The sequence below is a fragment of the Podarcis pityusensis genome, assembly GCF_964106645.2.
Source record: "Podarcis pityusensis genome assembly, chromosome: 8".
Taxonomy (NCBI): domain Eukaryota; kingdom Metazoa; phylum Chordata; class Lepidosauria; order Squamata; family Lacertidae; genus Podarcis; species Podarcis pityusensis.
Window position 1 is genome coordinate 21,331,237 of NC_138033.1, and position 66,639 is coordinate 21,397,875.

Here is a 66,639-nt window from a genome sequence, read left to right on the forward strand (position 1 = left end):
CATGCAAGTTGTGGGCAAGGCCAGAGGCAAAAATGGATAGAGCAATAAACATAAAAGTTACTTTTGTACTGAATTGTTCAAAATTATTAGTATTCTTCACATTTTTTAATCCAACATTTCCACCAAGGAGCTCAAGGTGACATTCATGGTTGTCTTCCTCTCCGTTTTATCCTCACCACAACCCTGAGGTAGGTTCAGTGGCGAAGCTTCAGGTGCTAGTCTCTCAGGTGCTAGTCAGAAACTCTAACCACTACACCACGCAGACTCCATTGTTATTCATATTTTCAGACATCTGACCATACAGTTCGACACAATAGGAATGACAAATGAGGAGTGCTTCAGTCAGTTCCAGGAAAATGCTGACATCAGTTGTGTTTAATTTTGAAAAGCGGCCAAAGTTTTCCCTGAGAGTCTGGAGAGTTATACCTATGTTCTTTAGGTGCCTAATAAGTAGCACAACTTGACCTCCAAGCCATGGTCCTTGGAGGAGCAGCCATAGCTATGTGGTGGAACAGTGTTCTTCGACTTTGGCCCCACAGATGTTGCTGGTTTTCCAGATCCTCATTCAGTTTGCCCAATGGTTAGGAGCGATAGGAGCTGTAGTCTAACCAACACAAAGGAGAAGGTCTTCAAAAGGAACAACAGACAAGATCACAAAGACTGTAGAAATAATGAAAATGGCATGGAAATTATTTATATGTAGGAAAAGCAAGACTGCATGTAAAATGAGAGAGAGAGAAAGTGTTAACCACTGTAGTCTAACAATCACCACCTTTATCTCCAAAACTCAAATTATTCTATTGTTATGACAGCTCCTGCACTGCATACTGTTCTATGCTTCATCAGAACAAAATGGAGAATCTCTCACAATGGCAGCTGTAGCTCCTCTTCTTTGACTTTTCAGATCTGTGTTAATCTTTGTTCATCTTAAGTAATATATAATGCAATAAATAATGAGTGACATTATTTGAGAAATTGTCCATTTTGTTCTGATGAAGAACAAAACAGGATGCAGTCCCGGAGACCTCATAACAATATACAGTGGTACCTCAGGTTACATACACTTCAGGTTACAGACTCTGCTAACCCAGAAATAGTACCTCAGGTTAATAACTTTGCTTCAGGATGAGAACAGAAATCGTGCTCTGGTGGCGTGGCAGCAGCAGGAGGCCCCATTAGCTAAAGTGGTGCTTCAGGTTAAGAACAGTTTCAGGTTAAGAATGGACCTCCGGAACGAATTAAGTACTTAACCCGAGGTACCACTGTATTAATAATTTGAGGTGCTTAGAGGAATTATTGTATTATTACGTAACTGTTGGCTAATGCATTACACACACACACACACACACACACACAGAAAGTTCTGAAATAATTTTGGGGTGTGTGGCTCCTCAAAGTTGAGCAAACAAACTAACAAAAATGCTTAAGCAATTCTAGAGTTTGCTGGCCTCTCAGTCAATGCCCCAACTTTAAAACACAGTATTAAAAACAATTTCAAACAACATATATTGAGTAACCGCAATACAGCATATAGCAATCTATCAACCTGGTGTGCAGAAACACTTTTATTTCTTCACCTGACCACTCAGTATAAATTATTCAGAGAAAAATATTTCAGTTTCTTGATCTTTTATTTCAAGAAGAAAATGTACTTTTTCATTTAAAAAATATGTAAAACCTTCAATAATTAAACAATGATAAAAATGCAATTGTTGTGTTTGCAGAGGAAATCAGCCAGGAATCATTTCTGTAATTCGCTTTAAATTGCAATCCTATATACTCAAGCACCAGGGGAGTAAGCCCCATTGAACTCACCTTCTTTCTGGACAGACACGCATAGTAACGCGGCAATTGTCTTAGTGTTGCTTTGTGTGGACTCCGATTTTAAAGCGACTGTTTCTTTAACAGCGGTTTATAATCACAGGAACTACAAGTCCCAGAATGCACCGAGGCAGTGGAATTGTTCATATCCGGTAAAAGGAGTACGTGATGGGAGCTGTAGTCTACAATGCTTGCCGTTTGGACCCGTAGGAATACATTTCCGGTGGGGACCCTCTTTTGTTTAAATTGGGTGCTCGACTTTTATGAATAAAGTAGCCAATATCTTGCACAAGTAACAACAGTGATTGTCTTAATATGATCCTTGGGATGGGAGGGAACACGTGCTTGTGCGTTAGAGTACAACAAAGCATGCATTTTTTTTTAAGTGAGTCTGATCAACTCACTATGCAGAGGTTCGTTTGCTGACTGTAGGAAGCTTCCTTACACTCAGTCTGGACATTGCTCCATCTAGCTCAGTATTGTCTGCACTGACTGGCAGCGGCTCTCCAGGATTTCAGACAGGACTCTCACCCAGCAGCTAGAGACCCTGGGGCTCGAACCTGCTACTGCTCTACCAGTGAGCTAAGGCCTTTGTCCCTTAGACCAGGGAAATCCTGGTTGCTTTGGGCTTGAGAGCGCAAATATTGTAGTCGGTCAACAATAGTTTGCATATGCTGATCTAAATTGCACCTTAAAAGAGAAAACAGCGGTTCTGTCTTTAAGTTCTGCATGTTTGTTTTGAAGTCCCATTAAGCTCATTGAGGCTCATTCCAAAGTAAGTGTGCATTGTGTATTGTCTTCTAAATGCGACTTTGAAATGGGAAGTTTACTTTAATGCCAGAGGGTGCTGCAGATAATCTGGATGTGTATTTGGCATCTGTTCCACCAGGAAAGGATGGGAGTCTGTTGGGTGTTTTTTTAACCTACTTGCAGATGCTCATTCTGTATCTGCTTAAATGTCTACCGTTGAAGCTGACAAAGCCTTTCCAGCACAATGCTGGTGAGAGGAGGACAGGTTAGACCGGTTTGCTTACTGAACAAAGGAGCAGCAGCTAAGCAAGGTTAGGGCACACCAATAGAAAGCCAGGCAGGATCCGCACATGCAGATGGAAAACCTGGCCTATTGAACATGTGAATGGTGTGCATATGGGCAGGGAGTAGGTTCCAGAACTATAGCGTCCCAATCAAGAGAAGTCCTAGTACTGCTATTTTCTGCCTTGGTTAAACCACACTGGAGTACTGTGTCCAGTTTTGGGCAGCACAATTTAAGAAGGCTAATGACAAGCTAGGGACTCGGGTGGCGCTGTGGGTTAAACCACAGAGCCTAGGACTTGCCAATCAGAATGTCGGCGGTTCGAATCTCCGTGATGGGGTGAGCTCCCGTTGCTCGGTCCCTGCTCCTGCCAACCTAGCAGTTCGAAAGCACGTCAAAGTGCAAGTAGATAAATAGGTACCGCTCTGGCAGGAAGGTAAACGGCGTTTCCGTGTGCTGCTCTGGTTCGCCAGAAGTGGCTTAGTCATGCTGGCCACATGACCTGGAAGCTGTACGCCGGATCCCTTGGCCAATAAAGCGAGATGAGCGCTGCAACCCCAGAGCCGGTCATGACTGGACCTAATGGTCAGGGGTCCCTTTACCTTTACCTTAATGACAAGCTGGAACGTGTGCCAAGGAGGGTGACCAAGATGATCAAGGATCTGGAAACCAACCAAGCCTTATGAGGAATGGTTGAAGGAGTTGGGCATGTTTAGCTTGGAAAAAAGGACAGAGCAAGCTTGTTTTCTCCTGCTCCAGAGGCTAGGACCCGTAGCAATGAATTCAAGTTATAAGAAAGGAGATTCCAGCTAAATATTGGGGGGAGCTTCTGACACTAAGAGCTGTTTGACAGTGGAGTAGACTCCCAGCACAAGAGGTGGTGGACTCTCCTTCGTTGGAGGTTTCTAAGCAGAGGTTGGATGGCCATCTGTCATGTATGATCTAGCTGAGATTCCTGCATTGCAGGGGGTTGGACTCGATGATCCTTGGAGTCCCTTCCAAGTCTACATTTCTACATTTCTATAAGTCCATGATTCTGTTACAGATGGCAGTAGAGCGGCAACTGTTATTGGCGTGTAATCTTTCCAAAGGAGCAAAGTCTAGCTGAGCACAACTCATTTTGTTTTGCAGTGGAATTAATTTCTGCTGTTAGTGAGAAGAACGGGGGAGGGGGGCTTGTTTATGTATAAGAAGAATCACGACATAGCTATACGTGTGCATTTTGTTTCGCGGGGTGGGATATAGTCCTATGATTTTCCTGCGCCTTTCTCGCCATGGTCGTTAGCGTTGCCAACTTCTTCGGGGACGGCTGCTGTGCCTTTCATGGCAAACAAAATATCCAGCAAGCAAATGCCCGAATGTGAACACGACTGAGGGTGTAGCTGTAGCAGCAGCAGCAGTAACAGAAAACTCCACCTGTTTAGTTTCTGCCTGTCACAGCCCATTCCAGGCACAGTAGCAGGAGGAAGTGGGGAGTTGTTGACAGCCTCTTTTGGGGGTGGGATAAGGGGCATTTGACTTGAGGACTTGGTTGCCAAGAGTCTTTTACTGTTAAGCAGCATGTATAAAAGGGAGAGAGTGCTTTTTTGAGGTGGGGGACCCCGCACTGTTCACGTTCTGTATTAGCAATAAATGATGTGCATCTATATATATTTCTGTATACTGTGCATCATAACTCTCTCATCCTCAGTTCTAAAGGCTCAGGCTACCGAGGTGTTTTTATTTTTATTTTTTTAAAGCCAAACCCAAGCACCCCGATTTCCCTTTTACGTATATACTGGGTCCCTCCGCCTTGGGGGGTGTGCGTGTGCGCGCGAGGCCACAACAAAGCCCCGCGCGCCTCTGGAGCTCGCGGCTTGAGCTTCCTTGCAAGCCGGCGGCGGCGGCGGCTAGGCTCGCGGAGCCTACCCTTCCCATGATGCAGCGCGCCGCCCCGAGTCCCCAGTGGGCCGCCATGTTGTTGGAGTGAAAGGCAGGGGGAGCGGCAGCCGGAGCTAGAGGCCGGGGGGAGGGGGGGGCCTTTGAGATCCATCTTCATCCTACCGTTCCGCCCGTGAGTATCCGGACCGGAGTGGGCCGAAACGGGACTCGGCACCCCAGGCAGCACGATGGTAGAGCCGTATTGGGGCTAGGGGTTAGGCCGAGGCGGCGAGGCCCTTCCGAAAGGCGGCCCTGGGCGGGCATTATCGCCGAGGCTCTTCCTCGCGCTTGTTCCTGGTACATATTTTCGAGTCCAAGCAAGGCCTCTATTGTTGTTCCAGGAGGGGAGGGGGGAGGGAGAGAGGAAGGACCGATGGGGGGCGGCTCGAGGGGCCCGGGACGCCCCCCTTTAAACTGTATAGCCCCCCCTCCCCGGAAAAAGCCCCCACCTTAAAAAAAGAAGCAGCAGCTTATACCATCCCCTAGGGTGGTTTTGTTCTCTCATTCCCTCCCTCCCCTCCTTCCTTTTCTTTGGGGGTGGGGAGAGCCGGGGAAGAGAGTTTACTTCGGCTTAAAATAGTCTTTCCAAGCAGCCAGAGTGATTAATATGCTTCATTTTTGGGGGCCGGGGAGTGGTGGTTTGGTGGCGGTGGTCGGGGGGGTGGCTGATTTCATGGTGCAGGATTGAACTCCAGCGATGTGGAGGATAAAAGGGGGAGTACTTTGGGGGAGGGAGGTGGGGGAAAAGTGATTAAACAGGGGGAGGTAATTAGGATTTTCAAACGTCCGTAGGTGATGCCTAATTAAAATCGTCCGCGAGCAGGGCATACAGGAAATGGTGTACGTGACTTAAACTTTGTCTGCCACTGGTGTACAGGGTTGGGTGGGTAGGTATGTATGTATACATTGAATGGGGGGAGCTTCTTAGTGTCCGGTTGGGAGGAGTGGATGGTGTGTTGGATGTTATACAATGGGGGGTGGAGGGTGTTTCTCTTCCTTGGCCCACAGTGAGTTAATACCTCTGGAGCTCGTGTTTCTTTGTAGTAGCTAGTTGGGCTTGTTTTGGGACCCTTGTGTTTGTTTTTTTCAGGGCGAGCATGGTGGTATAGGGATTTCTGTTTTTTGTTTTTTTTTGTCCGGATGAAAGGGGCATAAAGAATACATGCAGTAATGGATTTCCTGGTTTGTCTCGGTTTTTTATACATATAGCTTGTGTGTTTATCTGTAAGTGAGCAACAATGAAAGGCTGGCTTCTCTCCCCACCTAGGCCCTTGGCCCTTCTGGCTTCAAGTTAGTTCTTGGTGAAGCCATTCTGAAGTGAAACAAAGTTACGGAAGAGGAAGGGGTAGCCCTTTGTTAGCATATGAACCCCATGGAAAATATTATCAATTTAAAGACTTTTATTTATCGGAGAGGGGCATGCCTGATCATGTAAGAACCATAACAAAGAACTGAATGTACAGTTTGATCCTTTGCATCTTTACTCAGAAGTGACTCCCACCACTTACTCCCAGGTAAATATACATAGGATCACAACTTTATGTCATGGCCCAGAATTAATGCTGCTTCAGTTCACTGAAATAAATAAATTTTTAGTGTGCTTAACTCTTGTGTTGGGCTGTGGTCTTAGAATTTGTAGGCAACAAACTTCAAACGCAGAGAGACAATTTTCCTAGAAAAAGGAGGATTTGATGGCTTAAAAATATAATATGGGGATAGCAATTTACCTTCTGGATTACAATTTTTAATTCCTTCCCTGGTATTAACCCTGGAAGGCGAGTTTCTATGTAGCAATTCAGTTATGCCATGTTATATCAGTTTTATTAAATTATATCAGTATTTGTTATGCCATGTTATATCAGTTTTATTAAATTGTTTTAAAGTTTGTTTCTAGTTTATATAAAAGAGAAAGTTACACATTGTGATTCCTTTTACCAATCTAGTAAGGACGACAAAAAAAATGTTTTCTTTCTTTTTTGGTAACGTGGATATAGTTTATGTTGAAGGGTGCATCTTTGATAAGGGCCACAGGCTGCCTTTTTGTTTGTAAATTAGCAGCTATCATAGGAAGCTGATAACAAAACTTGGGATTCAAGTGAGGGGGAAATAAACTGTGATGGTCATGTGACTTGAACCACCCTTTATAGTTTGAAAGGTTTTCTGTAGATCAGGGTTTTCAAAGTGGGGGTCTGGTGTCAACCTTTTTGGGGCAGATGAGAAATGGAGAGAGTCGCCTTTTGTAGAACTTCCTCTTGTGGGCATGGGATGTTCATGTGGCGTGGGTTCACACTGAGAGAGTAGGCTGCTTTGGACAATTGGGTTGCCTTAGGTGGTCTTTAGGCCTTTCCAGATTACTGATTCTGTGGCACTGCAGCTGTCTTGTTCTCTCTGCAGTACCGGAAGCTTGACTGAAAGTACATTGATAGGACATTCTGTTGTAGTGTTAGGGAGCAGAGGGATCGTGTCTGAATGAACAGACCGTGCTGCAAAGTGTGGGTTCTATCCCTCAGGTGTGCAGTGAGCAGATAAGAGTGGTGTGGAGCTTGGTAATTAGAGTCTGGGAATCCCTAGTGTAAGAGTCCTCTGTTTGCATGAAGTGATATAAAAGTACTTTAGTTTTAAACTTCCCAGCATGCTGTTCCCCCTGTGTCTTTTCAAAAATGTGTAATTGCATTTAGGGATTTCCTTACGAATGCTGCATTCGTTGGTGGTGCTGTGCCTACATAGGTGGTTGTACAAATGTACCTTCACAGTGCTGAGATTTGAAAAGAAAGCGACAGTTCTTAATTTTTTTTATCACATTTCCCCCACTATACAGTTCTCTTTCACTGCCATCTAAGATTAAGTACCCTAAGATGATGTTGATGGCTTAGTGGGTGTGTAGTCTTAATCTTCTGTTCTAACAACTACATCACACCAGCTCTCAGTTCTGTAAGGGAGCAGGAGGAAGTGTAGTATATTGTAACTGACACATTTCTAAACTTTGTAAGCTGCTCTGGGAGCCTCTTTCAGTGGAAGAGCGGAATAAAAATGCTTCAAATAAATTACTTCTTGAACATGAGCGCAAAGTACTGGACTGAGGAATTGTTGCTTCAAGCCTGGACATGGTATATTGGGCATAGTGTTGCTTCAAGCCTGGGCATGGTGTTTTAGGCGTAGTTTTGCTTCTGTAATGCTGGAAATACACATTAGATTCCCGGTGTTAAAATCACATTTTTAAAAATTGAGTGATGAGATGACATGGGCTATTCCAGCCCATTTCTAGCCAGTTATCTTTCCTTTCATTTTTCGTTACAGCCAGTGGGCAATAGCCAAAAAACTTGTATTCAGAATAGATCAATTGAAATCAATGGGTTTAAGTTACTTGATTCCATTGATTTCAGTGAATATCACTAGTATGTTTGACTAGTGTTAGATATTGCTTAGTGAGCATAAAGCGTGCTTTGTGCAATCTTTCCCCCCCCCCTACTTTTTCTTAAAGCTGTCTGCATGGGCAGTCACTCACTGAAAAATCTGGTTTGCTATTTTCACTGACTAAAATAGTGAAATACAGGGGTGCTTAAACTGTATCTTCAATTACTTGTGTGTTTCTTTGGACTAGTCATCAGGGCAGGAAAAGTCAATTGCAAGTTTTTATTTTAGACCTGATAAGTTTTGTATCTTCTCCAGCCCCACAATTTGACTTGCATTGATTTAGAAAATTTATTACTAATGTAATAAATGAATACATTTCTGGAGAACATTACAACAGTTGAACATCTGCCACATTTTTCCATTTGGAAAAAAAAAATCCTCCCCACATTCCTACAAGGTGTCTACAGGAGATGTGGGCTTTCAGTGGTGGTGCCTGCTTTGTGGACACTCCCACTGGTGCTATTGCTAGTACGGTGCAGATGGCAGATTAGGCATGATTGTTTCAGAGAACGTTTAGGTTGTGTATAATTGTCCAATGGCTTTTAATAACTTTCTTTCTTTTTGCTGCCACCTTAATGATTTTGTTATGCTGCTAAGTGTGCTTTTTTCTGTTAAACTACTGTGCAGATTTTGAAAATTGAAAGACAGGGTATAGTTTTTTAAATATTGCTTTTCTTTAAAAAGGCTTGGCAGATAATAATTCTTGTTGTTAAAGGAGAAAAGTGGGCAATAAACATAACAACTATGAATGGAAGATTACTTGTTTATATTTTCTGTCAATGTTTCCATATTTAGAAGGAGCCAAAGTGGGGGGAAGCCCATTGATTATACTTGTTTTTAGAATATTCTGTTTGTGTTGTACTTAATTATAGTACGTACTAGAAGAAGGCTGAAGTAATTTTATTTGAATAAAGATTCCCATCTGCCCTCATTTTGTTACAGAGTAAGATACTTGTTACGTATGGGTAACCAAACCAGAAATCTTTTAAATTCTGTATCAGAATACAGTTTGGTTTTTGCTGCAACCCAGAGCACACTTACTGGGGCAGTTTGCTGTATTGAGACTTTCCTTCAAGTAAATAAGTTTGAAAGTGGGGTTTTAATCCTAACACATTTTTAAAATTAAGTACTGCTTCACATATATGTATTTACCACTTTTCATGTGCACGAACAAGCTATTGGGCATCAAACTTTGGTATACCCAACAAGCGTAGTGGCCCACTTCAGTTGTAATGGAAAACCAAAGTTTCCTGCCATGTGATCCCCCCCCCCATGACATTCCCCACTCACCCACCTTCCTCTTTTTGCATGCCAGAGGATAAGATTGTCAAATTTGCCAAGGTACCCTACCATTTACTTGAAGATGAGCACTCCTGCTTTCAATGGAATACAATAAGTAATTGGAAACATGGCCTTGGGGTCAGTTCACATGAGCATAGAGGTCACTTAATCTCTCAGTTACATTGCTTGGTATTTGATTTGCAGATTAAATGTGTGAACTGATTCCACAGAGGAGACCTGGCCCAATTCAAATTTAATGGTTTCTCACTATCTGAATGAGCATTGGGATTGTTTGTTTCCCTAGCCCAGGCGTAGGCAACCTAAGTCCCAGGGGCCGGATGCGGCCCAATCGCCTTATCGATCTGGCCTGCGGACGGTCCGGGAATCAGCATGTTTTTACATGAGTAGAATGTGTCCTTTTATTTAAAATGCATCTCTGGGTTATTTGTGGGGCATAGGAATTCGTTTTTTTCTTTCCAAAATACAGTCTGGCCCACCACACGACTGAAAAAGGTTGCTGACCCCTGCCCTAGCCTCTCCTTTTGGAGATGTAAAAAGTTTAGAAGCCACTACTTCTGCTTTTAAACAAAGTGCAGTTCCCCATTTTGTCTGAACCCTGGGAACAGTGGTTTGTAGAAAGTCTAGATCAGGGTGGTCCATCCTCTTGAATGAAGTGGGGCGCAGGAGTACTTTGATACAGAATCTGGAGCCACACACTGAATTAAATTTCTATATCATAAATTAAAGTGTTAGCAATAGTGTTGATATTATTCAATATATACAATTAATATATTTAATTAAATATTTATAATTAATTACATAGTAGATTTTATTTACTTGTTTATTAAACAGATCAGAGCCATTCTTATAAAAATAAGAGACCAAAAAGATCCGGCAGGGATGGAGAAGAAAGAGGAAAAGAGCATGCAAACAAGCAACCTGCTACAGCTGCTGGGCAGATTAGTGAAGTCCCACTCAACTTTTTTTTTTTTTTTTTGCCCTTTCCCCCTTCTCTCCTTTCTCCTGCACCCAGCATTGCAGTTGCCAAAATATGCAACACACACTAACCCGTGTGTGCACTTACACTCTCTAGGCCAAGTTAGGGATTCCCTGCAAATGCCTACCCCTCCCTCCTACAAGGAAGACAATGCTGGCATGACTGGAGAAACTGCTTCTTGCTCCTTTCCTTTCTTCTCCCTGTCCCAATTCTCATCCCACCCCTGAGGAGGATTCTCAGCTGCAGCTGGGATGGGTGGCTTGTGGTGGTCATGAGCAAACCAGCGCAAAGCTTTCATGTAGTCCCTTCTAATTCCCTGCAGCTTCGGTACTTAGCAAGGGCCTTGAGGAGCTTGTATTGGGCCACCCTGGTCTAGATGGTTAACAAGCCGCAGTCTAGTTGGATCCTGGCTTGTTTTCACTAACTATAGTTAAAACAAGACAGTGTGGATGCAACAGTAAACTATGGCTTGTTTAAAATGGGGCATGAACCTTCCTTTCTGTGTTGTTTAAGGAACAATTTCATGCAGTTATCCAAATGCACATGAGCTGGTGTGTTTTCCAGTTTGAAAGGTTCCTACAGTCATTAAGCAATTGCTCTGAAAGAGTTATTCTTTGAACCAAGCTTTGTGATGATGTTGGAGCGCTCAGGGTTTCAGCTCATGGACAGTTGATACGCATTTGGTAGGCTGTTCTGCTTCAGACATGCCCTCAATGCATGAATAGCTCTTGGAAAGATTGTGTGTGGCACCATTTGGCATGCTTTACATGGTTACAATCATGTGACACTGAATATCTAAAAAGCACTATTGACTAGCCACCTTCTGTTCAAATGAACAGATGCTGCTATCTTCTGATGAGTTGAAACCACCACTCTGAAGCAATTTAGATATAATTTAGGATGTTTATTTGGCTGATGCTTGGTACACAAAACCAAAAAAGTATGACATGATAACTTTATGTGCTGTATAAATATCTCAGAAATATTTTCCCAGTGACAAAAAGTATTTGAATTGAAACACTTGATTAGGAATTGCAAATAAAGCAAACTGTGATTTTTGTAAGTGTTCTTAAAACGTGACCCACACACTCCTCTTACATTGTTTAGATCATATGGGGGGAGGGGAATCACTGAAAAGTGTAAACTTGGGCCAAGCTCTTAACAAATAGTTGTTTGTGTGCGGCCCAATAGCTCCCACTTTGCTCTTCCTCTGGCTAGAGTGCATGAACAAATCAGAAAGGGGATAGCTTATCATTACTATCTGAATCTGGGATCACTTTAAGAAACTACAATTGCTAATCAGACTTAAACCATGTTTTGTAGTTGATTTACGGATTGTGGTTTGTTAGAGTGAAACATCCATGTTTCTGGTGTAACATTAAGCTATTCCCATGCTGGTTTGTTTACCCGCTTGTGTTAGAGAAGGAAATGGGAGTGATCAGGTGACTTGCACAGTATGATTTATTAAGCCAGTATCTTCACCTTACCATTACATGCGAATGTGGACATACTAATTTTAGCATGCCTAAGGAGCTGGGTGCTTCCTAGGAACAGCCACTTGAAAAGCTTTAGATTTCAATTAGCATTGCATCCATCCATTATATAGTTTTGTTTTGTTTAAAATATTTTGAGCGTCTCATCAATACAAAAGGAATCCCAAAGTGTTTTACAGCCACAATTAATTGAAGTTATATTTGGCTGTGGTAAAAGTTCAGTAGAACGTTAAACTCATAATAAACTCAGTGGCCAGCAATTTGCCCAAAGGCCTGGGAAAATAAAGCTTGGCACCAGCCTTATCTGTGAGTGGGAGTATTTTTCTATAAATAAAAAATTTACTGCACAAAAATCGAGTAATCTTGTCAAATTATTGGCCGGTCTAGCCCAGTACTGTCTGCTCCAGCTTTCCCCAACCTGGTGCTCTTCCGATGTTTTGGACTATACTTCTACCAGACTCAGACAGCGTGGCCAACGATTAGGGATGATGCCACTTGTAGTTCAGCAACAGGTGGAGGGCACTAGGTCAGGGAAGGCTGGCCAGCTCCAGTGCTGGCCTCTCCAAGGTCTCTAACAGGGTCCCCCCACCCCACTTCAGAAGTCTTGTTACCTGAGGTATTTTTAATCTGAAACCTTATGCTAAAAGAGTATATGCTGCTTAAACTGAGCTGCATATGCTGCTTAAACTGAGCTGCAGTACCTCCTTGCTGTCCCTGTGCTCTTCAGTTGGAATACAGTGGTACCTCTGGTTGTGAATGGGATCCGTTCCGGAGGCCCATTCGCAAAATGAAATGAACGCAACCTGCAGCGGCTCGCCTGCGCACTTGCGGGTTGTGATTCGCCACTTCTGCACATGCACATGATGTCATTTTGCGTGTTTGTGTATGCACAAGCGGTGAAACCCGGAAGTAACCCTTTCCGGTACTTCCGGGTTGCTGCGGGATGCAGCCTGAAAAAACGTAACATGAAGCAAACGTAACATGAGGTATGACTGTACTGATACCTTTACTGGTGCTTTGTGTGCAGTTCCCTCCCTCTCCCACCGTCTGCTTGACCCAGGGGTGGTCAACCTTTTTTTAACCTACCGCCCACTAATGCATCTTTCTTTATGGTAAAATTTCCTTACCGCCCACCAGTGCTTGATGGAAGGAGGATTCATCTTGTGCTGTAGAACCCCCTACCGCCCACCTAGAATCCTGAAACGCCCACTAGTGGGCAGTAGGAACCAAGTTGACAACCCCTGGCTTGACCTCATGTGCGGAAGACAAGTGCTGTAGGCACCTTTGTCTTTATTTTATTTCAGGTTAGCGGTTGTACAGGATAATTTGGCTTTGGAGCGTGTGGGTCCAAAGATGCTTTCTGTGAAACGCTTTTGAGAACAGTAATTGAGGAGGTAAATCTTGCCTGACATGGTGAGATTTGATATCAGGAGCCATGGATGTGGTTATTAAGCTTATGCTGGTGCATGCTTTAAAGGCTGGAGGAAACAGGCTGATTTAAGCATTTTGAACCTGTCTCTCCTTAGGTATTGGTGGAATGAGCGTTGCGTGTGTTTTGAAGAGAAAAGCAGTGCTCTGGCAGGACTCCTTCAGCCCCCACCTGAAACAGCACAGTCAAGATACAGCTAATCCCAACATGCCTGTTGTTTTGACATCTGGAACAGGGTCCCAGGCTCAGCAACAGCCAGCTGCAAATCAAGCCCTTGCAGCAGGGACCCACTCCAGCCCTGTTCCTGGATCTATAGGGGTTGCAGGCCGCTCCCAGGACGACGCAATGGTGGATTACTTCTTTCAGAGGCAGCATGGTGAGCAGCTTGGGGGAGGCGGAAGTGGTGGAGGCAGCTATAATAACAGCAAACATCGGTGGCCTACTGGGGATAACATTCATGCTGAACATCAGGTAAACAGTTAAATATTTCACAACTGAACAAATGAGCTAAGCAGGCCTGTGACAGTTGCATGCAGTGAATGTTATTAAAATCTGTGTATCTACATGAGCATTTTTCATTCTGTTGCCTCTTCAGCCTCATTTTATAGGACAATGCAGTAAGATAATTCCTATATCTCTTAAATAAAAATGTGTATATATTTGCAAATTGTCTTATGCTTGTTGACTTCTTTCTGTCTTAGTTGGACCAGCAGGGCAGTGCTTCTCCCCCCCCCCCTTTGTCTTTTCAAACCCACTACTATTGTTAGTTTCCATAGTTAGAAAAATGATGAAACTTCTTAAAGCAGCACTGGTAAACCTTATTAATGTGCTGGGTTGGCAAGATGTCAGTGTTGTACCTGCTTGTGCCTCCCCCTCCCCATGTGGGGATAAGTGCACTCTTTAAACACTTCATTGAAGCATCCATCTCTTCTCCAGCTTCTTGGTAGACTTTTGTGCTCATTAGCTGGGGAATGCCTTTTTAACAAAAGGTTGCTGAGCCAACTTTTCTGCTCAGCAACCAGGTCAGACTTAAAAATTGGCTGTCAAATAGAAAAATCTGCCCAGCCACCCAAGAAAAGCCTCATGCCTTGTGTGCACTATGTGAGCCTCTGGGCACTCCCACGGACTAAATGGCATAGGGGATAAAATTGTCACCTGAATCATCCATTGACAAGCAGTGGAAGCTGGAGAGTACAATAAATATCTGTAGTCTCCGCCAGCTCCTTCCTAAATAAAAGGGGTTTTTAGGCTGTATAGGAAGGGAAGGGAAGAGTTACTGCTACCTGCTGTTGCTGTCTCTTGTGCGTGCATCCGTATTTGTGTGTAACCTATGACCTGTCTGGGTGGGTTGAATGTGTTTATGAGATTTTGTGGGGGGGGGGGTAAAGTGGTTGAAGGCAAATTTAAAGGGACACCTATCCATAAATACATTTAGTTGTCTCTTAACTTGCATCCTTGTAATCAGCAGTGGACCCCCACTGAATCCCGAGTTCCGCACCTCTGAGCTAAATGATCTCCCCTCACTAAATTCACTTAAACTTGATAAGTGCTCAGATGATTACTTTTCTTTTTAAAAAACGCTATACCCTGTTCCTGAGCCAGTGAGGAGCTTTTTAGTAAGCCTTCAGTATGCCCACATACAGTATTTGTGAAAACTGCTGAAAAATAAAACTCTTTATTTTTTTGGTCAGGTGATGGCCTGAGCATTGATGATAAAATGTGAAGTGGAGCTGTATTTTGAGAAATAAGTGCCCCACAGGGAAAATAGAATGTGCTTTTTGTGTTTGTCAAAAGAATGAGCACTCCAAAATGATTTGTGATGGTTATTGTCTTTCCTGCTGGAGAATTTGAATTGTATCTTGTTTTGAAGATTTATATTTGTAAATATGATTTCCATAGCACCGCACAATAAATAAAGAAGTCAGAGTACAGTGTAAATAAACTGTATAAACATATCAAATGAAAGAGCAGTAACAAAAGAGGTAGAAACAGCATCCAGATTTAAAAAAGACACAAACCAGATAAGCACTCAATAGGAGGCCTGTTTGAAAAGTCCTCAAGAATTAAAACTAAAATGGTGGAGCTTTCACTGAGCAGTAAATGGGTTTTAATTTAGCACTTAAAACAGAACAAGGAACTTACCATGAAGAGTTCTCTGTGGAGGACATTCTGTGAGTGGGATGTTGCCACTGAGTTGGCCATCCCCTGATTGCCACTCAGCTTATTGCCAAGGCGGAGAGTCCCAGAGAAAGGCCTCTGATGAAGCAGGATCATATGGATCAGAGTTGATCATTTGAACACCCAGGTCTTAATTGAGCATCATCCTCTCCAGTGATGATATTCCTATCACAGGGTGTGTGGGTGTGTTTGGCAGTATCTCTTTCTCTCGTGGAAGATACTAATCTGCGTTCTTGACGTTTGTAAAGAAAGTAGGCTGGTTGCTGCTGCTTTAGGTTCCGGAACTTGTAGGACTTGGTTACTGACGGACTACATTTCTGTACAAGACCTATGTGGAAATTAAAAGAAACTGCTTGAACCATAATCTAGTGCAGTCTTTCTCAACCTTGGGTTCCTAGATGCTGTTGGACTACAACTCACATCATTCCTAACCACCATGGCTAGTGGTCAGGGATGGTGGGAGTTGTCATTAAAGAACATCTGGGGACCCAAGGTTGAGAAAGCCTTGTCTAGTGTATGGGACAATATGGCTTAGATCAGCTGTCCCCAATGTGATGCCAAACAGATGTTTTCAAGTAACTCCTATGTTGGCTGAGACTAATGGGCGTTGCAGTCCAAAACATCTGGAGGACTCCAGGTTGGGGAAGGCAGCCCGATATTACACTGTACTATAAAATCTCTTTAGTCACCATGACTGTTCTCTCGTAGGGGAATTCTGCTGCCTTTAATAACTTTTTTTCTCCCCTTCAAAGTAAACCACCCTTATCATTCCTGAATGACTTTTTTCAACTAGGTTGAGAGCCAGGCTGGAAAGTGGCTTTATGTTGTGCATTGTTTGCCTAAATGTAAATGGTTGTTGCTCAGGAGCTCAGTTTGTTGAAATGTGTTAACCTTGCTATTGCAAGTGAAGACTTGTAATGTGACCAGTGTTTGTGAAGTGTTGGGAGGGTGAGTTTATAAAGACCAAGTATCTTTCTGGTGGTAGTATGTTTTGGAGCATTATAAACTTCTGTGTTACCTACAAAAACACTGTTGAAATAGACATCAAAATACCAGGGAAGCGCAGGAAATGAGAATCATGGAAGTATGGGGCATCAGCAGAGAAAACAGAATTTGACTAGATATTGACTTAACTCTGGTGAGGCTACACCTGGAGTACTTTGTCCACTTCTGGGTGCCACAGTTCAAGAAGGATTTTGACAAGCTGGAACATGTGCAGAAGAGGGCAACCAAGACGTTCAACAGCTAGTAGCTGTTGATAGGTTTGTCTTTCCTGAATTTATCTATTCTCCTTTAAGCCACCCAAGTTGCTTACCTTCACTACCTCCTGTGGGAGTGACCTGCAGGAACAGGTGCTTCCTTTAATCTGTCCTAAATATTCCAACATTCAGCTTCATTGGATGTCCAAAAGATCTAGTCTTATGAGAGAAAGACACTTCTCTATCCACTTTCTCCACACCATGCATAATTTTACAAACTATCATGCCACCTCTTGCTCTCCTTTTCTCTCAAGTCCAAAGTGCCAAATGCTGCAACTTTTCCTCATAGAGAAGTTGCTCCATAACCCATAATTGCATTACATGATCCAAGCCATACAACCAAATATTTTAAACAGCTGCAGCCCTGTTTCTGTACTATAGAAAGACAAAACACAGAAATTGTTCCACGTAAATGACTCTTGATATGTAAACCTGAACATTCCTGTTTGGAGTTGGTCAACTTGCAGCCTACAGAGCAATCTTAATCTGGTGTCTGGCAGTTCTATCAAAGTTCAGTGAAGATGTGGTTAAAAAGTCACACTTACTGTTTCACTCATAAGGAGAAAAAAGATTCGCAGTGCAATCCTGTACATGTCTACTCAGAAGTAAGTTCAGTGGGGCTTATTCCCAGGTAAATAGGTATAGATTGCAGCCACAGAATTTTGCGATTGCATCTCTTTAGGTTTCTTGGAGAAGCAATGAAACACTATGTATTCCACAGTGTTAAATTCCATGCTGTACCTTCACAATTGATCATCTCATATTGCCAAAATGCACTGTGACAAGAGCTATGGAATGCCTTCAAAATAGTAAACCCCTTGAACTCAACCTAATATGTTACTCGTGATCACATGCATCTTTGTGAATCATAGGCAGGAAATATCCCTGGCTTGGCTAAGGAAGGGACATGGTGTCCATATTTGTCAGAACCTGCTGAAAGAGGAGGCCCTGCCTGTGTCCGTGTTTTACAGTGTTTTCACGGTTAAACACGTTGCTCAAGTGTGCACATCTTCAAAAAGCTTTCTGAACCCAGACACCTGATCTGTGCCATATGGGCCTTGCGTCCTTTTTGGTGAAGATATGTTGGCATGCTTGCTTTACATAGATAAATACAATAGGCTGATTGTCCTCTTGGGAATAAGTGGCACATGGCTGCTTATAGAAGACAGTCTGACTTGAACAGAAACTTAAAAGGAGGCAGTTTGAACCATGATCTAATATGGCACAAGACTATTCTATTTTTATTCCTACTTCCAGCATAACCATATTGCCTCTAAGTACTAAAAGCATGGTCCTCTGATTTCAGGAGCAATTCATCCCATAATTTGAACTTCCTCTGTTGCCAGATCTCTGAATTGAATACTTCCCCCCTTTAGAAAAAAAAATAATCGCCCAGTATATCTTTCAAATTTAAAGTGTGTTGGTTAAGGGGGAAATCCTGTAGCTTCTGAATATGTCCCATGACTCCAGAACTCTTGATGGTCCTGACTTAATGCCTCTTATTTTTCACTGGTTGTTACCCCACTTTTTTCTAAACTAAAAAGCCCCAAATGTCATAACTTTTCAGTGTAGGAGAGTAGTTACAGTCCCTTGATCATTTTGGTTGCCTCTCCTCCCCCCCCCCCCCCGGTATTACTTCCTTTTGGAGATATGACAGCCAGAATGGTATCTTATGCAAAGTGATAAATATCAGGAATCTGTACCCACAGTGTTCTGGGGAGTTCGTCCAACATTCCACCTGAACTGATTTGGGGGTACATGTGCAGGGAGAAGAGGGAGAGCTCTGTTGTACTGGTGTGATTTATGACTCCTGCAAGGGCAATTATTTAGTTGAATCCAGCCCTATGTTAATAGAAGCTCAAGTCCGATTTGGTCAAATAAACCATGGTTGAGGTTGTCTTGCTTCTCAGTCACAGTTCCTTTGAGCTTGAAACAACGAATAATGCCAATGTCAGCCTCTGGTTTGTTTCCTCCCAAGTGAAGAGCTACTTGGGAATGCTTCAGCTGCATACCAGCACACTGGTCATTCACACATTAAATCATAGCTTGATGTGAACTAAAGCAGTGGTGGAATTGATGTGGATGAATTTGATAGTAGAGTTGAAATGTTCATCTACATACAGGTTGACCTTTTATCATTGGTACTTTAGTGGCTGACAGCCCACATACACACATTGCTGATGGTTCAAGAGAACTACTAATAGCTGAATTCTTCTTTCTAGCTAAAACTTTGTAGAGGATGTTTCATTAGTTGCTGCTTTAGAATGGGCAGAATTATAGAAGGCTTTGATTATTCTTTTTCAATTTTATTAATATAATCTGTTTCGGTTGGCTATATGTCCAAAAACTCCCATTTGATTTCCTTTGTGTCTGCTAAACCTCATTTTCTCTTATTAACTTGAATATATAAATATGCCTTTTTGTTCTGCTGTTATTAGTTATATTGGTATACATGTGTGTCCCCCCTTCAAAATATGTTTACTTTACAGACCTTATTATGTTCTGCAAGTCATATGCAATTGCTTATATGTTGTTTAGAATTGGTGTACAGTTGTTCTGTCTTTTAGTTTTATAGGCCATGTGACAAAGCTTCTTTCACCTGTTTTTCTTGCATCTTTCAATGTTTAATAGGTTCGATCTATGGATGAATTAAATCATGATTTTCAAGCACTTGCTCTGGAAGGAAGAGCTATGGGAGAGGTAAGTGAACATATTTTGTTGCATTTCTTTCTTTATTTCCTTCCAGGTAAGCCCAAACAGTGTCCCGTTTTCTCTTGGATACTGCCCTGGCCCAGGCCTGTTTGTCTTTTCAGAGATGGAACTATAGAAGGTGCTCTCGCACCATTTTCTGAGATAGAAAACTCAGTATACTATAATGGTATTTGTCCAGGTACTACATGTTTTGCCCCCCCCCCAAACCTACATCTGTGCCATCTTAAATTGTGTAGGAGGTCTGTTTTACCCATGACTGCTACAAAGCAGGGTTTGTGATTTAGAACGGATTCTTGAAAGAGAGGTGGATCTTGCAGAGATTTGAGATGATCATTTGGTGCTGCAGTGTAAATGAAAAATGAGCACTTGAATAGCAGCAGTGTATAGTGTAGACCATTCTTCCCCAACTTTGACTACCCAGATGTTGCAGAACTACAATTCCCGTCAACCCTGTCCAATGGCCAAATAGTCTGGGACTGAAGGGAGTTGCAGTCCAACAACGTCCAAGATTGTGAAAGACATTAGGGATGTTCCACCTTGAGTAACGAACACAGGAAGCTGTCTTATGTCAGGTCAAAACTATTTCTCCATCTAGCTCAGTATGAGCTACTCTGATCATACCCATCACCTGATCATTTAATTGGAAATGTCAGGAATTGAACTGGGGATCTTCGGCATGATAAGCGTGTTCTCCAAATAATGAATGCTGTGAATCCATATTTATTTGCGTGGTGGATGAATTAAGACCAGTGTTCGAAATTAGCCAGGTACATTTTGCATCTGATTATTGGCCACTTGCAACCAAGTGAAGCCATCTCTTGCCATTTTGTGGTGCATGCCTTGGGATCATTGGATCTTGACTGTTTTCACACACTAATGCCATATCCTGTATAATTCTATCAGTTATATTTTATCTGCACAATCAGAATGAATTTCAGGAACCAAAATGCGTTTTCTGTGCAGCCTGAGCAGGAGCAGTGAATGAAATTAATAGCTAATTAGTTTGTCTTCACTTTCCCCACCCCACTGCCCTACTCACAGTTGTGAAGAATATTCTTACATTATGAATGGTCCGTGTCACCATTAAGAAAAAGAGGTAGGAATAGGCCAATATTTATGTGGACTATCCCTGGATAAAGTTCTCAGAAGTTCTTAACCTAGCTCAAGGTTATCATCTGAACTAGCCAGATGTTTAACTGATAATCAATCACAGCCTGTCGATCATTTGAAAAATGCAGATCCTTACGCTATATATGAGTCCACTTTAGAGACCACTTTTGGTTGTGGGGCTCAGAAAGCAGAGTACATGTATATGGGTTTTTATTCCAGAAATAATACCAAAAAAGCAGGAGATTATATGAATAGAATATTCAAAGATGGCTCATGAAGCCCACACAATCCTCCATTGTCCATTCTTGACCCTGATATTAAAGAAAATCCACTGACTGATTTGCAAAATGCTTGTCTGACTATAAGAACCAAGTATGCTAACTTAATTGCTTCATAACTGGATAAAGGATATCATCACTCTAATTAAAGTAGTTGCTAGTATGCCCCTGAATATGTTTCATGTTGACGATGACAGTGAAATAAGTAACAGGAAATTAAGTAGTTCTTTGGCGGGAAACAGTGGTATATGCAGCACTGGAAGATTTGGAGAATTAATTTTGATTGGGTAGGGGGAGAGAACAGGGCAGACTCACAGTTTGTGACCCTCCTCTGCCCCTTAAAGGATCTAAATGGCATGATCCAGCAACCTTCTAGTGTACTAGCTTTTACATTTGCCAGCACTGAAGAGCTTTGCACATACATAATTATAGAGTGAGTGCACAGATAATGGCAGTCCAAAATTTCACAGTGAGGCAGACTTACTAGCTTGCCTCTCGATTGAATCCATAGAAATGAAAAATCATAAATAGAAATTGCTCACTAAGAATGTATCTGATGTCATACTTCAAAATTTAGCATCTGAGAGTCAGCAGTTTAAGATAATCATGGCATGCAAACACCTTGTATCACTGAAATTTATGTAGCCCCCCGATAATCTTTTCCATCCAAGAAACAAGTGAACTGTCCAAAAGTCTGGGCTTGTAGCAAACAGCTGACTCCATGGTATGGATATCTCGCCATGGAAATAGTTTGGCAGCGAGTATCTCACCCTAAGAACGGATGACTTGGATTACTGCATGACTTAGAATACCAGAAAAAGAGCAGCTGGTTGGCTGGGGAACTGAAGAACTAAGCTGTCAACCCTGTAAGCAGTGAATAAAGTTTCCAGCCACCTAACTAAATGACTAAATAGTTTTATCTATTTTGAAAAACCTAACAATACCAGTGTTTATTTTCACGATACTATCTGAATTAGTCAGCTTGGAAAAGAGATTGCTAGGCAAATAATAGTGAAAAAAATGAAATGTTTGAGGTTTTTTATTTTACAGTCGGGCAGTATATAATTTTTATTCAAAAAATAAAATGTAAGCATGAATTTTAAACACAACAAACAGTTGGTTTTATATATAAGCTGGGAAAAGAATAAATATAAGAGACCAGGAAGGGAGGCAAAGTGTTCCCAAGGCCTAAGAAAGGTTTAATAAGATAGTGAGCAAATATTTATTCAGGTTCACAGCCTTAATAGCCAGGCTACTGAAATTCAACACACCTTGAAAAATACCAGAAGGTGTTTCGTTTTTAATAAGCCAGATCTTGGGTTTGATTTGTAAAACTCTGGCCCCTCCATGTGCCATGGTAACGGTATCTTCCTTTGAAACACTTCATAACCCAAGAAGACCGCAAGGACTGCATTGTCAGTGCTTTAATTGACTCTGATTCAGTTTGGCATACTGTGGGCAGAATAAGTGAAGCTTGATTCTGCCCTTTATAAAGATGTTAAATAAAAAATAATGAATAAAGGCAACTGGTTAATGGTAGAGTGTGGGAGGTAGACTTTCAGGATGTACTGGTGTTGTGCAAAAGGAATAGAAACCTGCCAGAACCTCAGGGCCAGCAATCTCCGTGTTTGCCAATGGAAGAGTCATTCTCAGAAAGATTTACAAGTTGATGTTGTTTATCACCAGCTAAACATACACAGGAAAACCATTCTGACATATATTGTGGTAGTTGTAATGGAAAGGTGCTACGCAGTTGGTAAAATGCTTGGTTTGTGGCATGACAACGCCTCCCTTCACTCTGCCACAGCTGTTTCCCAGGCGTAAGCATCCCATGTAACTTACTCTTGTTCAGAGCGTATGCAGGGCCTGAGTTAGGCTGGTATGGATGGGGGAAAGCTAGGGAGGCCTTTTAGCTGGAGTTCATAATATCTCCCTTCCTTCTAATAGCAAAATCAGTTAGAGAGTGCAAACAGAATTGTAGCCAAAACAAGATGACTAGGGACACTAGAGAGGGCTATCAGCATGCTGGAGGGGAAAAAATAACTTAATAATCCCCCCGTCAACCCCCCCACCCCAGCACCATGTGTACTAAGCATGCTAAGTGGGCACAGAATGCTGAATAGGTATTAGAGGGGGGAAATGGAGAAGCAGATTCAGGGATCGAATGGAGCTTCTTGTAGATTAATAATAATAATAATAATAATAATAATAATAATTTTATTATTTCTATCCCGCCCATCTGGCTGGGTTTCCCCAGCCACTCTGGGCGGCTTTCAACAGAACATTAAAAACAGAATAGAACTTCGAACATTAAAAACTTCCCTAAAAAGGGCTGCCTTCAGATGTCTTCTAAAAGTCGGATAGTTTTTTATTTCCTTGACATCTGATGTGAGGGCGTTCCACAGGGCGGGCACCACCACCAGAAGGCCCTCTGCCTGACAACTGCTGGCTAGCATGAACGCTGAGCAGGAGCACTTCACATTGCAACATTTTACTGCAGGTCCCACTTGTCATTTATTATTTGAAAGGTTCTAATATGTGCTGGATCATGTATGTACGGAAATAATGAAAAGAGAACCTGCCTACAGGCTCACATGTCTATACAACATGAGGGAAAGGGGACTTGTTTTTTCCGTTCAATTGTTCAGCTCCTGACTTGTTAAACCTAAGAACAAAGGAGAGCCCCACTAGATCAGACCCAACAGTCTGTCTAGCCCTGGACCCTGTTTTCCAGTTTGATGTTTCTGTGGAGCCTAGAAGCCTCCACCTCATTTTCTCCTTCCTCTGGTGCTTCCATCATGGCTTAATGAAACTGGCTATTAATGTGTCTGTTTTCTAACCAGGATCCCCATTATTGTGCTGGACAGGACGAAATAATAATGCATTTGCCCCCTTTCCAGAGCTAGATCTCGTCTTTCACTCCACAAATTGGTTTTCCCATGTGTCCGCCAGTCCCAAGCCAGCCCCAGAGCTTCAGCTTTTGTGGATATTTTTGGATACAGTATTTTTGGTCTGGATTGGAGAGAGAGCAGCAGAGAGAGTATTTAAAGGGTGTTTAGAGGGTGTTCCCCACTTAACACGATTTTTGCTTATGCATACATGGGCCTGGAACATAACCCCCGCGTAAGTTTGGGGAACACCTGTACTAATATCTTAGTTTATCTTTAAAGATAACCTTTAAACATACGGTATATTTCTCATTTTGTTTTACAGCAGCTTTTGCCAGGTAAAAAGTTTTGGGAGTCTGATGATTCAAGCAAAGATGGACCAAAAGGAATATTTTTGGGTGATCAATGGAGAGACAGCGCTTGGGGGACATCAGGTACCTCAAACCATCACGTAAATCATTTGGAGCAAGTTTTTCTACTCTTTTCTTTTCTCTCTTCCTCACAGCTCCTTAAATCACTATAGTAGAAACATTTTAGAAAAGAGGTAAATAATATCCCTAAACAGTTGTACAGTACAGTTAGATATGCAAGGTTCTCCTATTTAAAATTTGTTTAATGCAGGGCTTTGCTGATCTCTCTGTGTTTGTGGGGGATGTGGAATGGACAGTTGAGGACAGGTCTAGCTCTCTTTGTTACTGTTTTTTCTGGTTCTGTGGAAGGGGGCAACATGAGAGAACGAATGAAAATAGCTGGAGAAAGATGTAGATGGGTATCCCATGAGTAATTACAAGGCAGTTCTTGTGGCTGCTGTCTTCATCAGTTACCAGATGTTAGTTTGAATTCTGCATTTTCTTGAAGTCTGTAGTTCTCTCCCTCCTGTTTACTTTTTAGCTGTTCAGAGGAAGTTAGGAAGCACATTTTCTGAAGATGCACAGTAATCTAATGCTGAGCCCCTTCAATTTTGCTCCTGATATATGTATAAATATAGCCATTTGTTTTTGTTGCAGATCATTCTGTTTCCCAACCAATCATGGTTCAAAGAAGACCTGGCCAGGGTTTTCATGTGAATAATGAGGTTAACTCAGTGCTGTCCCCACGATCAGAAAGCGGTGGACTTGGAGTTAGCATGGTAGAGTATGTGCTGAGCTCATCCCCGGGGGATTCCTGTCTCAGAAAAGGAGGATTTGTAAGTATAGTGGATGATATCTGGTGTCACTGTCTCTAAATCATTATGTCTGTTCCTGTTATGTCCAATTCATCACCACAGTTTTGGAACAGTTGGGGAATCGATTACATTCTAAATGCCCAAAATATGAAGCTGATACAGGATAGTTTTTTAAAGGGACGGGAAGGGAGTAGAGTAGCTAGGCCCAGAAGTGAACATCCAGTTGCTTTTTTATGATAGGCACTGACAGTTTATTCAACAGAATTAACACTGAGTAACTTACCTTATTAAGATCAAGACTGTATGTCACAATTCTGCAGGAATGCAGGAAAAGTGCAGATTGTGGCATTAGGTGCAAAATTCAGCCTCCCGAAATTGTATCTTTTGTCCTGAAGAAAAGGATAGTTCTAGTTTTTAGGTGCAAACAGGTTCTGAAGAAAGCTCAAAAGTCAGAGAGGCAGCTGAGTAGGGTTTCCATTATGTGTGCACAATTGCATTCACATGAATGTGTGTTCAGGGGTGGGGATTAAGTGTATCAAAGATGCCGCTATAAATTGCACAGTAAAATAAGCAATAGCAGTAAAGGTGAAACAGATTTTAGGGTGATGTCAAATGCTAATTGTAAAAATTCTTGATTCAGAGGTGTGTGGTGGTGGTTGTTTTTTAAAAAAGAAGACATTGTGAAGTGCTATATTTTACACAGGGGCCAAGGGATGCTGAGAGTGACGACAATGATAAAGGGGACAAGAAAAACAAGGGCACATTTGATGGTGATAAATTAGGTGATTTGAAGGAAGAGGGAGACGTAATGGACAAGGCAAATGGATTGCCTGTACAAAATGGAATTGATGCTGATGCAAAAGATTTTAGGTAAGTATGTACCTATATGTGAATCCAAAAAAGTACTGGAACTGTAATTTGGAAAACAGTAGAGCAGAAGGGGGGGGGGGAATTGGATTTCACTTGGGAGCTGCTAATTGTAATCAACATTTGTTTAGTGTTCCTTTGAGATCTGAAAAGAACACATTTTTGCTCACGCAGGCCAGGCTGGGTTCTCTTTCAGCTAACCTACTTTCTTCCCATCTGAAGGCTTCTCCACACCTCAGAGGTGGCTTTTCAAGGGATACAGTGAGTTGAAGCAGGAGGCAGTAAAACGCTATGCTGTCAATAGAACTCTGCTTATGACTCAGGGCCAATCTGTGTTAAAATATGCTGCTGTGGTTGGGCACACTTTCCTATAGTTAAGAAAAGTGCAGAGACAAAATAGCAAAACAAATGGAACTTTTGTTCATGAAAGCACCTGTGAATTGTAGGTGGGTTGCAGTCTCCCTGAGCAGGCCCATTTATAAATGGCAGGAAACATGTTTGGGGATGGGTAATGAGAGGCAATCCCTTGGGAAGGGTACAGTTGGTGTAGTACAGTGTCTAGTATATATTTGAATAGGGAGAACACTTGGTGAATGAATGCACCTTCCATTCACTAGAAGCTGAGCTTTTGCAGCAGGGAACCTTTTCTATGCATGTAAACTCCCTGTGTGGTTTACACCCATGATCTAAGTAGGTGTAGGGCAACCTGCACAAGTAGAACTGCTTTCCCTGCATGAAGCAGGCTACAGGGTAAAGGAAATGTGATACATCTGGAAGCGGTGGAGGGTGACGGTAACTGAAGAAGAGATACGGAATCAAACCAAGGAGGGGGTGAATGATTGGGGCAGGCAAAATATAGGCGACAAAGCCCACAAACAGTGGCTGCAGGGAGGATCCTCTGTCATCACCCCATTTCCAAGTTCAGGAGAAGAGAGAAGATGGCCATATCTGATGGGTTGGGGTGGTAAAGGGTGCTCTCCAAGGTGAGTGTTGCAAACAAATTTATTGGCAGCTGTATGAAAGAGAAGGCAAGGTCTTTAAAAAACAACAACCCTAGAGTTTTAGATGTAGTTTAATAGGGCAGATATTGGGGATAAAGTGAGAGACAAGGGAACTTAACAGCTTATAGCAGCAGCAACAACAACAATAGATCTACAATACAAAATAGCCAGGTGATGGTGGTGAGTTATTTGGTGTTTCAAAAAGATGGGAAGGGGAAAAAGACACAACTCAAAAAAATTCATTTTCAAACTGTCCTGCCATTGACACTGATGGTGTTTATTTTTAAAAAAATATAAGAATTTTGCTCTGAGTAACTGTTTTGTGATGCTTTTTCTTTTTCTTTAGTCGGACACCTGGTAACTGCCAGAACTCTGCAAATGATGTGGATCTTTTAGGGCCAAACCAGAATGGATCTGAGGGCTTAGCCCAGCTAGCTAGTACGAATGGTGCCAAGCCTGTGGAGGATTTCTCCAACATAGAGTCCCAGAGTGTTCCACTGGATCCCATGGAACATGTTGGCATGGAGCCGCTTCAGTTTGATTACTCTGGCACTCAGGTACCTGTGGATTCAGCTGCAGCAACTGTGGGCTTATTTGACTACAATTCTCAACAACAGGTAGATCTTGCATTGATTAATATTGATCCTTCCCCCCACCCCCCATTTCTGTCTCCTGCAGGGCATGGGTTTGCACATACAAACCTATGCACCTGGAATAACCTCTGTGTCCCAACCATGCAACTTTTTCTTTTGATATGTATAAAACGGCTGGATATCCCCATCCCTTTCCCCCTCCCTTGATATTTCTAACTCCTCTGAGCACTTGCACTATAGGTTAAGCATATGGGTTGTGCACTTCAAAGCTAGGGTCATCATAGCTGAGGAGCTTACTCCGCTCAGTAAATGAACATCAGCTTTGGTTTGCTGGCTAAAGTGTAGGAGGATCCGTGTAGCGAGAGCTAGTTTATAGAAGTGTATATTTTATAAAATATTATCCTGCGTTTGCTTTCCACTTCATTCTATTACTATAAGATCCTTCTGTACCCATTCGTTGCACAGTCCTTTTGTGGCAGGAGCCACAGCTGCATTCTCAGGAGGGTCATGAAGTAAGAAAAATATGCAGCTTAGCTCTTTGATGACTGCATACAGAGTTGTCACTTGGGACGCCCCACCCCCCTCGCAGCAGGCATTAGACTGGCAGAAAGTGAGAAAGAAATATGAGAGTAACTCTAAGCAGATTGTGACCCTCTGAGGCAACAAGGTGCTAACATTCATAACATTAACAGCACTGGATTGAAAATAACCTGCCAGACACATTTTGAATCTTTTCTGACTAGGCTTTAATTGGATGACCTAGGCCTGGTGCCTACCAAGTTTAGCCCAGTTGGAGAAAAGTTCACACAACTACCTTTCAACTGAGAATTTTAACTGAGTTGTAAAACATATCTTTAAATTTGATTTCTCAGCTGTTCCAAAGACCGAATGCACTCGCTGTTCAGCAACTGACAGCAGCACAACAACAGCAATATGCATTGGCAGCTGCTCATCAACCGCACATAGGTAAGTCTTTCAGTCCCTTGTTTATCAGTAGAGTCCAGGTTGCCTTCTGTTGATCATCAGCATTTTTCCAAGTTTCTTTCAAAACAGCATTCATTTGTTTTGAAAGGGTAACGCAAGGGGTAATATAGGAACTTGGGTTGGTGGGATTGGGGGTTGGAAAGGTTTGAGATTCCACTGTTTGTAACTCTGGCAGGGTGTGAGCATCATATTTTTGGCTCACTCATGTCTAGCAATGATGACACTCTTGCCCTCACTGAGAACATTGGTTCTGTAATGAGAGTTTTTTTAAAGTACTCATTTGCTCTGAGCCAGACATGAACGGGCTACTTGCAATATTCAAACCAGTTGTAGTTAAATAATTCCGTGTTTTTCTCCTGAAAGCCCTCTTTGAATAGACCCAACAACGTGGATTAGCAATGCCCATTATTTCTGGTTCTCCTAACAAAACTGGTTGAATACATTCTTTGTTACTGTGCTCTCACATTCTTTCCTTTGCACCATTAGAAAATGGATATACATGTAATTGCTTATATGGGCATTTGGTTGAAGGGCAAACGTCCATATTTGCAATTAATAATGAGAGTTGAGTAAATAAGTAATTCCTGGGTTTGATCCAAACACTGTAAGTAAGAATAATCACTTCCACCTCCAGGGTTTACATTCCCTTTTAAATTGTGATCAGTACAATTTTCCATTATAAGAGCTTCAGTGTTGCATTATATTTATTTTACGCTAGATTTTCAAAAGACCATTTAACCTATATTTTGTAAGATTTATATATGTTGTCATGCATATTTTGAAATGTATATGCAAGGGCATACAAGCATCTGTTTGCTTGTTTTTTCCTTCAGTTATTTTGTTTTGCTACTTAATATTCCTTGCATTCATTGTTGGCGTCCCAGAAAGGGATATGTGGATGCCTGAGAGAAAAGTTCACACCGAGAGCTTTGCCCCCTAACTTCCCTACAGATGTTCTCTCCTGAAGAGGCAAGCTTCTCTGTAAACTGCACAGCTGCTTGTCTCCGAGGTGCAAACAGCTTCACAAGAAAGCATGCCTCACAGTGTGCACATATTGTGTCCCCATATGGTGTCCCCCTGCTTCTTTTTGTATCCTGCCAGTGTGTGTATCCTGTCTGTTTTAGGACTTCCTACTTCTCCAGTCTATTATTAATATGCCTTTGCATTGTTCTGAATTCTTCTAAGAGAATTCTCAGAGTCACAAAGGAAGATACACACACATGAGTAATAAGGTTCTTGGTAGAAGTAGTTAGTGTGATGCTAGTGTGATGTTTGCTGTGACTAATTTCCAGATATCCCTGGAATAATTTTTGTTTTTATGAAGTGGTTTTCATCTTTTCAATTTCACGGCGTCCCAGAGCCGACACAAAAATCTAGGAAGCTTTCAACATCTTACAGCTGAACGTGAACATTTGTATATTTTACATGCTCTCATCTGATTAAAGAAACCTTGGTCAGTAAATTGTATCATCTTCAATTAGATCTGCAGATGAGAGAAAAACAACAACATTGTTCTCATGTGGCCTTCCACAACCTGGTGCCCCCTAAATATTTTGAGCCATCATCAAAATCATCCCTGACAATTGGCCATGCTGGCTGGAGCTAATGAGATTTGAAGCCACAGTAACATCTGTAGGGCACCAGGTTGGGAGGTACTGTTCTAAAGGGGGGGGGTGTGCTCTGTTTTTGAATGATGTACACATGTATTACAACAGGCATTCTCTTACAAAAGAGGAAGGGCATTACTCCTCCGAGACATCACTTGCCACCTTCATTTCATACCCACCAGTTAATCATGGCTACCTTTTTAGTCAATGGAAATTAATAGACTTAAGAGACGGCAACCCTAATCACTTGTTTTCTGAGTGAAGCTTCTGACTTTTACAGCTCAAATTTTAGACCCGTGTCTTTTTCCATGATAGATAAGTCAGCTCAATCTCCAAGACACGCACGCACACACACAATTCTCTCTCACACACTCACGTTTTGGTAGGGTTGCAGTTCTAGTCAAGTTTGTTTTTACTGACAGGTATGTTTTCAGCAGGTTTAGCTCCTGCTGCCTTTGTGCCCAATCCGTACATCATCAGCGCTGCTCCTCCAGGAACGGACCCCTATGCGGCAGGGCTTGCCGCAGCTGCAACATTAGGTGAGATGCTTAATGAGATGTATGGTTATTTTTAAAAAATCTGTCTATCTATCTATCTATCTATCTATCTATCTATAAAATGCTGTAAGTTGGGGGAGTTTTCTGCTCATGGGTAGAAAGTTTTTACACCTTGCAGTAGAGCACTGCATGAGAAAGCATAAAACTGAACCCAATGATGTTTTGCTTCTGAAGCACAAGTAGCAGCATGAGAACAACGGTAGAACTGACCTGTTATAGCACCAACCTATCATAGCGCTGTTTTTCTTCTGCTTGTGGTTGTTTGGCTCAATTTTTGCTACTGAACACCGTGTCAGAAGTGACCCTGTGAATTGGGTCTCATGTAGGTCTTACTTGCATGCAAGGGCTCTCTTGCGTTCGAGCATCTTCACAGCTTAAGCATCTGAAACCATAGCAAGCTTAAGATAATAAGGGAAGTCATACAAGGCTTGGACAGCTGGGGTTAACGCTCTCTCTCCCCACCCCTCCCCACCCCTTTACCGTATACTGTTGCACTTCTGTGGGAAGGAAGTATCCCCTTTCAAAATGAAATATCAGATGGATGTCCAGCAGATACGCAACGTTGTTTAAAGCATAAGTTAGATTGTATGAGTTCATCAATATTCTCTTGCGAAATTGGTCTGGGAGGTGAGAAACTATAGCAGGATCACCATGGTAGAGTGGATTTCTTAAATAAAGGGCTTGTGATGACATTTTCGTAACCACGTTTTAAATATTGGAGCCACGGGGCTATTTTATTTGTTATACTGAAATGAAGTGGGGAGCATCCTCTAAAAAGCCTCCAATTGCTGGGGTTTTTTTCCTGCTCTCCTACTTTCCCTAATCCAGGCCAAAATATCTAGAGTTGAAGCTCTGGGACTACCAGAGGCTGGAGGGTGCATGGGAAAGTGGTCTATGCTGCTGCACTACCCTGAGTGCCAGCTGTTAGGTGGGAGGCTGAGCAGCTGAACCTGAATTGGAAATAGAAAGAGGGAGCACATGATTAACCCCACCTTTTTCTGCCCCATTCTGAGGCAGCCACAGTTGGGAGGCCATTTCCATAATTTTTGGAAAGTGGAGGTGTGAAAGCACAGCACTTCTCACATGGCTCTGTCCCAAAATGTGTTTAAATATAGGAAATTTCATGGAACATAGCCAAGGACCTGGTTACTTGAGCACCACCATGGGATGCTGTTGTTATGTAGAGTTACCATGACATAGGCCCATCCCATTATCTCAGGCCCTATTTATCTTTATATCAATTGGTCTACTCATGTCTAGCAATGATGACACTCTTGCCCTCACTGAGAACATTGATTCTATAATGAGAGCTTTTTGTAAGTACTCATTTGCTCTGAGCCGGACATGAATTTTCACCTACTTGCAATATTAAAACTATTTTAAGGAGATGCATACTTTTATCTTGAAGCCCTCCTTGAATAGATGCTGGTGGTGGTTGATAAACGCTGCTCTTTCTTCTCTTCCCTTCTAGTAATACATATGTTACTAGAGAAGCATGGAATTGGAGTTAATGGGGAAGTGGCAGTATAATGGCAATACAATCTGGTGCCCACCTTTTAGAGCTGGTGGGATGGGTTGTAAATGTGTGACATGCTGATCTATCATCTTTTGACGATGAGAAGTTTGTGCTGTCATTATGACTACGTGGGAGATTTTGTGTGAATGCCTAGAGTGGTGGCTTTGGTTATTTGGAGCCTAGATCCAAACTCCTGCTCAGCCATGAATCTTCAGCTTGTGTGTTAGTGTGGTGTAGTCGGTAGAGCAGGAATGTGGAACCTGTGGCCCTCCTTAACTGTTGTTGACTACAACTCCCATCATCCCTATCCAGTGGCCATGTCAGCTGGGGCTGATGGGAGTTGTAGTCAAACAGCACCTTTAGGACCACAGGTTATCCAGCTCTGGGACAGAATGTTGAACTTCAGCTAAGCAGGCTTGGGTTCAAATTCCCACCGAAATGGAAGAGCAATATTTTTATCCAGGATAAAAGAGGATGTAGAACTATTCATATACGTTTGAACTCCATGTAAGACAGGTGGCAAAAGCATGTAATGAATGTGTGCAGTAAGTTCAAAAGCATGCTTTCAGCTTCTGTCTACTGATCTCTTTTCTTTTTCTGGCCAGGAAAAACCAAATTATCAACTCCCTCTTTAGAAACAGTCAATTCAAGCTAGTTACTTCAGTAAATTCAAATTACATTTTTCGCTCCAGCATACACACAAACATTAATTCGATACTCTGCACAGCTGGTAACAACAGCTCACTTAATTAGAGACTGTTAACACCCCAGTCAAACACACAGGTAATCTGAAAAAAAATAGCATTAGCAATTCATTTATCTAGCCACAGATGGGGGTGGGAGGAGTTTGATTAAAATCTAGGTGATTTTAAATCATGGTTTAAATTGCCGTGGGAAAAGTACTGATCTTTTATTCATTTAATTAAAATCAAGCTTTCTATCTCAACTTCAGATACTTCCTAAACAAAAGTTGCTTGACATAACCTGGTCTTATGGATCAAGTGGGGGCTTTTGTCTGCATTATCCAGGCAAATGTTAACTATGTAACAAAAAAAGGAGAAGGAAAAAAAAGTTTTTCACTGTTTTGGCAAATGGTACATTAAACATTGCCTGTTTAATAAGCCTTTATTCACAACTTGTGTCAAATATTAGTGTGGTAGCTAGATGCTAATTACTCCACGGAGACACTCTGATTTCAAAACATAGATTTCAGTTTATGAATATTTATGTCTGTCTAGAAGCCAAACAATAACACACATGTTTTTATTTCTCTTGTCTTGGAAAAGCACTGTTTCTGTTTTTAAACTACATCATGGGTAGTTAGAGGTTGTAAGATAGGAGAATAGGATCACCTAGAGATTAAACAGGCTTAGTGGATTGTCTTGAATAGGTACAGGATGTCCTTTTCTGAAGTCATATTCTGGATCCCAGTTTCTGTGATGAGTGACTAGTCCCTGTCCTCCAATATCAAACTGATGTGCATAAGAACAGAAGAAGAGCCTGCTGGATCAGGCCAGTGGCCCATCTAATCCAGCATCCTGTTCTTACTGCCACAGACCATATGCCTGGAGCGTTCTGCCTCCTATGGTGTCCAACAACTGGTATTCAGAAGCACTGCTACCTCCTAACTGGAGGGCAGGGTATAGCCCTTATGGCAGGAAGCCACTGACAGCCTTCTCCCCCACGAATCTGTCAAATCGCCTTTTAAAACCATCTAGGTTGGTGGCCACCAGTGCCTCCTGGGTGAATGAGTTCCATAGTAAGTGGTGTGTGAGGAAATACTTACTGTGTTTTTTGCTCTATAAGACTCACTTTTTCCCTCCTTAAAAGTAAGGGGAAACGCGTGTGCGTCTTATGGAGCGAATGCAGGCTGCGCAGCTATCCCAGAAGCCAGAACAGCAAGAGGGATTGCTGCTTTCGCTGCGCAGCGATCCCTCTTGCTGTTCTGGCTTCTGAGATGCAGAATATTTTTTTTCTTGTTTTCCTCCTCCCAAAACTAGGTGCGTCTTGTGGTCTGGTGCGTCTTATAGAGCGAAAAATACGGTAGTTTTATCTGTCCTGAATCTTCCAACATTCAGCTTTTTTGGATGTCCAGGAGCTCTTATATTATGAGAAAGGAAGTAAAACCTTTACCTATCCACTCGCTCCATGCTGTACATAATTTTATAAACTTCTATCGTGTTACTTCTTACTCACCTTTTCCCCAAAATGTAAGATGTTCCAAATGCTGCAGCCTTTCTTCTTAGGCGAAATGTTCCATCTCCATCATTTTGGCTGCCCTTTTCTGATCCTTTTTCAACAAGACAATATCCGTTTTGAAGTGAGGCAACCAGAACTGTACACAGTATTCCAAATGAGGTTGTGCCGTAGATTTGTGTAACAGTGTTATGATATTGGCATTTTTATTTTCAGTTCCTTTCTTGAATTTCCTATCATGGAATTTGCCTTTTTCAAGGCACACCAGGTTGGCATCTCCATCGAGCTATCTACTGTGACCCCAAGGTTTCACTCCTGATCAGTCACTGCCAGTTCAGACCCCATGAAATGGGAAAAAACTTGGGGCCCGAATGCATTACTTTACACTTGTTCACATTGCTTTGCTTTTGTCATTTTACTGCCCACTCAGTTTGGAGAGGTCCTTCGGGAGCTCTTTGCAATCTCTTTTTGTTTTAACAACCCTGAACAAAGTATCATCAGCAAACTTGGCCGCCTCATTCCTCACTCTTAACTCTAGATTGTTTATGAACAAGTTAAAAAGGACAGGTACCAATATCAGTCCCTTGAGGACTCACTTTTGACATCTCTCCATTCAGAGAACTGTCCATTTATTCATTCTGTTTGCTTCCTGCAACTTAACCAATTCCTGATCCACAAGAGAACGTCTCCTTTTATTCCTTGGCTGCTAAGCTTATGCAGGAGTCCTTGGTGAGTTATTTTGTCAGAAGCTATTGTTTATCAGCCAGATCACCTCTATATCTATATGCATGTTGACACTCTGTAAATGTATATTTTCTTTCCCTGTGATTTCTTGTTAACAAAGGAAAAGACCTTTAGCTCAATTTGTTTAATACTGAGCGCTGTGTTTGACAGATGGTCATTCTTTATAGTTTTAAGTCATTATAAGTGTAGACTTCACTTCTAACACATTGAGTCAAACTAGGCATAACATTAAATGTGTGAATGCATTTAATGTGTATTTTATTTCAAATGTCTAAAATAACAGCTACATGGGTGGGGGGGGGGTTAACCCTTTCTCCCCAATGCTACAGTCCCAGCAAAAATCCCATTTAGAAGAGCTATAATTGATCTCCTGAGGGGCGGGGGCAGGGGCTAGCTTTTGGCAGGACCATGGCATGGGGGTTGGCCTTTTGCTGGCAACCTTACAATCCTCCTCCTCACTGTTGCCATTGGGGGGGGGGAATAATCCTAAAAACAACAAGTAAGGAAATGATTCCTTTCCACAGCTATTACTTTAGATGTTTTCAAAAAAGACACATTAAGGACATCCATACACTTTACACCATCCCTTAGTACTGTGTTTAGATTTCATTTCCCAGGCTATTCTAATTAAATGAACATGAGGTTGTTATGGTTTTTTTTAAACTAAATAAATACCGTATTTTTTGCTCTATAAGACTCACTTTTTCCCTCCTAAAAAGTAAGGGGAAATGTGTGTGCGTCTTATGGAGCGCATGCAGGCTGCGCAGCTATCACAGAAGCCAGAACAGCAAGAGGGATTGCTGCTTTCACTGAGCAGTGATCCCTCTTGCTGTTCTGGCTTCTGAGAGTCAGAATATTTTTTTTCTTGTTTTCCTCCTCCCAAAACTTGTGGTCTGGTGTGTCTTATAGAGCGAAAAATACGGTAAATCAAAACCAAACTTTACTTTAAAAGATTTTTTTTTTTGTCTCTTGTTGCCCTGAAAGATTTGGGGAACATCTGGAAATTTGTGGCGTTCTATGATAAACTTAAAGAAAACAGCAGGGACTTGTCACTTTTCCAGTACCTGCAATGTAGCGTGTTTATAAATAAGTAGATACTGAAATGTCACCAGGCAGCAGTTTGGACAAGCAATAGCCACAGAATGATACAAAGCTCCGCCATCCAGCACCTTTTCAAAGGCTGAATTGGGAACCAAGCCAGGCTAAACAGCAGCATTGGAGGGTGGTTGTAAGCAAAGACCTTTCCAGTGAAATGGTTGAGAGAAGAAATAACAATACAAGTACAGCATGGGGTGCTTCAGGTTTTCAAAGACTGAAGAAGGCTGCTGCTGAAAAGTGCCCACTTGCTGGCTGAACAAACTGTAGAAAAATGGCATAAATTGACAAAATGTGCTTGACCATGAAAAGGATGAGAGACAAATGGGACTTGTACGATGGTGAGCTGGTCAAATGTCAGCAACAGAAAAGGGTGTGAATGGCTAAAAAAGCTGCATTTTTTTATTTCTGTATGAGAACGACACACAGATTCATATATATTCACTCTCCACCTTTTATTCATGCATCTCAAATAGGGGTAATGCCAGCAAGGCATTGTAAATATTTGCACCAATAAGACAATCCTGTCTGTTAGAAGGTTTAAAGGCTTAGTAGGAAAAGTATATACATTACTTCTGAGTCAACATACAGTGATCCGAAAAGCTTTATGATCTAGAAGAGCTTTGCTAGGTCCAAATTAGAACTTTTCAATTGGATGAATGGGAAGCACAAGCATCTTAGGTGAAATACTTTATCTGAGCAGGTGGATGATGTTCTTAAAGACTCGCAGTGCTCTTTCTGCCGAAAGTGGCAGACCATTGGAAATGGAGGCGATAGCTTTGTTATTCCACCACCTCCTCCTCCCACCATGGAGGAGTAAGCAAAACCACTGGCCCTTCACGGCTCTTGTTCTGTTAATGAATTACGCAAAAGCACCAGCAGGAGATAAAGTCAGTCCTCTGTTGATATTTTAGGTCCTGCAGTTGTCCCTCATCAGTACTACGGAGTGGCTCCCTGGGGAGTATATCCTGCCAGTCTCTTCCAACAGCAAGCTGCTGCTGCCGCAGCTGCAACAAATTCCTCAAATCAGCAGACCGCTCAGCAGACGCAGCAAGGACAGCAACAGGTGAGCACCAGTGCGCTTTTGCACCAGCCATTAATTGGCCTGAATCTGCAGCCTTTTTTCAGGAACAGCTCTTTTTAAAAAAACACACACGAGCCTTTCTTGCTGCAGGAAGGGCTGAAAAGAGGAAGCGGAATTGTTGCCTAAGGATTAAAGTACTTAAGCTGCCCCTGCTCCCTTTACATATGTCCTAGTTCATCTGCATAACTTGGTGCCAGTCAAGAAGGAGGTAGATTCTCTGTGATGTGTTCTGTTAAACCAGCAACGGGGAACCTGTGGCCATCCAGACACTGTTGGACCATGGCTGCCATCATCCCTAACCACTGGCCATGCTTGTTGGGGTAGAGATGAAGTTGGAGTCCCAATAATACCTGGAGGGCCACAGGTTCCCCATTCCTGTCTTAAACCCATATTAGATGCTACAGAAGTATTGGGTGACTTTGTGGTGTTTTGAGAGGCACAGTTGTTGGCTGCTGAGTTGATCATCTTTAGCGACTCATGTGGAGTTCTGATTTCCAGGCTCCAAAGAATCAATGAGCAAATTGGAAAAGGAGCAAAGGGGCCTTCTGAGGCACCTAGATATCACAATGCAGTGTGTTTATTTCATTAACGTGGCTGCTCCATTCACACACAAACTATAGAGGATGAGGAGTTCATCTTTTTTGACATCAAGGGGAGCATGCAAATGAGGGGAATTTAAATTATGTCCCCTCTCCATACCTTGCTGAGCTGCACTGCTTCAGGCATTTTTCCTCTGCAATCTGTCTCACTTCCTGTACTGAAGTTGAGCTGGCCAAAAAGTGCTTGAAGCAGTGCATCACAGTGTGGAAAGGACGAGGAGCTAAGATATGGTTTCACTTCCCAAACCTGCATGCTGTATTTCATGTAGAAAAAGAAAAAGAAATTGACTCCTACAGCTAGCTTTTTATGTGAACAGGGCAGAAGCGCAAATGAATATATGCCGTTGCCCTTTCATGCCTAGTTTACCTTGGAGGGGATTTAAAGGCTGTTCATCTGAGCACAGACTTGAAAAAGCTGTGAACGCTTCCTCCAGGGAAGAGATGAAATCTTTGAGGTGGAGGTGGCAGCAGAGGGTGTGTGCTGACAGTTCGTAAACCCTTAAGACTTGAGTACGGCAAGAAGTGGGTTTAAAATTGCAAAATGTAGATTATGGTTACATTGTAGCAAAAACGTCTCAAGATCAATTTAGCAAATCAGAATCCATTTTTTCTGAACTTGCTACAAGAGAGTACTGCAGAGCCAGTGTGTTGTAGCTGTTAACAGTGTTGCACTAGGTCTGTGGAGACACCATTCACATTGCAACTCAGCCTTGAAGCTCACTTTTGGTGACTGTCAGCCAGTTGTAGTCTCTCAGTGTAGCCTACCTTACAGGATTGTTAAGAAGATAAAAGCATGTGAGAGAGGAGGAGAGAGAATTAATTATACCACTATCTTGAGCTCCTTGGAGAGAAATATGTAATGTGAAAGTAATAATAAACAAAAATTCTGAAAGTTGCTCATTAATCAGGGTTTAACAATGGTCCCAGTATTAGAGACCATGGACCTGGTAGGGTTGTCTCAGACATTTGGGGTTGGTTGGTGCCTGTTGTGCTAGTGTAGCATCAATGGAATAGGTTACTGAAAGCTGGCAGGTAGAACGTGTTTATGTGTATTTGTGTATAGTAATGGAGAAGAGCATCTTTCTTTGGCCACCCCAGTTGTCCTCAAAGGTCTGGCAGTGATGACACTCTTGCCCTCACTGAGAACGCTGTTCGGTAATGAGAATCTTGTTTTGTACTCAGGTGTGCTGAGCTGGACCTTCTTAAACAGAAAGCAGCAACAATGTTAAAAATTGCCAGTTTCTTCCTTTGCCCATTGAAAATGCATCCGTCCCCTTTTGATATATCCAAGACAAGAGTGCATATTTAGGAATATATTTTTATAGCATGGAAAAGGTAATAAATTCTATAGCCATTGCAAGACCTCCCTCGGTAAAACTGAAGTAAAATACCTTAAGTTTATTGCTATTTATTGCCAAAGGAAGTTCAGGCTGTATTTTAAATTAGATCTGCTTCTAGAAGTTTGGAGAATTGCGGATTTCAGTCTGTTAATTCTCGATTAGTCAAAAGTCCACACATTTCAGCAGCGCTTGGTAGCCAGTGTTTGTTTTTTCCTAGTAACCAATGAGGCTGCTTTTTCACTTCCTGCTCTTTTTTTCCACTTTTTTTTACCGGGAATGATTAGAATGTGTGTGTTTGCAGTCCCCTCCAACCTATGACGCTGATGTAGCATGGCAGCACAGAATGTAGACGAAGTATTTTGAAAGCGGCACCCTCTTGTTTCTCTGTGCTGCCATTGAAAAGCCACCAGAATGTATGAAACCTTTGGTGTATACTAGAGGCTTTTCCTGTTGCTTGCCATAATCAAATTTGCAGTAGCCACTGGCAGTCATATTCCCAGACCACTGTAGCTAACCAACTATAAGGATTGCATAACTCGATTTGCTTTCTGTGCCTTAGGTTCTCCGTGGAGGAGCCAGCCAGCGCCCTTTGACACCAAATCAAAACCAACAGGGCCAGCAAACTGACTCATTAGTGGCTGCAGCAGCAGTGAACTCGGCTCTTGCTTTTGGGCAGGGGCTGGCAGCAGGAATGCCAGGTAGGAGCTTTTGGTTCCTTGTAGCAGCAGATCTTCCTAAGCTTTAAAAGGAGCCTAGAATTTTTTACGGGGCGGTGGACAGTGGGCACATTGGGGGCATTGTGTTTAATAGACAGTAGAGGGGAGTGTTATGTAAAGTCTCTAATATGATCAACTGACCTGTTTTTGTAGGTTATCCAGTGCTGGCTCCTGCAGCTTACTATGACCAAACAGGTACTCTTGTGGTGAATACAGGGGCTAGGAATGGCCTAGGAGCTCCGGTACGACTAGTGGCCCCTGCTCCTGTCATCATCAGTTCCTCAGCAGCACAAGCAGGTAAGTCTCCCTATAATAGTTTGGGATAGCAGTGATTTCTTGTACTTCCATATGTTTGTGATTGATATAGTCAGTGTATTAGAAATCCAGTGAAGCAATGGCCCTCCTATAGAATTCAAATTATATTGAACATTGAAGGTGGTGTCATTTTACATGTCTAGGAAGGCACAGCACACACTAAACTAAAAAGTCACAAGCTAAAGCTTTGTGGTTCAAAAAACCTGGCTAAAATAAAATAGTGTAAAATTATAGAGTTGGAAGAGACTGCAAGGGACATCTAGTCCAACCCCCTGCAATGCAGGAATCTTTTGCCCAATGTGGGGCTCGAACCTACGAGCTTGAGATTAAGAGGCTCATGCTTTACCGACTGAGCTGTTTCTCTTCTTCCCACACCATTTGGCCCCATCCTGGGGCCCAGCCAGAGCAGAAGATGTTTCAGCTATGATTTTGACTACCCTCACAAATGTGAAGTCAAGAGTATGGGCAATATTTCTAGACATGTAAATGAATTTACATAAGAGAGGAAGTAAAAGGCGAGGCCTTGACTTAACCTTAAGTGCTGCCCAGGATCCTAGTGTAAAAGCAGCTGAACCACTTTGTGAGGAGCGCCATAAGAAGCTGCATCAGTGTGAGCAGTCAGTTGTATACACAGTCTAATACAATTACATTTAATTTTAGAAGAAGGGATGTCTCAGAACGAGGGCAATAATTTTATGGAAAGCTGAAAAAAAGACAGTTGGGAGGTTTTAAATCCTTTCATTACATCCAGAGCTTATTTAAGACCAATACAATAAAGGCTTACTTAAAATGTATACTGCTACAAATTGGAAATGGCAAAACACAAAGCAAGTACCTGAAAATGTTGGCGTGATTGAAAAGCCAGAGACGGTAATAGGCACAAATGTTTCCTGTAAGGCAGCCTTCACCAACCTGGTGCTCTGCAGATGTTTTGGAAACATGGCTCATTTCCAATGGGATCAAAGAGGATTGTAGTCCAAAACATCTGGAGAGGGGCACCTGCTTTAGTAAGACCACCAGAGGTGAAAAGAGCACAAACTGGCAAACAACATACCTTGACCATAAATCAAGCCAAGATGCATTAGCCAATTGCTAACATGAGAGAAGCTAATAATAGTTTTCTTCATATGCATTAGGAAAACTGCCAGAGAAGCAGCAGGACCATTAGACAGATGAAGTGGTTTGCCAGGGGAATAGCAGGCAACCTTGATGAATTCTTAGCATCAGAATTTGCAGCAGAGTTCAGAAATGCATGCGCCTGAGCCATTTTTTCCTTTCTGAAGTAAACTTGAAGGAAAACAGAGAAAATAGTACATCAGGACTCCTGGCGAGAAGTGAATGCATGTTAATGGTCTATGGCAGTAGACTAGGACTCCTGGCAGGACTCAAGGTCTACCATTCATAGTCAGTGGGCTTCTGGCAGGACTTCCGCACCAAGCCTGGCCCATGCATTGTTGGTAACAACTAAGACAGGGGTGGCGATTGTGGTGCCTTCCAGATGTTTGACCACAACTCTTATCAGCCCTAGCCAGCATGACCAATGGTTGGGGGTCATGGGAGTTTGTAGTTCAAAACATGTGTGGAGGGCAACAAGATGGTGAAGGCTGCCATAAGCCAAGGTAACAAAAATAAAATTCCAAAATTAAAAGAAAAATTCCTGTATCTCGGGTTTTTTTAACGTTTTACCTCAAATTGAAATTAAAGGCACACTTCACTTATGCCTTCAGCGATCTGCTTCTTATAAGAGCTGTTTATGCTCAGAGCAGCCCAGCAGTGCTGCCTCCAGCCTGGGATGGGGCGAGCTCAGAACTGATAACGAAGAAAAGGAGGCAACCCTTGATTTAAGAGAGACAACACAACTGCTTTCCTCTGTGGAGGCTGATTGAAAAGAGAGAGGTCAGAGCAGTAAATCCATGCAGAGATGTTGCAGTCAGCCTTTTCTAACTTCAGGTTTACGGGAACCTTTATAATTTGTTACGTTTATGCTTTGCGGCACACCTGGGAATTGCTGACCTAGGTGCTAGGTGGAAATGGTTGCTGACCTGTTTTGTGGAGTAAACGACAGGTGATGATGGCACAGATAATGGAAATGTAAAATGGGAGCGCACTATAAGCAGGTTTCCCAAATTGCATTTTGTTTGTTTGTTTGTTTGTTTTAAAAAACTTTTTTCCTTCTTTTTGGTAGCAGTTGCAGCTGCTGCTGCTTCAGCAAATGGTGCTGCTGGCGGTCTAGGAGGAACGACCAATGGACCATTTCGCCCTCTAGGGACTCAACAGCCGCAGCCACAGCAGCAGCCCACCAGCAACCTGGCATCCAGCTCCTTCTATGGCAACAACTCCCTAACAAGCAATTCCCAGAGCAGCTCGCTCTTTTCTCAGGGCTCTGCCCAGCCTGCCAACACTTCCCTTGGCTTTGGGAGCAGCAGTTCCCTTGGTGCTACACTGGGGTCTGCGCTGGGAGGCTTTGGAACAGCAGGTAGGAGTTGTGGTTGTCTTGAAGGGGAGGGCTGTGTGTGATGGGCGAGAACAAGCAAATCAGTTCTGAAGAAATTGAACCGTTGTGCCCTTGATATACCCAGTAGCAGAAATCTACTGCCTGTAGATCATGTCTGATGGTTTCAGTTGCCACATGCCTTACGTATGTACCAAGGAATGTTTTCTTTCTCTGCCCTTTCTCCAAAAGAGCTTAGGGGTGCTAGTCCATATGGTCCTCCTCGTTTTCTCTAAACAGCTGTCCTGCAATAACTAGCTCAGGGCCCTCCAGTAAGTTTTATTGCCAAATGGGGATTTGGAGCCAGCCCTCCTCCATCTTATTCCCACTGTTTCGTACAGCTCTCCACTAAATGTGCAGTGTAAAATGTGGATCAGGAGAAAGCTATTCATCCTGGGCATTCTGTTAACTTTACGGAGTTCTTAAATGTCATGTTCAAATATCTCCATATTTCTTCTGTTTGCACTTCTCCTAGGCCAAAGCGTAGTACCTCTCCTTTTAATATCCATATCCTCCCTTTCCCAATTGTTCAATGCCCCAATCAGATTTATCCTCCCATTTCTTCCTTTTGCAGTTGCAAACTCTAATACAGGCAGTGGCTCTCGCCGAGACTCTCTAACGGGCAGCAGTGACCTGTACAAGAGGACATCTAGCAACCTGACTCCTATTGGGCACAGTTTTTATAATGGCCTTGGGTTTTCCTCTTCTCCGGGGCCTGTTGGCATGCCTTTGCCTAATCAAGGACCTGGCCATTCTCAGACTCCACCACCACCCTTATCTTCCCACGGATCTTCTTCCAGTTTAAACCTTGGTAAGGGGGTATTACTGCTGTTGCTCTGGGGTGGAAATAGGGATGTCTGTCTTCATGTTTCTGAGCGACAGTTTGGGAAAATCATATCTCCGCTTAGAAGATAGGCCAAGAACAAGCTATGGATGAACTTTTTGTTTCCACATGTCCCTTCGCTCTGAGCTGCAGTTAAACTAGAAAGCCTCTGATTTAACCAGCTTTCCATTTTGTTCCAACCAGGAAACTATGATTACCAGCTTTGGAAGAAGGCAGGTTATTAAACCACAATATGAAGTTGGCTTAATATTTGACCTTATTCCAAGAGCCTGGTAATCATGATTTCCAAGGTCAGATGAAACAGGGAAACTGATTGGTTAGAGGCTTCCTGGTTTAATCATGGCTCATAGTGAAGGGGCTGTGTTTGTGGGCAGAAAACCTATGCTTTCAATTGTGGCCCATTGTTTGGGTAAAGTACTGCTTAACCATTGTGGTTGCCTATTTGGCTTGCTCTCTGCATATTCTGAAAGAAATTGAATGTCATATATTCATAATCGTTGGTGTCACCTCACACTAATAGCCTAATCTCCCTGTTACAAGTTATGGAAAACATTCAATTTTTTGAAAAGGTTTAATAGATTTTCTGATCCTCCAAGAAATCCAGAATTAAAATTTAAACCTGCTGTCCATGTTGCATGACATGATAGAATAAACAGGCTCTAAGAAGCAGCGCATTTGGTTCCCCCCCCCCCCCGGGCAACAAATGTACTTGTTAGATGAGTTTCTCAATATTTTGCCATCATTTCATGTCCTCCTTGTTGTGGAGAGTTATTTACAACAGCACCACACACACACATGGTATGTTCCAAATGTCTTGCACTTAATCTACTGTAAGGAAAATAATCTGGACTTACATGAATGACAAAGAGGAAGTGCCATCTGTGTATTTGTGGGGTGGGTTTCTATAGAAGTTAATCCTTAAACAGAAGCATAGGAAAGCACCTTATACTGAGTCAGACCATTGGTCCATCTAGCTCAGTGTTGTCTACACTGACTGGCAGTGGCTCTAAAATTTCAGGCAAGGGTCTTTCCTAGCCTTTCCACTCACAAATTGATTGCACTATATTGCCTTATGCATGTGTTTCTAATAAATCATGCTGCAGGCTGAAATAACATGCTGCGCCACATGTCAGTGCAGCTAACACTAAGGAATAGTGTCCCATTGTAATAGGCTTCATTAAGCTTTCCACCCTTGCATTTTTTTAAAGCAAAAATGTGACAGACACTGGGCAAGAGGTAATAGGTGCATCTTAACCCCATTCTTCAAGATGTAAGGTGGTATCAAGAATGAGACACAGCAACCCCTGTCACTCAGGCACTTTCACCTTCTCTTTCACAGACGAGAATAAGCCTTTTCTTTTAGGCTAACTACAGTTCCCGGTAATGTCTAAACTCAGGAACTATGGTTAAACTATGGTTAATAAGAACAAACAGGGATCTATAACGCAGCTTGATTTTGGCTTTTTCACACTAACCATAGTATAAACAAAAGACAGTTCCCTGAGTTGTAGTGTCAGGAGGGAGTATGGTTAGTTTAAAAGCGGAAGCACTTGATCCCTTCTCCATAGGTGCCAAAGAGGAAGGGAATGCAAAAGTCTGAATGAAACAGTCAGCCATGCAACTTTTGGGTTGCAGTGTTTAGATTTCTTCTTATTAGAGGAGAAACCATGCTCTGCCCTGGTTGCAGTCTGGGTTAAAAAAAAAATACATACATTGTATTCACAGCCCTAATTCTTTCCAGTCAGCTCCCTGTTTACTGTAGTATTTCGACAAGGATTTTAAAACTAAAATCACGGTCCCCTTGCAGGAGGGCTTCCAAACGGAAGTGGCCGTTACATCTCTGCTGCCCCTGGAGCTGAAGCCAAATATCGCAGCGCAAGCAGTGCCTCCAGCCTCTTCAGCCCCAGCAGCACACTCTTCCCTTCACGTGTGCGTTATGGGATGTCGGATGTCATGCCCTCTGGTCGCAGCAGGCTGCTTGAGGACTTCCGTAATAACCGGTACCCGAACCTACAGCTGAGGGAGATTGCCGGGCACATCATGGAGTTCTCCCAGGATCAGCATGGATCCAGGTGAGATGGGGAAGCTAATTGAGAACAAATCACAGGGTTGCCCTTTTGCACAAACACTCACAGGTATGTAGGGACAAGTGGGCATATGAACATCAACCTTACCTGTAGTGTCCTCTGGCATGCTCACTCCACTGCAGCCTTCCCATGTTGAAGGAGAAGGTCTAAAGGGGGCTTCCTAGCATGTTCAACTGAAGGTGCTTAGAAACCTCCTTGCAGCCAGGACCCTTCATCTGCAGGGAATCTAGGGATGTGTCTTAATGCCTCTTGTGGAAGGCACCGGGATGTGTTGGGCTTGTTTTCTTCAGCTCTCTGCTAGTGGCATACTCTAATTTAACTCATCTGAGTTAAAATAGGCATGGAGTTTTTATACAGAGGGCAGGGGGTTAGACCAGAATATCTCTGTGGTTCTTCTCCAGTTTGCAGCTGATCCTCAATTAAGCATGTGAGGCAGCTGAATGACTTTTGTCAAAATTTCAGCTCAGATAAAACCATAAACCCATTCTTTTTAATTGCAACCTCTGCAGATTTATCCAGCTTAAACTGGAACGTGCCACCCCAGCGGAACGGCAGCTTGTATTTAATGAAATCTTACAGGCAGCTTATCAGCTGATGGTTGATGTATTTGGAAACTATGTGATCCAAAAGTTCTTTGAGGTGAGTCATATCCACGATGCTAACTATTTCTAGTAGTTGAACTGCTTCCATCTTAAAATAAGAGGACAATCTTATTTTGATTCTAATCTGTATGCTATCATTCCCTCTAGTTTGGCAGCCTGGAACAAAAACTTGCCTTGGCAGAACGTATCCGTGGCCATGTCCTCTCCTTGGCTTTGCAGATGTACGGCTGCAGAGTTATCCAGAAGGCTCTTGAGTTTATCCCTCCAGACCAGCAGGTAATTGTAAGTTTCCATTTTAACTTTACTACTTGATGTTGAATGTTGTTGTTCAACTGAGTTACCTTGTTGTCCTTTGTTATATGTGTGTGTGTGTTGTTTTTTCTTTTAGTTTTTATGGTGCATCTGTTCTGTGACCTGTTTTCAGTGTGCAAATAGTAATAAACCTGCAGAGATCAGGGCTAGGGATTCAGGGTTGAGAGGAATACTGTGAGTGAGTTTTCAGATCAGTTCTGTCAGAAACTTACTGAAGAAAGCATTTCTTAAGGAACTTTTAAAAGTATGTTCTCCTCCTTTTGGATCCTCTCTCTCGGATCAGAGAAGTGCTGATCAGTGGCTAGCTCTCAGTCAGAAGGAACAGCAGTTGAAGAGATCCAACTTGCTCTCTGCCCCACAGATTAACAGCGTGCTATGGAAATCCTCTCCTTGCTAACTGCAAGAATAGATGGAAATGTTCCTTCCTTTGGATGGAGCCATAGCTGAGTGGTAGAGCACATTTCACTGCATGCAGAAGGCCTCAGGTTGAATAAAAGGATCAATTTGCAGATGATAAGAAAGGGCTCTTTCTCCCTAACACTCTAGAGAACTGCTGCCAGTGGATGATACTGGTTTAGATGGAGAATTGATTTGAGCCTGTTCGAGGCAGCTTCTTACTGCCCCAGTGTTGCTTGCCAGTTGTGATTCTGGTGGTGCTTTCTCTCTCTCTCTCTCTCTTTGCTCCTCCTTCCATAGAACGAGATGGTCCGGGAACTGGATGGACACGTGTTGAAGTGTGTGAAAGACCAGAATGGTAACCACGTTGTGCAGAAGTGCATTGAATGTGTGCAGCCCCAGTCCCTGCAGTTTATCATTGATGCGTTTAAGGGGCAGGTAAGTGTGTTGAGGGGCTGTGTATTGGGGGGGGGGGGGTTCTGTAAGATGCTGTGGTTATAGTGGTGAGAATCTATAGTGTGCTCCTTGTTTGACAGAGCAATGTGAGCCAAAAAGATAGGCCCCTGACCTGAGAACACTACACCCCAAAACCCCACTCTGAATTTTCCCCGGGGAACAGGCGTTAAGAGAGTATTCCACTTCAATGTTATTAAGCTTGCTCCTAATTCCCTGCTGAAATTGAAGGTCTGAAGCCAAAGTTATATAGGAGAGGGTAGATTTTGATCAGCGTTTAAAAGGTAGCAATGGGTATATTGTAAGGGAGTTCCAGCAATGAAGAACAGCAAAGGAGCTCCTTTCAGGAAAGCTGGTGGAGCAAAGGCTATAGCAGGTGTATAGCAGCATTATCTTTTTCTCATGAACCCATTTGTGACCCAGGAGACCCTTGGCTTCTCCTATCTAAGAGCTACTTCTCTTTTCCAGAATTGAACGAACTTTTAAATGGTGATACATATACATCAGGGCAATGAAAAGGTTTTTGACAATCTTAAACTCGCAGCTGCACCTGCCTGTTTATAATAAAGGTTCTGAAGTGGAGCAGGCTTTGTTTCACAGCTTTCAGAGCCTCACTCTAGCTGAATAATCATCACATACTATACCTTTTATGTCCTGCGGAATATTTCAGTTTGTTGAACTTTAGGCTGTTCTGAGTATAATGAGTTTTCCCCTGTCCTCACTCGTGTCTGTTGGACTCAGGTGTTCGCCTTGTCTACCCATCCATATGGCTGCCGTGTCATTCAGAGGATCCTTGAGCACTGTCTACCTGAGCAGACTCTCCCCATCCTGGAAGAGCTTCACCAACACACAGAGCAGCTTGTGCAGGTAGTGCTTGGGGGTAAAAGAAGGTTGCCTGCAAACCATAGGGGCTCTTGTGCCTTTTAAGGCTTGAATAGACTCTAGAGATTTCCAGGGCCCGTTTTATCCCACCACAGTGCTGGGATTGTGGTGGAATCTTCCATTCTGTAAATAAAGCTAGACAAGCCCTCTGAGAGCGTTTGGGGCTGGCAGCTCTGTTACCAAAGTTATTTTAAAACACTACCAGAATGACTTGCCTATGCTCTTACTTGGCCACCTCGGTCAGCTTCTTTCTTTTATTTGAACATTTATAACCCTCTATTTCATAAAATATAAAAATGCAGCTTACAACATGCCGAATCCAGCCTACATTGCTCACTTGCTTCACAAGCATATCTTCACAGCTCCTAAGGACTAGAAACTCAAATAAAAGCTTTGAATTCTGGAAGCTGAATGTTGTACCCTATACCACATTCTGCAGTTTGTTTCTGCCCTGTCATTTATGTGCTCCTACAGAATGGTAGCAATCATAGCCCTGAATATAATAACAACCTGGACTTAGGGTGGAGAGTTCATAATTAAACTACGATTGGGCTTACAATCACATGTGAACAAGGCCACTAGCAGTCTTTGGCATGATGCAAAATATGTGTACATTGTGTGGTTTGGGGCCAGATTGCCAAAAGTTATGCTTAGGGTAAAATATAAGGTAATGTTTATATTTAATTTGTAATTGTATGAAATATCAACTTGGGGACCTTATGTATGCCACCATGAGCTCTGAGAAGGAGAGGCTGAATGTAAACAAGTTCCCATATACATCAGTAGTTTCATTTTCATTGTGGGTTATTAATACTGGATTTGGCTATGCCCTTAGGTGTTTTTGAAGAGTGTTAAGAACTTTTGTTGTTCCAGAACGCAGCACCAGGTTGTTAACTGTGTTCCACTGTATTCATACCATCTTACCAGTGTTTAAAGGTCTTCACTGGCTCCCAGTCTAATCCCAGTTTCAATTTAGAGTACTGGTTTTAAGCTCTAAAAACAGGTTGGGACAAGGTTATCCAACGCACCGTTCTTGCATGTAAACCTTTCTGTTCCTGAAGCTCATCTTCTGAAAGAGGCTGTACTCCATTTGCCTCTGCCTAGGGGGGTTAGGCAGTGGGAGGTGGCATGGGACAGAGCCTGTTAGTTGATGGTGCCCCATTTGTAGGCTGCCCTCTCCAGAAATATTTGCGGCACCTCCTCTTCTATCTTTTAGGCACCAAATTAAGACGGTATTATTTACCTGGGCCTTTGGTGAGTTTTACAGAGCACTCTGTTATTCCTGATTCTTTCTTGTGTGTTGAAGTTTTATTCCTTTATTTAAAAAAAAAGTTTTATGAGGTTTTATTGTCATTTGCTGTGTTTGTAAGCCACCTTGAAGGTGGCTTCTTATGGTGGGAAGGCAGAGTGCAAATGTCACAGAGAAAGAAAGAAAAAAACAATGCAAGTTCTAAGGATTTCTGATACACGAGGTTCTATTAGAGCTGATGTGCTTCCTGCTTGTCTGCCCAACAGGATCAGTATGGGAACTATGTCATCCAACATGTACTTGAACATGGGCGACCTGAAGATAAAAGCAAGATCGTGGCCGAAATTAGAGGCAACGTGCTGGTCCTGAGTCAGCATAAGTTTGCCAGGTAATGTGTGTTCCTTGTGGTGTGTTTTTTCTAAACACGCGCAAACACACACAACTCTAGATTACACCAGAGGGTGTGGGGAGAATCCAGCTTAGTGTACCATTACAAAAACAAGAATTACGACAGAAACTAGAACAGGATTTCTTAGTGTGATGTGAGCAGAATAGGAGACTTAATTTCCAGTTGTTTACCATAGCTGCTAAATAGTGGCCATTGTTAGCCATGGTGCAAGCTTTCATTGGAGAGAGAGAGTGTGTGTGTGATAAAATAAAAAGAACCTCTTGAATATAAAGCTTATGTGTGGTCTTGGTTGAAGTTCTTACTGGCTTAGTTCAGATGGTATCACCAAAATGGCTTGGAGCTATGAGAACAGATTTGTGCATGGTGATTCCTTCCCTGCTTTCTTGGTTGAAGGTGCCTGGTGTGCACATGTGCTGTGGCATAAAGCAGTTGCTCTAGGATGTATATACACCTCTTGTTTCCAGCCCTTTTGTGGATGCATCAAGTCTTCGCTACCCCTGCCTCTAATGTCAGTGAGCCGACATTAGCAAATGCTATCGGCAGATGCATTTTGATGAGCGATAGGGAGACGAGAAACGACGTCTGCATCCAGCTTCAGGCATCCTAAAGACTAATGTCAGCCTTGGCCATTTCTATTATTTACCCATTCTGCATTCTCATACAGCAGTGGGGATGCTAGTGTCACCATTCAAATGTTAAAATATATACTGTTGATCCAGTATAAAACTCCTCTCTGATTTGGGAAGCATGTGGTTGTTTTTTGGGGGTGCTATGCTTGGGTATTGCGGATAACCTGTGGCCCTTTTGCCTTGCTGCAGCAACGTTGTGGAGAAGTGTGTTACGCACGCCTCCCGCACTGAGCGTGCCATGCTGATTGACGAGGTGTGTAGTATGAACGATGGCCCTCACAGTGCCTTATACACCATGATGAAAGATCAGTACGCCAACTATGTGGTACAGAAAATGATTGATGTGGCAGAGCCGGCCCAGAGGAAGATTGTCATGCACAAGGTAAGCGGCTGGCCTGGCCAGTTGTAGTGAACTGAGCAAAGCCGGGAGAGAGCAGGGGAGGTGAAGAAAGAGTCCTAGAGAGACCAGCCAAGAGGCCTGGAGGACTCCACTCTCTTGTCCCAGGGAAGTAAAAGTTCTCCCTGCTCTCTCTCCTGCTAGCATTCTGTCTTTCTTTGTAGATTTTACATACACCTTTAACAAGGTGACTCGAGTCCTGAACTCTACATAAATTAATACAAGGCAAGCAAATTTCCACACATTTGCTTATTTTGCCTCATTCTGCTTGTGCATTGTCACAAGGAGGGTGGGAGAAAAGCTATTTAATTCAAAAGCGCTGCAACTCTCAAGGGGCCGGGTGTTGCTTGTGTGTTAATGCAAATAATATTGTCTGGAAGAGCCACAAGGGCAAAGCCTCTACAGGTACTTAGAGCAACACAGGGCAGCTCTGGAGGAGACAGCTCATACAGGTGCATGGAAAGATGGTCTTATTCTGAGTGATGAACATTGGCAAACTAGTTTTTCCTCAGTTATTTTTTCCTCTAAATCACACTTAGTAGGTTGTCAGTAGCAGTAACTAGTGGGGAAATTAGCAATAAATAACTACAGTAGTACAAGTGCGTTTTTTTATTACACTTGCATCTGATGAAATGAACTCTGGCCCATAATACATTTGCTGCTGTCTAACATGTCACAAGATTTGTTGTTGTTGTTTTTAATTCCAGAGGGATAGTCTCTTACAGTGAACACACACAGAAGTCACCTTGCAGCACTGGTTTATTGCTACAGAAGCCTTTTGTGGATCTGATGAAATGGGTTCTAGACCTTGAAAGCTTACGCGGCAATAAATCAGTTGGTCTTTAAAGTGTCACAAGTGTGTTTATGCAACCCCAGGCATATTAATTGACTTTAATGAGCACTTGAAACATTTACATAGCACTTGAGAATGAACTAGGTTCAGGAAATGTAGTAGCCATAGTACACATTTGGTGCAGAAGAAAACAAGGGTTTTGTTGCAGATTTATTTAGAATGCACAATAGAAACAAAGGATCCCCAACAAATTTCCTCTTGTTTTTCTTCAGAGGCATTGTGCCCCGATTCAGTCTGCAATCCACCCTGTAGGAATTCGCTTTGCAAACATTTCTCCGTTTCAGAATAATGTGTAGGGTTCATCATGACCTGTAGCTTTGGTTACAGGAGTGGTCCTCTGCATATTACTCAGGATTCATGAGCATCATTTGCATGGGTTGTTCCTAAACTCCTGTAACCCTCTTGTTACCCTCTAGATCCGGCCCCACATTGCCACTCTCCGCAAATACACCTATGGAAAACACATCTTGGCAAAGCTGGAGAAGTACTACATGAAAAACGGGGTTGACCTCGGGCCCATTTGTGGACCACCAAATGGTATCATCTGAAACAATGAGCTACAGAAGAGAGCCAGTGACCACCTGGAATTTACAGCCAGCAACCGCTCATATTCCAATATATGCTTTGAAAATATTCATGGTTGCTCAACATAGATGTGAGAACTACAAGAAAAAGAAAAGAAAAAAGGCAAAAAGACCCTTTGTAAATTTCTTTAATTTTATTCTGCATAACATGTACTAATTATTTTTTTAAATACTTAATTGCCCTGCTGTTTCAGTGGTGTATAGAATTCTTGTACATAGGCAACAGATGTACATGGAAAGCCACATTTTTTTTGTTCACTGATGTAACTATTTCAAATATGGAAACTTTCAGGGTGGCTAATCTGAATTTAAATGAAATGCCCATTTTTAACTCCTCTACCTTAAAGACAGAGCTTTTTTTTTGGAAAATGCCTGTTCTGTTCTCTTTTAGTCAAAACTCAAAAGAGAAATATAAAGTTTTAGTTAAATTGCACAAATCTGCATTTAACAGTTTATAAATTAAAAAAAAAATCAATTTGCTAAAGCTTCGATTAAGATAAGTTTTTAAGTTTCAGAGACTTTTAAAATTCCTTTTTCTTAGTATTAACGTGCTAAAGAATTAAGCTTAGCAGTAAATATCGGGAGAGAACACACACCAAGGAAGTTTTTAAACGTAGACAATGGGTGTGTAGTTACTGCCTACTCCTGTTTCTTCTGTTAACACGGAGGCAATTTTTTTATTATTATTTAGCATGTAGAGAAAAAAAAATCCAACTCAACTTTGGTCTTGCTTCTATAAATATATAGTGTATACTTGGTGTAGACTTTGCATATATAAAAATTTGTAGTATTTTCTTGTTTTGATGTCTAATCTGTATCTATAATGTACCCTAGTAGTGGAACATACTTATGATTGTACAATTGTACATTTGTAAACCTCTGTAATGTAAATGTGGAGAAGTTTGAATCAACATAAACCCATTTTTGGTAAGAAAATAAATTAGCAAACCCTGTGCATTTCAGTGTATATTCACCCCTTTTATGGTCGTAGCATATAGTGTTGTATATTGTAAATTGTAATTTCAACCAGAAGTAAATTTTTTTTCTTTTGAAGGAAATGTTCTCTTTATACAGCCTGGTTAATGTTTAAAAGAAATGCTTGGTTTTTTATTTGTCACCTAGTCAAGAGAGTAGCAATCCTTTCTAAATGTTCTACACAAATGATTCAGTTCAAAAATAGTGTTTATTTGACTCTTTAAAAAGAAAAAGTAATGTTTTACTTATTTTGTGGCAGTAAAAAAGTGCAGAAAAGTACAACCCCCCCCCTCTAGTATTCCTTTACAATCAGAGTTCCCCTTTCACCTTGTAAAGTGTGAATCACTTTGCCTTTTTGTACAGAAGATAAACTGTATTTTGCATTTTGTCTACTTGTAAGTGAATGTAACATACTGTCAATTTTCCTTGTTTGAATATAGAATTGTAACACTACACGGTGTACATTTACAGAGCCTTGTGTATATTTCCAATGAACCTTTTTGCAAGCACACTTGTAACCATATGTGTATAATTAACAAACCTGTGTATGCTTATGCCTGGGCAACTATTTTTTGTAACTCTTGTGTAGATTGTCTCTAAACAATGTGTGATCTTTATTTTGAAAAATACAGAACTTTGGAATCTGGGTTTGTGTTTCATTTGAATATTTTCAATATAGTGCACCAGGTCAAAAATATTCTTACTGTTTGTCTGTCTTTCTTTCTGACTTGAAAACTGTCATTTGAGGGAACTGTTAAGATCTGAGTAGTTTCTGTAATGGAATATTTATTAATTGCGGTTACATACTGCCTTTATCAAAATACTCAAGGGCTTACAGCAGAGCTTTCCAAACTTTTCATGTTGGTGACACACCTTTTAGACATGCACCATTTCATGACATGGTAATTCAGTTTTACTAGCAAACCGGAGGTTAAACTAACCCCTTGCCAGCCCGGGGAGGAGCCTTCACGTGACACACTAACGTGTCGCAGCACTCAGTTTGGAAAGCTCTGGCTTACAGCATAGAGTCGGAGAAATGATACAAGACAAATGGAGAGAGAGAAATACATACCAATAGCATTCATTACATCAGGCATCCCCAAACTCATCCCTCCAGCTGTTTTGGGACTAAAATTCCCATCATCCCTGACCACTGGTCCTGTTAGCTAGGGATGATGGGAGTTGTAGTCCCAAAACAGCTAGAGGGCCGAGTTTGCCTATGCCTGAATTACACGATGAAGTCACATTATGACCAGGCAGAGTTGTGGTTTTTCGGTCAGGGGGGTAGTGGAGCAGAAGGCAAAGGGTTAACTGCTCTTCAGGAAGAAGGCAGGGACTATTTAAGTCCTTCCTGAAGGGGAGAAATATTCTACTTTCTTGGCTGTGCCTTCTGGAGAAGAGCAAGGTGGCTTGCTGTTTCTGAGCTCTCTTGCTTCTGTGTAGCTTATAGGCCCTAAGCCTAGAGCAAAAAAGGAAAAGAATGTGGAATGTGAGGTTGTCCTGGTGTTGTGATGGTGCCTGATGTTCTCCATTGTGCACAGCCTGTTAGTTTGCAGTGAGGTCTACTCTGGGTAAAGAAGGAACCAGCTCTCATTTGGAGTTTGCACCCACTTATCAGAAAACTGGTGTGGAAACCAATCTTGTCTTCTCGGGCAAGAAGCATCTTCCCACCCAGAGCTCTCCAACATGGGAGAATTTAATCTTGCTACCAAGAGAAGCATAGCTCCTGACTAGTTCTTGAAAGCGGGCAACGTTAAGATTGCTTTCTTTGTGGCTCATCATCATTTTTGAAGTAGCTTTGCAAAATGTGAAGAGCCCAGAGCAGCAATTTGAGCACACTGCTAATTCAATCTAAGGTGGGTGGGGATACCACAAGTAAAAACGTTGGAAACAGCTAAAAGCAATTTGCAATCATAGAAATAAGAAGCCATCCCTAGGAGGTCTCAGGTTTGGACCCTGAAATGCTCCTAATCCGGCAACCCTGGACCCCCCCAGCCCTGAGCAGCTGAGGGTGGTGGGGGGAAAAGATCAGCAGAGGGGGCTTGAACACCTGAGGGTGTCTAGGGAAGGAGCCTGAATAATTCTGGGCTTTAAACACTAATATGAGCACCTTGAATTGGGTCCCAAAATAAATTGACAACCAATTGATTTACCACAGTACTACTGAATGAATGGTTCACGAATTTTTCATCAAGTTTGGAAAGTTTTCCTCTTGCTGCAACTTGTCAAAGCTAACAAAGACTTGAAAACTTTCTCGGCTGCAGCTCCGATCTGGTGGAACGCTCTGCCACAAGAGACTGACATCTTTCCGCAGGGCCTGCAAGACAGAGTTGTTCCACCAGGCCTTTGGGCAGGGTGCAGCCTGACTCCCTCCTCTGGCAACCTGCACAGAATTTTGCTTAACGGTTGCCATCAATTTGATTTTAATTAATTTTTATAATGAAATGTTTTTAGAATGTTGGATTGATTGTTTGATTATTTGATTGTTGTTAGCCGCCCTGAGCCCGGCTTCGGCTGGGGAGGGCGGGATATAAATAAAATTTATTATTATTATTATTATTATTAAAACAAATTCAGCAACACCCTTCAGTATCGTGCAAAAGCTTGGCATTATTGTATATTCAGCAGAACCTGATCTGCTTTTCTGGAGTAGTACTAGCACAGTGGATACTAGGCAATAATACACCCCTCCAGCCCAAAGTACAAAATAGTTTTCAGTTCACTCATTTCATTAAAAAGTGCATCTCTTCCTCTGTGGGTTTTTGTTTGTGTGTGTACACACACACACACACACACACACACACACACACACACTTCTGAATGACAAGTCTTCCAGAGCCCAGCTGGCAATGAGATCCAGAGTGATAAGACCACCAATGACAAATTCCCTTTAAAAAAGAAAGCATCACTAAGATCAGTCTTAAACCAATGAAAGCATTTCATTCATTCATGGACCTGGAGTACTTTTGCCTTCTTCAACACAGCTATTTCCCTATATTATCAGTAATAATTTTGGACCATGGACTTAATGGTCTTTCTAACCAGTTTATTTATATATTGCATTGCCCCCAGATGTAGCTGTCTCTGCTCAAAGCAGCCCTTGAAAAACCCAGTCTAAGTACAGAAGTACAATAAGAATACATTAAGAAGCATAATATCACAACAACGTAACACTGAAAAAAATAAGCAATTAGCCGTTTAACAGGCACCAGAATTTAAGTGAGCATAAAGCACACCAACAGTTAAGTTAAAAACAAAACATCTAATAGCTTCACATCCAAAAGAAGCCCCAAAGCTGCTGGTGGGGGAGCGTTAGATAGTGATGTTTGTTTCTTCATTTGTGAAACACACTAAACATTTCACTTTTCTCTCTGCCCCCCCCCCCCCCGTTTCATGCTTTAAAACTGCTCCTTCATTCCCAGTACACCAGAACAAAAGATGGAAGTTTGCTAATCCTGGTTTTTTAAAAGAAAGAAATACCCTAAGCATATGCACTGTAATACACACAAATCAAGATCTCGGGAGTAAAACAGTTTGCTTCTGCTGTCCTGATACTAAACTTCTCTTGAGAATAATCACCATTTTTATTGTTGGAAAAGAGAACACCATTTTTTAAAAAGTAAAAATGATAAAAAATAGTTTTGTGTATATCCTTACATTATCATAGTCTTAAATTATCAGCTATATTCTCATATTATCCCCCTCTGTATCAGCGTATGGCTTAGACCACATGGGGGTGCTGTGTTACCTAGCTCATGCTTCTCATGCTTGCCGCAAAGGCAAGAAAGAATTGTAAAGGAACACAGTCGCTTGAACCGCTGAATTGGAGCAAATGTCAACCAGGTTCTCTGCTGACTGATATTTTCTCTGATTCAGCAGTAAGATGTGGGTTTTCTGAGGAAAAAAGAAATGCTCGGGCACAGAGCTTTAAAGCATGGACCTTCCCTGGAAAGCGTGGTGCAAAAGGAAGTCTGGATGAGCCCTGAGTGGCTTTCCTGGGTTTTGGGAAAGGATGAGATGCCAAGAACTGAGCCTAGGAGCTTGTGCATTCAAAGCAGATGCTCTATAACCCTTCAATACGTTTTGTGGCATGAGCTTGCAAAGACCAGAGTCCAATTTGTCAGCAGCAGGAAATGGCAATCTGTTCTAGGGGCTATGCTGCGATGAAAAGATAAGGTGGTCCTTTGACTGCAGGCTCACCGTCTGACAGGCACAATGCAGAAGGTGGGAGGGAAGAGACAAGCGAGGAAATACAGGTATCGGGTGTTGAAGTGACACACGCCCAGTTGAAGTGTTACGCCAGCGATTGCAAAGGAGGAGTGCTGGATTGCCCTTGCAGGCTCTCCTCCAACCAGCAGTGGTGGGAGGCAGAGCAACTACTGTATTTTTCGCTCCATAAGGCGCACCGGACCATAAGGCGCACCTAGTTTTTAGAGGGGGAAATCAAGAAAAAAAATAGTATTTTCGCTCCCCAGCCCCAAAGAGCAAAGAAGCCAAGACAGCCAGAAGGATCCATCCCGCTGGCTGTCTTGGCTTCCTCTTTAGCCATGCACAACGTCTCCGGCCGGGAGAGACTGCGCGCAGATATGGCAATTCCCCCACCTCCCGCAAAAGCCCACAAGAGCCGCACACCCTTTAAGGAGCGCACGGCTCCTGCGGGCTTTTCTACGAGGAGGGAGAAGGGACTGACTGGCCATGTCAGTCCCTTCTCCCTCCTGGGGAAAAGCCCGCAAGAGCCGCGTGGAGCTTGTGTGCGGCTTTTGGGGGCTTTTCCTGCCTGCCTCCCCCCTGCATTCGCTCCATAAGATGCACACACATATTTCCCCTTACGTTTTAGGAGGGGAAAAGTGCGTCTTATGGAGCGAAAAATACAGTAATTGAAGTTGTGCCCCCATCCTCCTCTCAGCTGAGTTCTCCAAGGGAAACATAGGAGGAGGAGGAGGAAGCTGACAATCAGCTCCATGCCCCAAACTGGATGTAAGTAAGAAGGCAGGCAGGCAGGGTTGGGGGCTGCCTGACGTCCATGCACTCTGGGCCCCAATGGACCACTCTCCCCTGCCACACATGGCAACCATACAGGGTGCTAAATGGCACAAGGAACTTGCATGAGTACAGCAGGCTCCTAAGTGTGGATATCCACCCTCAAAAAATAAATAAATGGTAGACTGGGCACAGGGGTGCAATGAAGAGGCTAGCTAGTGCGTCTAACTCAGAGCAGGGCATTTAGTGAGGCATCCACCACCTGCACTTTCCGGAAACGGCAGCTATGGGGTGTGGGTGGGGGCTAGCTGGGTTTTCTGCCCCAGGTGAAGCCTTCAGAGTGGCACCATTGAGGCTTCCAGTCTGTGTGCACACATGTGTGTAAGCAAATGCATCTGTGGGGTGTGTCAAACTGTGCCTTTGACCGGGGTAAAATAAAGCCCAGTTTCACCCCTGCTGGAAACACCTGAAGACATTTTTTGTTCCTACAGATTTTCCCAGCTGGATAAATGGGCCTTTGCCACAAGTGTCCACTTTGGTTGGTCTTTGGTCTTGTTTTAAACGTATTTCCGTTATTACGTAAATTGCCTGGAAATAGCTTGGAAGGAGATTAATAAAATCACCGTCATCTTTGCTCTACATCACACAATCCTAATTGTGGTGGTGAAACTGAGTATCCAAATGAGGCTCAAGATGGCTGTGTACTGGAAGTGAAAGCAGCGGTATTCTCTTCTAGTTCTTGCTGATGCATTGCAGCCTGGCCCAATACATCTCAAGGAATGGTGTGCCAGTTGCTATCTATTTAATTCTAATTTCAGTGCACCACTCTTTGCCATACGTACTTTGCAAAGTGGTTTGCATGACAATCCATATTGTTACCTATCAAAATAAGGTGGGGTTTAGAACCCAACCAGCACAGGTAATAATAGAAACAAACAAACAAACAAACAAACAACCAGACTGTGATGAAGTTGGAGGAGATACTGAAAGAGTTTCGCTCCCCCCCTCCAACAGCTGTGTGGACTTTGTCCCAGGTGTTGGAAAGTGGCCTAAACTAGGGAGAGGGAAGCTCAGGCCTTTCTATCTTGCTCCCCGAACTCTCTACAGGCCACACCCCACAACAGTCCTGCTTTGCACTTTTCTAGATTGTTTGTGCCTGGCAGGAATGTGCCCTTGAGCATGAGAATGTCTACTTGCTTGTCTGGATAAACGGCATGACACAGAGGTGCATAGAAAGATGAAACCCACATTCCTTGCTTTGCTTACTTTTGCCTCTGGCCCTCGCCTCTGAAGGTTGCCCAGTAGGGAACATGGCCCTCCGGCTGAGAAAATGCTACCCACCCCTGGGTTAGCAGCGTAGATGCACAGGAAGGGTTGCTTCTGCTTCATACGCCACAGAGAAGGTGGGAGAAAAGAAGCAGAAACACATCTCCAGGGAAGAGTGTGAGAAGGATTAATGTGTTTCAGGAAGGTGTGGGAAGATGCATGTAGTCCTCAGTCTTACCTTATAGCAGGCTAAGGCTCTTTGATCCAACAGCAGAGACCAAGAGGTGTTCTAGGCTCTGTCCTCTGGCTAAGAGGGGGCTGAGGACGCTCTGAGAACTCTGGAGAATAATACCACACTTAAGTTCAGTAAAGTAGGCTCAGATACTACAGCAAAGGCACATTTCTCTCATCCAGAACAGGCTGACTAAATCTACCATTAGGCCGGGTGAGGTGGTGGCAGAAGCTCCTCAAAGAGTTACCTTTCCATGCCATCAGGGTGAAGGAACACCACAGCTGGGGTGCCACTATGGAGAAGGCCCAATCTTGCTTCCCCACAGAGCAAGCAGCATCCACTGAGAAGGGCCTCCTCTGTTTAGCTCAAAGCCTAGGTGCCACAGTCCCGTTACTGAGCAACAACGTGCAGAGCTCAGTGGAGTCGGAGGCCACCCAACTGGAAGAGTCTCTGAGGTCTACTTGCCTGGAGGCAGAGTCAGCACTCAAAGACAGGACCAGTCCTTGGGGCAGGTGAACAGCAATCCAGGTGGTCAGATGGTCCAGGGGTCAGGGAATCCGATGATCATGGGGTCAAGCAGGAAGCAACAAAGTAGAGCCAGGAACTACAAGCATTGTTTCCAGCACCTGACTGCTGCTGGAAGCTCTGCTTAGGAAGGCTGAAGCCAGCTGGTTCTCACCTTCTCCTCTGAGTCCTGGAAGGCTTATCAGCTGCAGGTGGAGTCACTCTGCCTTCTCCCCCTTCAGGCTGCTGTTCAACAGGTGAAGCTGACTCTTGGCCCATGATACAGGCAAGCTAGTATGGTAAGAAGAGCTCCACCAGACCAAGTGCCACATGACGTCACAAATAAGTCTCAGCAACCTCACCTGAAGCAATAGTTGCCACAGTTCATAAACACAAGCAAGCCAGGTGTAACAGCAAGACCACCCAGGCCCACCTTCAGTAGCTCAAGAACTACTCTGGCAAGCCCTGTGGTTCCTGCTCATCATACACGTTGCATCATAACAAAGGGCAACCCAACAGCCCTCCATCTCCTATGACAACACATCTCCTCATGCAACAATGACCAATGTCAACTACTGATGCCCTACTCCTTCAAACTCATCCACCACACTCATGTAACATCATGAGGTTGGCAGTTGTTGCAAGTTGTGCATAGGGAACCAAAGTATATCCCAGGGAAGACTCCAACAGGGGCTGCTTCACCACACAGCTGTCAGAATGGAGAGGGAGTCAGGCAGGTGCTCTTTGTGAGCTTGGCTAGGAAGAATTATTGCCGGGCTCCTCGTTCCCAAAACGGGCACCGTCGATGGCTACTGTCTATGAAAGTTATCAGCCTGAGGGGAAGTCGCCATCTTTGAGCTCACCCATCCCACGACAGACACCACCAATAATCATTCCCTATGGCAGCTATCAGAATGGAAGAAACAGAGAGCCAGGGCCTCTGCATCAGCCTAAGGGGACGTCACCATCATCAGGCTCACCTGTTCCAGAAAAGACACCATCAACAGCCAATCCCTATGGCAAATGCCAGAACGGGATGGACAGGGAGCCAGGCCCAATCCATGAGTCTGTGTGGAAGCAACCGGCATTGGGTTACTGCATAGAACGGCTTCGATCACTGATAGTTCCACCTCATAGTTATCAGGTGGGTGTGGAGAAAGAGCCAGGTCGTATCCATGAGCCTGTATGGAACCAAGCACCAATGGACTCCTCTGGAACACAACCAGTTCCACCCGTGGTCATTCCACCACGCAGGTGTCGGAAGTGGGTGGATACACCTCTGGGCCCTCTCCACGAGCCCATCTGGACTCAACCATCCTTGGGTTCTTCCCTCTTCCTGCAGGCTCCAGCAGTGCCCATTGACTTTGGCAGTTCTCACAACTGGAAACGGACACAGTACAGCCACCTCTATGCACCAGGCTCCTCACAACCAGGACAGACTCCATCAATTGCTTCTGTATCTGGCAGCTGTCAGAAGGGGAAGGAAAGAGCATTAGGGCCACTTCACGAGCCTCTTTGGGACCAACCGCCACTGGGGTCTTCCCTCCTCCTGCAGACTCCGCCAGAACCCATTGACTTTGGCAGCTCTCACAAGTGGAATGGGAGACTGCAGGACCCGCCATACGCAGCTGACTCCTCTCAGAAAGATCTGGTTCCTTCAGTGGCCATTGCACATGGCAGCCGCCAGAAGTGGAGGGAGAGGCAGCTGGGCCCACTTCATGAGCCGCTCTGGGACCAGCCGCCACTGGGCTCCTCCTTCCTACTTCAGACTCCACCAGAGCCCATTGAATTTGACGATTATCACCATGGGTGGTGAGACTGCCTGACTATGTCAATGGACCTGGCTCCTCGCAACCAGAGCAGACTTCACCAGGGACCATTCCACACTGTAGGTGTCACCTGGGCCCACTCCATGAGCCTCCCTGGTGTCGGCTGCCTCTGGGCTCCTCCTGCCTAGAACAGGCTTCATCTATGGGTGTCATACCTGGTAAAGGTCAGGAGGTAGAGGGTAAACATTGGGGACCTCTCCATGAACCTCTCCGGGAGTGAGTAACATTGGAATTCTCTTTCCTAGAATGGACTCCACGAGTGAGCATTTCAGCTGCGAGCCAACGGAATGGAAGGGAGAGAACCTAGAACTTCTCCACAAACCTGGCTGGAACCAGAACCTGTGGGACTGCTCGCTCCTAGAACCAACTCCATCAATGGCTATTCCATCTGGTGCCTTTAAAAACAATGAACATACCTGAGCCTTGCAGTTGCTTGTTTCCTACTTTCTTCCATTGTGCCTTCTTTTTGTGTCATGCTTATTAGATTTTAACCTATAATTGAAGCACTTCTGCCAAGTGCTAGACATGACGAGCTGTTGCCAGTCCATGTAGAGAACACTGAGGGAAATGGACCAAATGCTCGGATTCAGTAGGCAGCTTCCTATGTGCCTATGTGCACCTGCCCCCCCCCCATTTCTTCTGTCCTGGCAAACTGATTAGCAGTAGGCATCTGGATCTAGTCAGCATCTGGTTTCCCACAATGCCTCTCAAGTGTCACTCTAAGGAATTGTGGGAAATTCAAAGGCAATCTGCCATCTTACATGGTGCATCAAAACCATCCCCTGTGACAACACACCTCCTCATGCAACAATGGCCAATGTCAACAAAAACTACTGATGCCCAAGCCCCTTCCCACTCATCAGCCACACTCACGCGACATCACAATGTTGACAGTTGTTGTAAACCCTGCATAGAGAATCGCAATAAATCCCATAACAGACTCCATTAGGGGCTGTTCCTCAGAGCCATTTGCAAAAGGGAAGGAAAGACAGACAGACGGTTCCTCTTCAAGAGCCTGGCTTGGTCTGTCATTAGGCTCCTTCCTCCCAGAAGAGACACCATAATTGGTGACAGCTCCCCACGGCAGCTGTCAGAAGGGGATGAACAAGGAGCTAAGCCCTCTCCAGGAGCCTGTCCGGGAACAACCACCACTGGGTTCCTCCCGCACAGAACTAATTTCACCGGCGGTTATTCCACCACCCAGCAGCCAAAATGGAAGGGCAGAAGAGCTGGACCCTCTCCATGAGTCTATCTTGGACCAACAGCCATTGAGCTCCTCCCTTAGGGAGCAGACGCCTTCAGTTGTCACTGCACCTGGAGGTCACCAAAAAGTTTCTCTCCATGAACCTGCCTCAGAGCAACCACTGAATCCAGCCTGCCCCCTGCCTGACCCTCTCCATGAATCCTGCTTGGACCAGCAGTTACTGGGTTCTTCCTTCACAGCATATCCACCATCAGATGGAGGCAATCAGCAGGGGAATGAGAGATACCCAGGCCCTCCACGTGAAAATGCCTGGAAGAAGCCACCTTCAGGGTCCATTCCAGCCTGCAGTGCTCAGACTATATTAGCGGCCATTCCCCCAGGCGGTTTGCGGAAGAGACAAATGGATCCTTTACAGAAGACCACCTTGGGCCAACAGCCATTGCGTTCCTCCCCCCCAGAGCGTGCTCAGTCAGTGGCCGTTGCTCCTGGCACCAGCCAGAGGGCGAAAGTGCCACAGCTAAGTCTACTTCATGAGAGTGTCTGGGAGGAAATACCAGTAGGAAGCACCCACTTCCTGCAGACTGCAGTCGAGACCATTCCACCTGACAGCTACCAGGAAGGAATGGAGAAGCAGGAGGACCTTCCCCATGCACCAAGCTCCTTCCAACTAGATCAGACACCATTGGTGGCCCCTGCACCTGTCAGCTATCAACAAGAGAAGGAGGGACACCCACACCCCCTCCAGGCTCCTGCTTGGTTTCGGCTGAATAGAGAGACGGGCCCGATCCATGAACCTGCCTGGGACTAACTGCTATGGGTCTCCTTCTCCTTCCTCAACGTGGCTCCACAAGTGGGCCTTGGCCCAAAGTGAAGGGAGAGAAAACAAGACCTTCTTCATCAGTCTAGCTGGGACCAGTAACTGAAGTTTTCTCCTTGAACTAGTTCCATCAGTGGCCATTCTATCTGGTCTTTTTTTGTTTTTTTAATGAACATACCTGAGCATGGCATATGCTTGCTACCTATTTTCTCAACTGTCCCTTCTTTTTACATCACATTTATCAGATTGCAAAGCATTCCAGCGGAGGCTTTTTGTTGTTTTGTTTTAGCATTTTATTTATTTCTTTTTTCTTAAAAAAAGCACAATTTTTCTATCAGTCTTGCTCCAGCAGTTTAAGAGATGAACCGTCAGGCTAACTGCTGTACAACAAGTAGAAGAATTTTAAGAGCAGGAATAATACGTAATTTGAAAACAAGGAATAATATCTGAATGAACCGTAAGTAGCATCACCAGTGTCCTCCCAAGACATAATGTCAGGCTCCAAGGAATCGGTTTCCTTCTCCCTTGGCAGTAGATAAGCAGAACAAAGTGAACTGGGTCTTCTTACCAGTTAGAATTCTTTAATAATTACAACGAGGGATAATGAATGTCTTCATCTAAGAATGGTGGTGCTTTCAATTAAGGCTACACTCCCCTCACCCCCATCCCTCTCAATCCATGTCACTCCTACATCTGATAGCCTGAGCTTATAGTCACCGTGCTTTCTGTTTAGCAATTTTCTCAGATCTCCTAGAAGGTGGGGAGGGGGGAAGGGGGATGCTGTCCAGAGGCTGTGAATCTGTTAACCCTCTCTCTTCCAGTGTTTCTTCTCCTAGCTGTTCCTCATCCAGTATTTCCCAGCTTTTCCCTTCTGAACTATGCCCCTCTGCAAACCACTGTTCTAAATCTATACTGTTCTCCTGCTCCTGAGGAGATTCAGGGCCAGGGACAGGAGGCGGCGGCACCCACCGTTCCTCCTCATTGTAGCCCTCCTCAGCACGGTCCCTGACACATAATGGAGGAGTGCATTGAAGGGTCATTTGGAAGGTTCCCAGCATCTTGATGGTCTCCTTCAATGAGGTATGTTGCGCTGGGATTCCATCTGTGGTGCCAAGTCCCCAGAGGCAACTAATGTTTCTCCCAAAACAATATCTGTTGCTCGGTGTTTTGATTTGCAGGGAAATATCCCAGGTTCAGTCCCTAGCATCTCCAGATCACACTGGGAAACACCCATGTCTCAGACCCCAGGTATCCATAGGAGGCAGGAGAAGGTGATCAGGAGCCCAGAGTTGGTAGTGTAATGTCCAGTTCAAGGACTCTCTTCCTACAATCCTACTCAGGAGGAGTAGGATCAGGCATGGGAGCTTGTAATGGATTGAGACCAAATTTAGGGCCAGGATGGAGTGAAGAAGTCAGCTGTCATATGAATCCTTTAGTGGGAGGAGTGGCTTCATAGTTCTGTGCAATACTGTGCATAAATCACACACTGTGAACGCAGAAGGTCCATTACTTTTGGTCATATGCATTCCTTGAAGCAGCAGTAGGTTAAAATATACCATCAAATTAGAGGATACAAGGTTTGTTTAGTTCCAATTTAGTTCCAATTTATGCTTTTGTATTACACAGAGAAACAAAAATGCCACAAGGAGTGGTGCCAGTTATCATGGGACACAAAAACCCCTCGGCCACTTAACCACAACATTATGCAACCCTACATAAAGCAATATTTATCACAGCCAGGGCTGAAGAACCTGGCAGGTCCCACTACAAACACCTGCCACGCCCGTTTGCATTCCCCCCTCTTGCTTAGGACTCTAAGCAGCATTGACATTTTAATGCTTCCCAATGCCCCTGAGCAAGGAATTGTGGGAAAGTCAAAGGGTGGCTAGACCCAGCCCCTCATATCTGATCAGGGCCCTGCCAGCACAGCCAAATAGATCTTTCTTGATCCACAGAAGGCGGATGTCCACCAGAAGATACTTCAAGCCTACAGCTGGACTTGACCACAGCTACCACCACCAATGGCCTAGGTTTGGGGAAATGGTGATGATCATAATGGCCAACTGCTAGCCAATAATTCCCCTTGTAAGCCATGTGGTTCCTACTCATCTTACATGGTGCATCATATCAAAAGGCAGCCCAACAGCCCTCCATCTCCCATGACAACATGTCTCCTCATGCAGCAATGACCAATGCCAACAGACACTACTAATGTCCAAATCCTTCACACTCAAATGACATCACAATGTTGGCAGTTGTTGCAAGCTTTGCACAGAAAATCACAATAAATACCAGCACATACTCAACCAGTGGTCATTCCACAGTGCAACTGTCAAAAGGGAGGGAGGGACAGACAGTTCCTCTTTGAGAACCTGGCTTGGTGCCTCCCTCCCAGAAGAGACACCATCCTTGGTGACAGCTCCCCAAGACAGTGGCTGGAAGGGGATGAACA

The 66,639-nt window shown here is 43.3% G+C and overlaps 1 protein-coding gene and 1 long non-coding RNA gene across 9 annotated transcripts; one reads left to right on the forward strand and one right to left on the reverse strand.

Annotated features, from left to right (window-relative positions):
• Nucleotides 1-4,780: 4,780 nt before the first annotated feature.
• PUM1 (pumilio RNA binding family member 1) lies at nucleotides 4,781-54,001 on the forward strand. Of its 7 annotated transcripts, none has more exons than XM_081015397.1 (22): nucleotides 4,781-4,907; nucleotides 13,486-13,859; nucleotides 19,457-19,525; nucleotides 24,139-24,247; nucleotides 24,821-24,999; nucleotides 25,682-25,848; nucleotides 27,193-27,463; nucleotides 28,312-28,405; nucleotides 30,453-30,569; nucleotides 37,053-37,204; nucleotides 39,721-39,859; nucleotides 40,031-40,174; nucleotides 42,378-42,668; nucleotides 43,258-43,494; nucleotides 45,335-45,599; nucleotides 46,124-46,253; nucleotides 46,364-46,498; nucleotides 47,225-47,362; nucleotides 48,119-48,244; nucleotides 49,775-49,896; nucleotides 50,736-50,928; nucleotides 52,213-54,001. In XM_081015397.1, the coding sequence occupies exons 2-22, from the start codon at nucleotides 13,497-13,499 to the stop codon at nucleotides 52,342-52,344; spliced, it is 3,573 nt and encodes a 1,190-aa protein (XP_080871523.1). In that variant the 5' UTR covers nucleotides 4,781-4,907; nucleotides 13,486-13,496; the 3' UTR covers nucleotides 52,345-54,001. The 7 variants fall into 7 exon arrangements, with proteins under 7 accessions (XP_080871523.1, XP_080871526.1, XP_080871527.1 ...); XM_081015400.1 differs by having other exon boundaries at nucleotides 46,364-46,492; XM_081015401.1 differs by having other exon boundaries at nucleotides 30,465-30,569.
• Nucleotides 54,002-55,972: 1,971 nt separating this feature from the next.
• On the reverse strand, nucleotides 55,973-60,629 carry LOC308482400. Of its 2 annotated transcripts, none has more exons than XR_013989252.1 (3): nucleotides 60,513-60,629; nucleotides 59,840-59,939; nucleotides 55,973-56,243 (listed from the first exon to the last, which is right to left on the reverse strand). It is a non-coding gene; the product is annotated as an uncharacterized lncRNA (long non-coding RNA). The 2 variants fall into 2 exon arrangements; XR_013989253.1 differs by lacking the exon at nucleotides 55,973-56,243 and adding an exon at nucleotides 56,387-57,778.
• Between the last annotated feature and the right edge of the window lie 6,010 nt (nucleotides 60,630-66,639).

What these genes read in the sequence shown, in the direction of transcription:
- PUM1 (XM_081015397.1), top strand. Translation starts at nt 13,497, where the DNA reads ATGAGCGTTGCGTGTGTTTTGAAGAGAAAAGCAGTGCTCTGGCAGGAC. An exon ending in AAGGAAGAGCTATGGGAGAG is followed by an intron (nt 19,526 to 24,138) that starts GTAAGTGAACAT and finishes TTTGTTTTACAG; the next exon opens with CAGCTTTTGCCAGGTAAAAA. An exon ending in TTCTTCCAGTTTAAACCTTG is followed by an intron (nt 43,495 to 45,334) that starts GTAAGGGGGTAT and finishes GTCCCCTTGCAG; the next exon opens with GAGGGCTTCCAAACGGAAGT.